Genomic DNA, 72,089 nt, shown 5'->3' with positions numbered 1-72,089 from the left:
TTCTATCATCATATCAAAGACAATTTATATTTATACCCTCTATGTATACTCCTTCTGTCTGTCCAAACAGAGACACAGTTCTTAAGAGTTATAAGTATTATATTCCTATGTAGGGATGTAAACAGTTTAAACCCGTTGAATAATATTTTCCCCCTTTTTACCTTTTTAAACTTCTCTTAAGTCTTGTATGTTTATATAAAATTTTCTATTCAGTTCTGGTCTTTTCATCAGGAAACCTTGAAAGTCCCCTATTTCATTAAATATCCATCTGTTCCCCTGAAAGAGAATGCTCAGTTTTGCTGGGTAGTTCGTCCTTGGTTGTAGTCCAAACTCCTTTGCCTTCTGGAATATCATATTCCAAGACTTGCAATCCTTTAATGTTGAAGCTGCCAGCTCCTGTTCAATCCTGACTGTGGCTCCATGATATTTAAATTGCTTCTTTTTGGCTGCTTAGAGTATTTTCTCCTTCATCTGATAGTTCTGAATTTTGGCTACGAGATTCCTGGGAGTTTTCCTTTTGGAGTCTCTTTCAGGAGGTGATCTGTGGATTCTTTCAATGATGATTTTATCCTCTGATTCTGTAATATCACGGCAGTTCTCCTTGATAATTTCCTGGAATATGGGGTCTGGACTCTTTTTCTGATCATGAATTTCAGGTAGTCCAATAATTCTCAAATTATCTCTCCTGGATCTGTTTTCTAGGACAGTTGTCTTTCCAATGAGATATTTCACATTTTCTATATTTTTCAATCTTTTGATTCTGTTTGACGGATTCCTGGTTTCTCACGGAGTCATTAGCTTCCATTTATCCAATTCAAAATTTTAAGGCATTGTTTTATTCAGTAAGTTTTTACACCTCCTTTTCCATTTACCCAAAATTTTTTTTTTAAGGATTGTGTTTCTATTTCCAAGCTACTGATTCTTTTTTCATAATTTTCTTGTGTTGTTTTTATTTTTCTCCCCATTTTTCTCCCTCTCTCAATTGATTTTTTTCAATCATAAATTTCATTTTATTAGTAAGTCCACTGTATTAAATTGACACTTTTTTCTTAAATTCTGGCTGTTATCTAATATGCTACCTGTCCTTCCTAACTTCTTGCAATTTATGTCTTTTTCCAAGTCAGCAATAAAATAATGAAACAAGCAAGAATTAGATGCCTGGGGCAATTCACAAAATTCTCTCAGTTGGGTCTTATTCACTCATCAGAATTCTATGAATCCAGTTATTCAATTTGTTCTAAATCCATCTGATTGTACTGCCATCTTGCCTGCATATGTCTGTTTCTTGTCTCATAGCAAGGGATCACTGGTTCTTCTAGTGACTTCACTCTCTGGTTACTGGCATTTAGATAATGCTCATTTTGTCTAAAGGATGCCATGAGGCTCTGTCAAAGGTCCTGTTGAAATGTAGACATATTTATTACATGCCCCTGATCTTCAGTTTAGTAACTAGAGTTAGTTTGGCTTGATCTGTTCTTGATGGTCACATTGGCTCTTTTTTTAAAAATAAAATATTTTATTATTTTCCTGTTACATGTAGAGATAGTGATTAGCATTTCTTTATATAAGATTTCCAATTTCAAAATTTTCTCCCTTCCTCCCCTCCCTCCTCCCCACCAGACAGCAGGCAATCCAATATAGGTTTTATATATATATATATATATATATATATATATATATGTGTGTGTGTGTGTGTGTGTGTGTGTGTGTGTGTATATATATCTCTCTCTATATATACATACACATCTCTCTCTCTCTCTCTCTCTCTCTATATATATATATATATATATACACACACACACATACATATACATAATAGCATTAAACATATTTCTGCAGCAGTCATGCTATAAGAGAAGAATCAGAGCAATAAGGAAAAACCTCAAAATAGAAAAACAGCACCAAAATCAAAAGCAATAGTATGGTTTAATCAGCATCCATATTCCACAGTCCTTTTTTTTTCTGGATTTGGAGAGCCTTTTCCATCATGAGTTCCCTAGAACTTTCTTGTACCATTGTATTGTTGAGAAGAATCCAGTCTATCACAGTTGTTGATGATACTGTGCACAATATTCTTGTGGTTCTGCTCATCTCACTCATCATCATTTCATGCAAGTCCTCCAGGTTTCTCTGAACTCCTCCTGCTCATCGTTTCTTACAGCACAATAGAATTCCATTACATTCATATACCACAGTTTGTTCAGCCATTCCCCAACTGATGGGCAACCCCTCAATTTCTAATTCCTTGCCACCACAAAAAGAGGATCATATTTGATTTTTAAAATCCTTTTTGAACTCTTCTAAGAAGGCTTTTTGGTCTTGAGACCAATTCATTTTCCCTCTCGAGGCTTCACATGTAGGCGATTTGAGAGTATTGTCCTCATCTGAGTTTCTGTTTTGCTCTTCCCTGTCGATAAAGGAGCTCTCAATGGTAAGACCCCTCTTCTGCAGCTTTTTTTATAAGTTGAGGTCTGCTCCTGGGTCACAATGTTCACTATTTCAAGCTTCTTGTGCTGGGGGAATAAGGGTTGTGTAACTGGTTTTCTACTCTGAGGTCTCTATGGCTTGTGGATTTTTCACTATCCTGGGCTTGCTCCCTGCACTTGCTCCAGGTGCTAGGATGGCCAGGTCTGGTCATGCATGTCCTGTGGATGGCCCTCCAGCTGGCAGCCTGCCCTCTCTGCTGGTGCTGGTGGATGTTACTACTGGCCTGCTGCACTACCAGCTTGCTGAGCCAGTCTCAAGGGACCATAGTTTCTCTTCTGTGGCCAAGAGCTTCCTGCTGACTTGCCCAGACCTCCTCCATGCTGTGCTGCATTCTGAGCTGTGCTGAGCTCTGAGCTGCACTGTGCTCCTCTTTTGCTCAAGTGAGACCGACCTTTTTTGAAGTCTTCTAAATTATCTCAACTTTGAAATTTGTGTCTCTGTCTTTTTGTAGGTTCTGTTGTTTCAGAATGTGTTTAGAGGCTTGATTTAATGTTGTTTTTGAGGGAAACATGGGAGAGCTTAGGCAACTTCCTGGTTTCTCTCTGGCATCTTGGCCCTACCTCCTTGGACCCTACAAACTTGCTATCTTAATTCTTTAGATAGTATTTTTTGGCAAATTTAGCAGCTCTTCAGATAATGGTTTCCCAATTTGTATTAGAACTTTTAACAAGTTCTAGAGTTCTAGCTCTGTTACCTCTTCCCTTGGAACTATATAGTCATTTCTTCTTTCTACTCTAAGTATTGAGATTACTTTTCAATAGACAAACAGGGGCAACTAGGTGGCATAGTGGATAAAGCACCAGCCCTGGATTCAGGCAGATCTGAGTTCAAGGGACAGTTAGGTGATGCAGTGGATAAAGCACTGGCCCTGGATTCAGGAGGATCCGAGTTCAAATCCAGCCTCAGACACTTAACATTTACTAGCTGTGTGACCCTGGGCAGGTCACTTCACCCTCATTGCCCTGCAAAGAAAATACAAAAACTTTTCAGTAGGCAATCACTGAAGGGCCTTTCATATATGGCACTTACTTTATTTGGTGATGAATTCAAAGCCATGCCTTCAAAGATGGATGGGAGGCACTGGAAGCCAAGATCTCTGGCTGTAGATAGAAGCATTTTATTGGAAGCAGAAGGCATTCCATTAATTTATTATTAACCGTGTGCTCAGCCTTTGTTCTTCTTCCTACTTAGGAGAGCCATCATCCAGATGCTCTAGCTGGGGATGCCAGGTAGATACTTGGATACATGAAAAAATACATGAGGAGTGAAGGAAGTATCACAGACTATTCAAATGAGAAACCTGGCACCTATTGATTATGGGAAAGAAATACAAGCTTTTATTGTTGAACGGAAAGAAGCAGAGTGGGTGCTGCACATTTTCCCTATGATCTTGAAAATGCAGAAGTCTATTTGATGAATGAGATTCCCCAAACAATAATTTGTGCATCATTTATTTTTGTATTAGTTTGTTGGCTGAAATTTGGTGAATAACTTCTTTGGGCAAAGCTAAGACCTAGAAACTAATTCATATTGGGGGGTAGTTTAAAGTGTAAGGAATGAAATTGTGCTTCCATTGAGCCTTCTTCCAACTCAGGTAAGTGCCTTCTCTGTAACATAAAGATTTAATTAGTTGTTTAAATCCCTGACAGTTTTCGTGATGTGACCAGGGCCTTACAAAGAATATTTATTACAGTTTGGACTTGAATCCATTTTTTTTCTTTGTCAACTATACAAACACAGCATGTATTTTTTTTTAATTAGTACCTAACAGAACTTCAATTAGCCCAAGAGCATGCAGGGGAATGGCTGATAACCAAGGAGGACAAAGAAAAAGCACACTATTTTTTTGTTTATTCCTTTTTTAACATTTATTTTAAAATAATTTCTAAATTATCTCCATCTCTCTTCAGCCTTTCCCCAACCAATTTAGAAAGAAACCAATATATGACATTAAATGTATGAAGTTATATGTATGTATACAATAAAGATCCTAAAATATTATCTGAATTAGGAGTCCATCTTCTTCAGTCTTCTTGGATGTTGTTAGCTTTTTTTTTTCTTACCATAATGCTTTTGGAAGTATTGTTGATCATTGGATTCATCAGAAAAATTGTCTTTCATAGTTGATGATCACTATGATATTGCTTATGATAGTAAAAACTTTCTCCTTTTTCTGCTCTGTTCACTTTATATTAGTTCATAGAAGTCTTCCATTTCATTATTTCTTATAGCACAATGGTATTCTATCACATTCATATGCTACAACTTGTTCTCTCATACTCCAATTAATGGGCATATCCAAAATTTTCCAATATTGGCCAAAAAAAAGATATGCTATAAACATTTTTCTATATGTGCGTCCATTTAATTTTTATTTTATCTTTATGGAATACAGACTTAATAGGTATATAGCTGGGTCAAAGGGAATGCATATTTATTATAGCCCTTTGGGCATAGTTCCAACTAGATTTCCAGAATGGTAGGACAAGTTAAAAATTCCATCAATAATTCATTAATGTGCCTATTTTTTCTGTATATCCTCTAGAATTTGTCATTTTCATTTTCTTTCATACTAATGTATTAGTGTTCCAATTTTCCCACAGCTTCTCCAACATTTATTATTTTCCTTTTTTGCCATATTAGCCAATCTGATAGGTGTCAGGTGGTACCTCAGAGTTATTTTAATTTGCATCTCTCTAATGAATAGTGATTTAGAGCATTTTTTCATATGGGAATAGATAGCTTTGATTTCTTCATTAGAAAACTGCCTGTTCATATCTTTTGACTATTTCTCAATTGGGAAATGACTTGAATTAATAGAAATTTGATTTAGTTCCCTATATATTTTATAAACGAGAACTTTATCAGAAGTACTGGCCATAAAAATTGTTTCCCAGCTTTCCGCATCCCTTCTAATTTTGGATGCATTACTTCTGTTTGTACAAAAACTTTTTAATTTAATATAATCAAAATAATCCATTTTGCATTTCACAATATTCTCTATCTCCTGTTTGGTCATAAACTGTTCTCCTTTCCAAAGAGCTTAAAAGTAGACTATTCCTTCCTTATCGTAATTTATATATGGTATCACCTCTTATGTCTAAATCATGTACCCATTTTGACCTTATTTTAGTATAAGGTGTAAGATGTTGGTCTATGCCTAATTTAGACCATACTATCTTCCAGTTTTCTGAGCAGTTTTTGTCAAATACTGAATTCCTATCCCAGAAACTGGAGTCTTTGCATTTATCAAACACTACATTACTAATGTCATTTACTACTGTGTCTCCTGTGCATAGCCTATTCCATTGATCCTCCACTCTATTTCTTAGCCAGTACCAGATAGTTTTGATGAATCCTGCTTTATAGTATATATATATATATATATATATATATATATATATATATATATATATATATGCCTCCAGATTTGGTACAGCTAACCCACCTTCCTGTACATTTTTTGGGGTTATTTCCCTTGATATTCTTGACATTTTGTTTTCCAGATTAATTTTGTTATTATTTTTTCTAGATCTATAAAATAATTTTAGGTAGTCCTATTGGTATGGCACTGAATAAGTAAATTAATTTAGGTAGAATTGTCATTTTTACCATATTTGCTCTGCCTATCCGTCAGCAATTGATACCTTTCCAATTATTTAGATCTGATTTGATTTGTGTGAAAAGTGTTGGTGATTGTGTTCATAGAGTTCCTGTGTTTGTACTGGCAAGTAGAATCCCAAGTATTTTATAGTATCTACAGTTACTTTACATGGAATTTCTCTTTCTATCTCTTGCTGCTGGACGTTGTTGGTCATGTATAGAAATGCTGATGATTTATATGGATTTATTTTAAATCCTGCTATTTCCTCTTCAGTTAACCTGGGTAGTCTGTATTTTTGTAAATATCTATCCATTTCATTTAGATTGTCAAATTTATTGGCATACAGTTGGACAAAACAATTCCTAATTATTGATTTAATTTCCACTTCATTGGTGTTAGCATCACCCCTTTCTTTTTTGATACTGGTAATTGGTTTTCTTTCTTTTTTTAAGCAAATTAACCAATATTTTATCTATTTTATTGTTTTTTTCATAAAACCAGTGCTTAGTTTTATTGATTAATTCTATAGTTTTCTTGCTTTCAATTTAATTAATTTCTCCTTTAATTTTCAGGATCTCTAGTTTATGATCTAATTGGGGGTTTCCAATTTGTTCTTTTTCTAGCTTTTTAAGTTGCATGCCCAATGCATTGATCTCCTCTTTCTCTTTGTTATTCATGTAAGCATTTAGAGGTATAAATTTTCCCCTAAGCAATGCTTTGGCTGCATCGCATAGATTTTGGTATGTTGTTTTATTATTGTCATTCTCTTGGATATGGTTATTGATTGTTTCTGTGATTTGTCGTTTGACCCATTCATTCTTTAGAAAGAAATTATTTAGTTTCCAAATGGTTTTCAATCTACTTTTCCATGGCTCTTTCTTACATATAATTGTTATATCTTCGTGATCTGAGAAGGATGCATTTAATATTTCTGCCTTTCTACATTTGACTATGATGATTTTGTGCCCTAATACATGGTCAATTTTTAAAAATATGCCATGTACTGCTGAGAAGAAGGTATATTCCTTTCTATACCCATTTAATTTTCTCGACATCTATCTTGTCTAACTTTTCTAGTATTCTATTCACCTCTTTCACTTCTTTCGTATTTATTTTCTGGCTAGATTTATCTAATTCTGAGAGGGGAAGATTCAGATCCCCCACAAGTATAGTATTACTGTCTTATTCCTCTTGTAACTCATTTAACTTCTCCTCTAAGAATTTGGATGCTATACCACTTGGCGCATACATATTTAATATGGATATTGCTTCATTATCAATAGTGCCTTTTAGCAAGATATAGTTTCCTTCCTTTTCTCTTTTGATGAGATCTATTTTTGCCTGTACTTTGTCTGAGATAAGGATTGCTACCCCTACTTTTTTTGACATCAGCTGAAGCATAATATATTCTGCTCCAGCCTTTTACCTTTACTCTGTATGTTTCTCTCTGCTTCAAATGTATTTCTTTTAAATAGCATTTTGTAGGATTCTGGTTTTTAATCCACTCTGCAATTCACTTCTGTTTTATAACAGAGTTCATCCCATTCACATTCACAGTTATTATTACTAACTGTCTATTCCCCTCCATTCTATTTACCACCTTTGTAATTTTCCCCCCTTAATTCACCCTATTCCTCCTCACCAACATTTTGCTTCTTGCTCCTACCTCCCCCAATCTGCCCTCCCTGTTATTACCCCCTCCCTTTTTTCCCCTTTTCTCCCTTGCTTTTGCCCTCCCTTCTATCAGTCCCCCTTTCCCTTTCTTTTATTTCCCTAAAGAATAAGCTAAGTGTCTTTATCCAGTTGAACGTATATGTTATTCCCTTTTTGAATCTAATCTAATGAGAGTAGGGTTGAAATACTGTTCACCCCTCCCTTCTTTCCCTCTATTGTAATAGGATTTTTTCACCTCTGTATATGATGTAATTCACCCCATTCCACCTCCCCTTTACTCTTCTCCCTATAAACTCCCTTTTTTACCCCTTAATTTCCTTTATGTCATCACATCCAAGGCAATTTATATTTATACCCTCTGTGTTGTGGTAAAATATGAAAGTTTTTACCAGTTGGTTAGGATAACTGAAAGACGCCAGTTTTTGAAGGACCACCCTTTTGGGGAGGAGACGAACAGTCCGCCTGCTGCGCACGTCAGACTGCCTGCGGGGACTCGACTTCTGGGGTGGAGAGAATGGAAGTGAGGCTTTTGCCTGCTTGGCGGGACTCCTGACGGCGCGGCACAGACGGTCTCTCCCCAAAGGTGGCCTTTTCGGTTTGGTAAGTTTTTATAAAGAATATAGACTAAGCTTAGACTTAAGACAATTTGTATTGTGTTTCTACTTTCCTATCCTTCTAATCAACATCACCTTGTGACTACCATAACAATAAATAAAAAGGTCTATCTAGAAAACCAAAAGCTTCTTCCATTTACTAGTCTGGGAGATAAATTAAGGGAAAGGTTAAGTAGGGGAGATTTATGATCTAATATCCAATTTTAAATCTCACAGTGTATAATCCTTCTGTCTGCCCAAATACATTTACAATTCTCAAGAGTTATAAGTATTATCTTCCCATGTAAGGATATAAACAGTTTAACCTAACTGAGTAACTTTTCCCCCCTGTTTACCTTTTTAAACTTCTCTTGAGTCTTGTATGTTAAGATCAAATTTTCTATTCAGTTCTGGTCTTTTCACCAGGAAACCTTGAAAGTCCCCAGTGTCATTGAATGTCCATCTTTTCCCCTGAAAGAGAATGTGCATTTTTGCTGGGTAATAGAATCTTGGCTGCAGTCCAAGCTCCTTTGCCTTCTGGAATATCATATTCCAAACTTTGAGGTCCTTTAATGTTGAAGCTGCTAGGTCCTGAGCAATCCTGACCATGGCTCCATGATATTTAAATGGCTTCTTTCTGGCTGCTTCGAGTATTTTCTCCTTCACCTGATAATTCTGGAATTTGGCTACAATATTCCTTGGAGTTTTCCTTTTGAGGTCTCTTTCAGGAGGTGATCAGTGGAATTGTTCAATGACAAATTTGCCCTTAGATTCTATAATATCAGGGTAATTCTCAATAATTTCCTGGAATATGGTGTCTAGACTCCTTTTCTGATCATGGCTTTCAGGCAGTCCAATGATTCTCAAATTGTCTCTCCTGGATCTGTTTTACAGATCAGTTGTCTTTCCAATGAGGTGTTTCACATTTTCTTCTATTTTTTCATTCTTTTGATTCTGCTTTACTGATTCCTGGTGCCTCATGAATTCATTATCTTCCAACTGTCCAATTTTAATTTTAAGGCATTGTTTTCTGCAATGAGATTATGCAAATTTTTTTTTCCTTCCATTTGGCCAGATGAATTTTTTAAGGAGTTGTTTTATTCAGTCAATCTTGGTGCTTCCTTTTCCAAGCTGCTGATTCCTTTTCATAATTTTCTTGTTTTGCTTTCATTTCTCTCAATTGATTTTTAAAATCCTCTTTGAGTTCCTCCCAGAAGGCTTTTTGTTCATGAGACCAATTCATCTTCCCTCTTGATGTTTCACATGTAGCCAATTTGGGAGTATTGTCCTCATCTGAATTTGTGTTTGCCTCTTCCCTGTCAACACAGAAGCTCTCAATGGTGAGAGCACTTTTTTGTTCCTTACTCATTCTTTTTTATTTTTCAAAAGTTGAGGTCTGGGAGCACTAGGGTCCCTTTTTCAAGTTCTTGTGCTGGGATATAATGGCTGTGTCACTGGCTCTCTACACTGAGGCCTCTATGGCTTATAGATTTTTCACTGCCCTGGACTCCTTGTCTGAGTGTGCTGGGATCAGTAGGGCTTCTGGCACCTGTCTTTTGGGTGACTCTCCAGCTGGTAACTTGCAGTCTCAGCTGGTACAGGTGGGTTTCGCCACTGTTCTCCTGCACCACCAGCTTGTTGTACCAGGATCAATCCAAGGTCCTCAGTTACTCATCTGTAGCCCACAGATTCCTACTGACTTGACCCAATCTTCTCTCGCATGCTGTGCTGAGGCGAGCTGAACCTCCCTTTTGCCCGAGTGAGACCGACCTTTGCTGAAGTTTTCTAAATTATCTCTGGTTGGAAGACTGTGTCTGTCTCTTTGCAGGTTCTGTAGTTTCAGAGTCTGTTTAGAGGTTTGATTTAATGTTCTTTTTGAGGGAACAGAAGGACAGCTCATGGAATTTGCTGGCTATTCTCTGCCATCTTGGCTCCCTGTATTATGATTTGAACTCTAACACTACTAGACCTTTTTCCTTCATATTTTTTAAAACATTGCTTCCCTTAAAATTCTAGAGCTTTTAATTTTATTGATGATTTTTTAAATGATTTTTTGTAGCTTTGTAAAATAATTATTTGGGAGCAGCTAGGTGGCACAGTGGATAAAGCACTGGCCCTGGATTCAGGAATACCTGAATTCAAATCTGGCCTCAGACACTTGACACTTAGTAGCTGGGTGACCCTGGGCAAGTCACTTAACCCTGATTACCCCACCAAAAAACAAACAAACTAACAACAACAACCAAAAAAAAAATCCCAAAAAACAAAATAATTATTTGTAATTTGCTAGGCATATCACTGAATAAGTAAATTTATTTAGATCTAATTATAATGTTTATTATATTGCTTTGGCATACCCATGAGCAATTAGTATTTTTCTAATTATTTGAATGTCTTTATTTGTGTGAAACATATTCTATAATTGTTATCATAGAGTTCCTGTGCGTTTCTTTGCAAGTAGAGTCCTGAGTATTTTGTGGGGTCAGCAGTTATTTTAAATGGGATTTCACTTTCTAGTGATTCCTTCTGGGTTTTCTTGCTAATATTAAACATGTTGATTGCTTATGTTTATTTATTGATTGATTGATTGATTGATTTTTTGTGGGGCAATGGGGGATAAGTGTCTTTCCCAGGGTCACAGAGCTAGTAAGTGCCAAGTGTCTGAGGCTGGATTTGAACTCAGGTACGTCTGAATCCAGGGCCGATGCTTTATCCACTGCACCACCTAGCTGCCCCCCGTGGTTTTATTTTTTAAATCTGCTAAAATTCTTAATTATTTCAACTGTTCTTTTTAGTTGATTAGGGATCTTTAAGTATACCATCATATCATCTTCAAAGAGTGGTAGTTTTGGTTTCTCCTTACCTATTATAACTCCTTCAATCTCTTTCTCTTGTTTTATAGCTATAACTAGCATTTCTAATATGATTGAGCACATTAGTAGTAACAAATTTTTGGTTCACATTTCTAGGATTGTAAAATTTCATAGAAACTCTCCTTTTCTAGGTCTGCTCTGATATATCTTCATGTATTTCATCTGAACAAAGTTTCACGTTAGCAGAGTCATGTAATACAAGGGGACTCTTTTACATTGTTCCAGCTTAAAACAGAAATAGCAAAAACCCCTCAACATAGGGATGCAGCTAGGTGGTGTGTGGATAAAGCATTGGCCCTGGATTCAGGAAGACCTGCATTCAAATCTGGCCTCAGACGCTTGAAACTTACTAGCTGTGTGACACTGGGCAAGTCACTTAACCCTCATTGCCCACTCCCAAAAAGCAAACAAACAAAAATCCCTCAACACAATGAAAACACTTCAGTCTTGAATGCTCAGACACTAATTAATGGCAACAATAGTATGACCTTGAACAAGTACCTTTCTCTCCCTTGACCTAATTTTTGGGTTTTTTGGGGTTTTTTTTAGCAGTAAAATGGCATTATTAGACTAAATTATCTTTAAGTCCTCTCCATCTTTGTAGTTTTATGGTTCTGTGATTCTATTCACATAATCCTACACAGTTTCTTATGCAAGTGGAATTTCAGAGGTTCAACCAGTACCTACAAATGTCATAGACTATATCCTCAACAAGTAGTATTCAATCCATTTGAAACCAACACTGAGGAGCAAATAGGTGGCAGATTAGTTAAAGGGCCAGGCCTAGTCAGTAAAGCCTAAGTTCAAATTTGGCCTCATATGTTCATTGTCTGTGTGACCCTGGGGAAATCACTTAACCTCATCTGTAAATTTGGGGTAACAATAGTTCCCTACCTCCCAGGGTTGGTGTAAGGAACAAATGAGAAAATAAGAGTAAAGCACTTAACACAGTTCCTGGCACAGACTAAGTGTAATATAAATGTGAGTCTTCCATCCATCCATCTATCTATCTGCCCACCCACCCATCTGACCATCCATCCATCCATCAGTCCTTCCATCTATCTATCTATCTATCTATCTATCTATCTATCTATCTATCTATCTATCTATCTATCTATCTATCTATCTATCTATTTAGCATTAATTGCTATGGCAGTCTATTCTGTGTTAAGATGATCCTGAACTAAAATATATTTCTCAACAGCTTTCATTCATTGCTCTTAGCTCTACACTCTGGGCCAAGCAGAACAAATCTACTCTGCTATCTTGTCCCTTTAGGTCTTTCATTCTTCAGGCTGAAAATCTTTGATTTCTTCAATTCATTCTTATATGGCACAATTGGCAGTTCTTCACTATCCTATTTACCATCCTTTGTACATATTCAGGTTTATCCTTATCCTTTCTACACTCTGTCACTAAAATTTAGACACAATACTTCACTCAAGACTTTGTGAAGGGAATGGATAGTTCATTTATTCAATTAAAAATTTCAAGTATGTACTATGTGCCAGGCACTGTGCTAAGGGTTGGGAATACAAATACAAGCAAAAAGAAAGACATTTCTTGCCCTCAAGGAACTTACATTCTAATAGGAGAAACAACACATATAGGAAAGCTGAAAAATAGAGGGATGTGTGGTGGTGAGAAGGGATACAGCACCAACCTAGAAAGGAATTAAGGAACCAACATGGCTGTCCTAAGAACTCTCCTGAGTGTATATTCTTGTCTAACTAATGAATTAAAGGAAGGCTTTGCAATGGGAAATGATTTTTCTTCGGAAAAGGATGTGGATCATTGTGGTAGGAAAAAAGATGTCCTGAAAGTCAGGAGCACAGCCAAATGGACACTTCCATTTATTGATCTCACTGACTCAAAAGTTTGCAAACATAAGATATTTCCCTATATTGATGGGCCAGTTGGGTGGGAGTTTTTTGAAGCTCCAGCATCCACAAATTGTTCCCTTAATGAGGAATTCATTACTGAATTTCTGAGTGGATTTTCTTCTTTCTAATTCTTCTAAACATTCTCAGTTACATGTTTTGGTCCAGAGAACACATTGTTTATTGTTGTTCATTATAGACTGCACAACTAAATCATATACTCTGTACTCACAATGTACATGAACTTCATGGGCCACAGACACCCTGGATTCAAATGGTTTGGAGGATCAGACAATAAGGACTTTTGTTAAATGGGGTAAGCTTATGATTATAGTAAAAGAGTTAATTTATAGTAAAGATCAAGTGTCTGCTGGAAAACATTAGGACATCACTGGCTTCATATAGATAGAGGTTTGTAATGAATGTAGTTAGGATACTTCCTTTTATTCAGAAAGTTGCATGTGTTCAATATAAAGAATCAGGAGGTCTCTAGGAAATTCATATAGATAGAGGAGTTCAACTGGGCTTTTGGGTCCGAGTTACAGTCCCTAATTTTCTCAATATATTTTGTGGTTTATTATCAAAGTTTACCAGTTGAAACTGAGAGATAATTCCTTTGTTCAAACTTTTTGTTTAAAATCTTCTGAAACTTATTTTGCCCCTTCCTTTAAGGAGCTGATAGTCTAATTGGAGTAATGTTTGCATTGATGTTATTATGAGATGACACATGGCAACCACTTTGTTAAGGGCTAAAGATAAAGGTAAATGCAAAAACAAGGATTTCAAGATCTTATTCTAATGGGGAAGACAATGTACAAATTGCTGTACAGCAATTATATATATATACATATATATATATATGTGTGATATAAATGGAAATTAATCTCTTAAAGAAGACAGTGACAATTGGGATAGAAGGGGCAAGATGGAAGGCCAGTGAAGGGATAGGAGCCAAGATATGGGGTGTAGTATACAAGGAATAGCAACAAGATAAGTGATGCTTGATCAGAGTACGTAGCAGGGAGTAAAAAGTTAATAGACCATAAAGGTAGAAAGATGTGATGTTTTTAAGAGCCTTAAATGTCAAGAAAGGACTTAAAAAATTTAATCCTGAAAATAATATGGGGCTATTTATTGAGTTCACTGACATGATATGGCTCAACCTACACTTAAAAAAATAAAACACCTTGAAGCTGACATCAGGGCATATTGGAGTGGGGGAACAGCTAGAAAGTTATTGTGATTTTCCTAGCTTAAAATGATAAGGGCCTATCAGATAGCAGATTTGAGTGAAGATGTAAAGTATATAATAGATGTTTTGAAAATGGAAAAAAGCACAATGTTTTGAAAGAGATTAGATTTGTGGAATGAGTGTGAGAGAGAAATAGAGAATAGGACCAATGTTATGAGATTACATGGTGAAGTAGATGATGGTGCCCTCATCAGCAATATGGAACTTTTAAAGAGGAAATGATTTGAGAAGAAAGAAAAAGTTTTACTTTGGCCATGTTTATATTGTAATTCCTATGAAATATCCTCAAGATTTGCAAAAGGCAAATAGTTATATGAGGCTGGAGCATAGAAGTAATATTAGGGCTAGATTTAGAGATGTGTAATTCACATAAAGATCAAAATGGAAACCATGGGAGTACATGAGATCAACAAGAAAGATGTTATAGGAAGGGGAAAGAAGAGGGCCCAAAACAGAGATATTTGGTCACCTAAAGTTAGGGTCCTGGATGAAGTATTAGCAAAGGAAAGTGAATAAGAATGATTAGATAGGTAGGAGAGAGTAGTGTCACAGATACCTAGTGGGGAGAGAGCATAAAACATAAGTGAGTAATCAACAATTCTAAATGTTACAGAAAAGTTTGGAATTATGTACATTAGTAAAAGGTCATTAGATTCAACAAGGAGGAAATTACTGTTAATTTTGGGCAAAAATCAGTTGTAGCTGATTGATGAGACTGGAAACCAGATTGCAGAGGTTTTTGAATCAAATAAGTAAAGAAGTAGAGATACTGGGTCTATACAGCTTTCTTAAGGAGTTTAGTCAGGAATGGATGGAGATATGTGCAATAAAAATTAGTGAGAAAATTTGGATCAAGTAAACTTTTTCTTAATAAAATAAGGATAGGTAATAGGAGCTTATCAGAGTGCCTGGTGCATAATGTATATCTAATAAATTTTTATTGGTAGACTATCACCTTCCTCTATTCAGAATTGTTTTCTTAGAATATGCCCTGTTTACTCTTCATTCTGAGAACACTGTCTAACTTCTGCTTTCCCTGGAAGAGTTGTGAACCAAAATAGGAAACTTCTTTGTCACAGTTTCCATTAGTAATTAAAGAGAATGGGAAAGCTTGGTTCAGTGGTAAATCAAGTGATAGACTAAGTGGTAGATTAAGAATGGAAGATGCCATTGATGGGAATTTGTTTTATTTTTTGTTCTTTTTCATATGATTTGGTAGCTCTGAATGCCCCCTTAACTCCTCTTTTTTGGTGTGGCAGTGGGGGTTAAGCGACTTATCCAGGGTCACACAGCTCGTAAGTATCAAGTGATGATCAACAATGATAGACTTGGCTCTTCCCAGCACGGCAATGATCCAAAACAATTTCAAAGAACTCATGATAGAAAATGTTCTCAACATCCAGAAAAAAGAACTGTGGATTATGAATGCAGATTGAACCATAATGTTTCTAATTTTGGCCTGTTTTTTTTTTCCTTCTTTTTTGAGGTTTTTCCCTTTTGCTCTAATTCTTCTTTCACAATATGGCTAATACAGAAATATTTTTAATGTATTTGTACATACATAACCTATATCAGATTGCTTTCTGTCTTGGGGAGGAGAGAGGGAAGGGAGGGTGGGAGAAAAATTTGGAACAAAAAATCCTATGAAAATGAATGTTGATAACTATCCTTACATGTAACTGGAAAATAATAAAATAACTTTATTAAAATTATTATTATTGTTATTATTATTATTTCTCAGACAGTTGCTTTTTATTCAATATTTGTATGAGGGTTTTTGTCAACTGCATGCTTTAAAATTGAGATTTGTGTCAAGCCTCCTGACTAATAAGGAGAATCATTTCATTTCTTGGTGGACACTTTTGTTCTTATTGGGTAATAAATTACTACCCAACAAATCAATCAGATTTTCATGTCATAAGAGACCCTAATACAAAATTTATATCTATCTATTTGTCTTACCTTCCTACCAGACTATTACATAAATTGAACTTTTTTGTATATTTCAGTCAATTTGTCATCCATATGTACGATTATAAAACAATGCACTATTCATTTATGATAAATGTCAGGTTGCTAAAATAATTCATCAAGCTAGGAAGTAACTAAAAACTTAAGATAATTCTTTCTTTGGCACCAAGGAAAGAACTAAAGTTCGTTAACATCTACCTTCCCATGTTCTATTTAAATGGTATGCTTCTGAAAGCATCAATTAATAAATCATGTACACTTCACTGCATTGGCAGAGAATCAGGGATTCTCATGGAATTCCTGTTTTATTAGGAACATGTACTGGACAACTTTAGGTCAGTGTAAACAGATCAAACTTAAGGCATGACTTATTGACTCACACACTGGGAAGAGCAGTTTTCTAGTATCACACTGGCGTCAGATGAAGTTATCCTGTCCAAAAGCCACACTGCCCAAAGTTGGCCATGGCTCAGTCCACTTGCACTGGAAACAACACAGCATACTGGGAAATGAAAGGGAGCAGATATGGAAGAGAAAATTACTAGCCAAGGAAATACTTCTCCTGAGTTCATTATAGCACTGCTGCCATGTGGACTTTTGATCAGCTCCATGTATCAGTTGTTGTTGTGTCCAAGTATGGTTTCTGATGATTCGGGGCCTACAATGTCTAAGGAACAGAACTTCCTATAATTCAATTCATCAGATATTTATTAAGCATTCGCTATGTTTATGGGAGGACACATGGTGTAGTTGATAGTCTCAGTGCCAGAAAGACCAAGATTTAATTCCTAATTCTGAAACTGAATGCTAGTGTGACCTGGGACAAGTTATCCCCTATTTTAACAATTTTCTATGATTGTAAATCACAGAGAAGGTGTCAATGTACCTTAGTAGAAGGAGTTTCACCATGTGAGATATCCACATATCCATGAAATATTCAGTTATATGGTACATTAGATAGAATTCTAGACCTGAGAAGGCTTGTGTTCAAATCTTGCCGCAGAGGTTATTAGATTTCTCTCTCTCTCTCTCTCTCTCTCTCTCTCTCTCTCTCTCTCTCTCTCTCTCTCTCTCTCTCTCTCTTTCTCTTTCTCTCTCACTCTCAGGATTAGTTTCCTTTTGTACAAAATGGACATCCTAGTAGCACCTTCCTCATAAGGTTGTTATGAGATCCCAATAAAATAATATTCATAAAGTGCTTTACAACCCTCAGAGATAAATAAATGCTAATTGTCATTTTTATCATCACAACCACCACCACCACCATCATAACTATTATCATCACAGTATAGGTCCGGTTCCTATCTCTATCCACTGTGGGAAAGGTTTAATTCCAGGTGTTGGAGATATAAAAAAATAAAATGAAAGCAATCTTTTCCTCAAAGATTTTACATTCTACAAGGAGAACAGCACATATAAACCAATAAGTAAATACATACATACAAACATATATATGCATATGTGCATATACACAAATATACAGAAAGAAATTGAGAGAAACAGAGTGAGAGTGACAGAGATAGAAAGAGAGACAAGAAAGGAACAACCAGTTATAGGAATCAAGAAAGGACTTATGAATGTTTTTAAAGGACTTATGTAGGAGGTGGCAACTGAACTATTTGTACAATGGAAAGCTGAAGTGACAGTGTGAGATGGCATGTAAGTGGGCAATGTCCCAGATCAGTTTGACAAGAATGGAAGTGAGTGATATGAAATAAGAGTGATATGGAAAACAATTGGAAAAGTCGATGAGAGTCAGATTGTATATGCCTTTAAATGTTTCCTACTCAATTATGGATTGCTAAGTTTTCTACCTGAGTGAAAGAATAACCAAAACTTAAGTCAGGGCTAACTTTAAGTCTAGGTGCTCCTTGAGTAGCATGAATTGAATTATGCTAGTAAGGTTTCCCAATATGTATGGATATACACAGATATACTGGGAAGATGTGTGGATGTGTATAGATATGCATTTATGTGCACATCATTCTCCTGGTCTTGCTCACTTCACTTATGGCATTATATTATGCTATTACAATCATATGCCACAATGAATTAGCATCCCCTTCTCATCCTCTTCAACATCCAACATTTACCTTTTTTGTTATATTTGCCATTCTGACAGTTGTGAGGTAGTACCTCAGATCAGTTTTAATTTGAATTTTTCAGATAAATAGTGATTTGGAGCATTTTTCATATGACTTTGGATAGCTTTGATTTCGTTATCTGAAAACTGCATATTCATATCCTTTGATGATTTATCAATTGGGTAATGACTTGTATTTTTATAAATTTGATGCAGTTCTCTATATATTTGAGAAATGGGGGTTTTATCAGTGATACTTGTTGCAAAAATTCTGAGTTTCATGTTTTCTTTATAATTTTGTTTACATTGGTTTGTTTGTGAAATAGCTTTTTAAATTTTATATAATCAAAATTATCTATTTTACATTTGGTAAAACTCTCTATATCTTCCTTGGTCAAAAATTCTTCCCCTATCCATATACCTGACATATGAACTATTCCATGCTCTCTCTTATTTTTTGTGGGACAATGAGGGTTAAGGGACTTGCCCAAGGACACACAGCTAGTAAGTGTCAAGTGTCTGAGGCTGGATTTGAGCTCAGGTCCTCCTGAATCCAAGGCCAGTGCTTTATCCACTGTGCCACCTAGCTGCCCCCCAAGCTCTCTTAATCTGATTATGGTATCATCCTTTCTGTGTAAATCATTTGCCAATTATGTCCTTATTTAGGTATATTGTGTTGAATGTTTTTATATAACTAGATTCTGCCATACAGTTTTCCAGTGTTCCCAGCAGTTTTCATCAAATAATGTTTTTGTTCCAAAAGTTTAGCTCTTCGGGTTTGTCATATACAAGATTACTACATTTAGTATAGTACAATTCATACTTACTCTATTCCACTGCTTCACCACTATATTTCTTTGCCAATACCAGAATACTTAATAATTACCACTTTATAATAGAGTTTGATATGTTACTGCTAGACCACCTTTTTCACATTTTCTTTTTAGTTATTCACTTTATATCCTTAAGCTTTTGTTCTTCCAGATGAATTTTGTTATTATTTTTTCTAGCTCTATAAAATATTTTGGTAGTTTGAATACTATGGTAGTAAATAAAGAGAATAATTTAGGTAGTATTGTCATTTTTATTATATTAGTTTGGCCTACCCATGAACAAATAGTATTTTTAATTGTTTAGATCTGATTTCATTTGTGTGTAAAAGTGTTTTATATTTGTATACATATAGTTCCTTGGTTTGTCTTCACAGGTGGACTCCCAAGTATTTTATATTATTTACAGTTATTTTAAGTGGAATGTCTCTTTCTACATCATGCTGCTGCATTTTGTTGGTAATATATAGAAATGCAAATGACTAATGTGGGCTTATTTGGTATATGGCAACATTGCTAAAGTTGTTAATAATTTCAAGTAACTTTTTAGTTCATTCTCCAGGATTTTTATAGTAAAACATCATATCATCTGTAGATAGTGGTAGTTTTGTTTCCTCGTTGACTATTCTAATTACTTCTATTTTTTTGGTCTCTTATTGCAATAGCTAATATTTCTAGTACAATATTAAATAATAGAGGTGATCATGGGGATCTTTGCTTTATCCCTAATTGTATTGGGAAGGCTTCCAGCTTATCCCTATTATGGATAATGCCTACTGATAGTTTTAAATAAATATTACTTATCATTTTAAAGTAAGCTCCATTTATTCCTAGGCTCTCTAGTTTTTAAATAGGACTGGGTGCTATGTTTTGTCGAAAGTTTTTCTCCATCTGTTTAGATAATCATGATTTCTGTTGGTTTGGTTTTTTAAAAAACATTTATTAAGTGCTTAGCACAGTGCCTGACACATAGTAATCTCTTTGTTTAAGGCAAAGGGGGTTAAGTGACTTGCCCAGGGTCACACAACTAGTAAGTGTTAAGTGTCTGAGGCCAGATTTGAACTCAGGTACTCCTGAATCCAGGGTCAGTGCTTTATCCACTGCATCACCTAGCTGCCCCCAGTTGGTTTGTTTTATTGTTTTGTTTTGTTTTGTTTATGAATAGAATTTTATTTTCCAAAGTATATATAAAAACAAGTTTTGACATCAATTTTTTAAAACTTTGTGTTCCAACTTCTCTTCCTCCCTCCCTTCCCACCCCCCTAATATCCATTAGGGAAATTGGTTTATAATTTGCTTCCTCTCTTTTGCTCTTCCTGGATGGGTATCAGCAAAATATTTGTCTCATGGAAGGAATTTGGAAGGACTCCTTCTACACCTATTTTCCCAAATAATTTACATAATAATTGGATTAATTGTTCTTTAAATGTTTGATAGAATTTACTTGTGAATCCCCCTGGTCCTGGTGAATTGTTCTTAGGATGTTCATTGATGGCTTCTTCAATTTCTTTTTTCCAAAAATTGGGTGATTTATTTATTTTATTTCTTCTGTTATTGTGGGTAATTTATATTTTTGTAGATATTCATTGATTTCACTTAGACTGTCAAATTATTGGCATATAATTGGGCGAAATACTATCTAACAATTGTCTTAATTTACTCTTCATTCTTGGTGAGTTCACCCCATTCATTTTTTTGTTTGTTGTTGTTTGTTTTTCTTTTTGTTTTTAGTGAGGCAATTGGGGTTAAGTGACTTGCCCAGGGTCACACAGCTAGTAAGTGTTAAGTGTCTGAGGCTGGATTTGAACTCAGGTACTCCTGACTCCAGGGCCAGTGCTCTATCCACTGAACCACCAAGCTGCCCCCACCCCATTCATTTTTTATAGTAGTAACTTGGATTTCTTCTTTTCTTTTTTCTTTTGATCAAATTAACCAATGGTTTATCTATTTTATTGTTTTTTTTTTCATAAAACCAGCTTCTAGTTTTACTTATTAATTCAATGTTTTCTTAATTTCAATTTTAGTACTCTTTCCATAGTTTTTCAAGATTTCCAATTTGATATTAAATTGGTATTTTTAATTTGTTCATGTTCTAGGGATTTTTAGTTGTATGCCCAATTAATTGACCTGCTTTTATTCTATTTTATTGATGAAAGCAGTTAGGGATATACAGTTTTTCCCTCAGTACTGCTTTGGCTGCGTCTCATAAATTTTTATATGTTGTCTCATTGTTGTAATTTTCTTTAATGAAATTATCATTTATTTCTATGATTTTTTTGACTCATTTATTTTTCAGGATCAGATTATTTAATTTCCAATTAATTTTAATTTCTCATTATTGAATGCCATTTTATTGCCTTACTAAAAAAAAAAAAAGAAGTAAAACACTTCTGATGAAGAAGAAATATGTTTGTTCATATAGTTCTTTTAACTATTGGGTTTTTTTTTATCTCTTTTTGGATACCAACCTGGTATTACTAGGTCAAAGAGTATGCATGGCTTTAAAACACTTTGGCCACAGTTTCAAATTGCTCTACAGGATGTTTGAATCAGTTTACAACTCCACGAACAGTGCATTAATGTCTCATTTTCCCCATGTTCCATACAGCATTTGTCATTTTCCTCTGCTGTCCAATTATCCAATACAATACGTATGAAGTAGAACCCCAGAATTGTTTTGACTTACATATTTCTAATCAATAGTGAGCTAGAGGGGCAGCTAGATGGCGCAGTGGTTAAAGCACCGGCCCTGGACTCAGGAGTACCTGAGACTCAGACACTTGACACTTACTAGCTGTGTGACCGTGGGCAAGTCACTTAATCCCCATTGCCTAAAAAAAAAAAAAAAAATAGTGAGCTAGAGCATTTTTTTCATATGACTATAGATAGCTTTGATTATTTCATTAGAAAATTGTTCATACCTTTTCATCATTTGTCAATTGGATAATGGCTCTTATTTTAATAAATTTAACTCAGTTCTCTATATGTTGGAGAAATGAAGCCTTTATCAGACAAACTTGCTTCAAAATTTTTTTTAATAGTTACTACTGCTAACCATATTTCCCTCCTTCTATTCCCTCCACACACCATTTAATTTATTCTCTTTCTCCTTTGGCCCTCTCCTTTCTCAACATTGTCTTGCCTCTGACTGCCCCGTCCCCCAATCAGCCCTCCCTTCTATCATACACATACCCTTATTCCCTTCCTCTCCTGCTTTCTTGTAAGGTAAGGTAGATTTCTATACAAACATTAGTGTGTGTATGTGTGTTATTTCCTCTTTTAGCCAATTCTCATGAGAGTAATTAAGGTTTACTCACTCCCCTGTACATTCCTAACCTTCCCTTCCACTGTATAAGCTTTTTCTTGCTTCTTTTATGTGAGATAATTTACCTCATCCCTTGTCTCCCTTTCCCTTTCTCCCAGTGCATTCCTCTCACCCATTCATTTTAATGTTTTGAAGTTATCATCACTTCATATTCAACTCACAACTGTGTCCTCTGTCTAAATATACTCCATCCACCTATACTAATGATGAAAAAGATTTTATGAGTTGCAAGTATCATCTTCCCATGTAGGAATGTAAGCAATTTAACTTTTTAATATCTCTTATGATTTCTCTTTTTCCTATTTAGTTTTTAATGGTTTCTTGAATCTCATATTTGAAAATCAAATTTTCTATTCAGTCATTTCATCAAGAATGCCTGAAAGTCCTCTCTTTCATTGAATTAACATTTTTTACACTGAAGGTTTATACTTAGTTTCACTGGGTAGATGATTCTTGGTTGTGATCCCAGTTCTTTTGCACTCTGGAATGTCATGTTCCAAGCACTCTGATTTTTTAATGTAGAAGCTGCTAAATCTTGTGTTATGTTGACTGTGGCTCCACAAAACTTGAAGTATTTCTTGCTGGCTCCTTGCAAGATTTTCTCCTTGACACAGGAGCTATAGAATTTGACTATAATATTCCTGAGAGTTTTTATTTTGGGTTCTCTTTCAGAAGGTGATTGGTAGATTCTTTCAATATCTGTTCTACCCTCTGATTCTCGAATATCAGGGCAATTTTTCCTAAAAATTTCTTAGAGTGTGATGTCTTAACTCTTCTTATTCATCTTCTTTTTTTTTTTTTTTGATCATAGCTTTCAGGCAGTCAAATAGTTTTCAGATTATATTTCCTGCATCTATTTTACAGGTCTGTTGTTTATACAATGAGGTTTTTCACATTGCCTTTTTTTTTTCATTCTTTTTGTTTTGTTTTATTATTTCTTGATTTCTCATAAAGTCAATAGCTTCAATTTGCTCAATCCTAATTTTTTATTTTATTTTATTTTTATTCTTATTTGTTTATTTATTTTTTGCTTGGCAACGAGGGTTAAGTGACTTGCCCAGGTTCACACAGCTAGTAAGTGTCAAGTGTCTGAGAACGGATTTGAACTCAGGTCCTCCTGAATCCAGGGTTGTATTTTTATTGCCACCTAGCTGTCCTCAACCCTGGTTTTTAAGGAGTAATTTTCTTCAATGAGCTTTTGCACCTCCTTTTCCACTTGGCTAAATCAGCTTTTCAAGGGTTTCTTTTACTTATTGGCTTTCTGTACCTATTTTACCATTTGGCCGGAGTGTTTTTAAGGTTTTCTTTTCTTCAGTATTTTTTTGTTTCTCTTTTACCAAGTTGTTGCCTTTTTTTTTATGGTTTCTTGCATCACTTTCATTTCTCTTTCCATTTTTTCCTCTACCTCTCTTATGTACTTTTTGACATCCTTTTTGAGTGCTTCTATGGTCTAAAACCAATTCTTTCTTTTTTATTTATTTTTTTCATGGAAGCTTTGGATGTAGGAGCTTTGACATTGTTATCTTCTTCTGAGGGTGTATTTTAATCTTCCTTGTCACCATTGAAACTTTCTATAATCAGATTTTTCTCATTTTCCCAACGTATTTCTTGACTTTTAACTCTTTGTTTAACTCTTTCTGGCCCACAGCCACTGCTTCCCGGGTGAAAGACACACTCTCCCAAGCTTTAGTGGTTTTGTGTACCTGTTTTCAGAAATACTTCTAGGTATTTGTAAGTTTTTAGTTCTTCCAACATAGTATGATTTAAGAAGAGGTATGTTTACTACTTTCCTGGCCTGTACTCATGTCTGCAAGCAACCACAAGTCTGCTTTTCTTTTCAACATTCATTTTCATAAGATTTAGAGTTCCAAATTTTTCTCCCTCCCTCCCTCCCTCCCTTTCCTTCCCCCTCCACAAGATCACAACCAGGTTATATATGTACAATCCACAAGTGTTCTTTTCATCAGTTCTTTCTATAGGGGTGCATAGTAAGCTTCCTCACTGGTTCCTTGGGATTGTCTTGGATCATTGTACTTCTGAGAGTTGTTAAGTCGTTCACAATTGCTCAATGAAAAATACTGCTGTCACTACACACAATGTCCTCCCTATACAATGTCCTTCACTATACATTGATATTCGTTAGTCTTTCCAGGTTTTTCAGGGATCATCCTGTTTGTCATTTCCTGTAGCACAAGACCATTCCACTACAATCATATAGCACAGCTTTTTACATCATTCCTCAATTGATGGACATTCCCTTGATTCTCAATTCTTAGCCTCCAGCAAGAGTTGCTATAAATATATTTTTGTACAATTTTTCCCCCTTTTCTCTTTTTCATGATTACTATTAACTGTTTCCCTTCCATCCTATTCCCTTCCCCATGATATTTATTCTATTATCCATCTTCTTTCATCCTATCCCTCTTCAAAAGGGATTTGCTCCTGTCTGTCCCCTCCCCCAATCTGCCCTTCCTTCTTTTGCCTCTCTCTCTTTATCCCTTTCCCCTCCTATGTTCCTGAATTGTTAGAGAGATTACTCCACCCAATTGAGTGTGTACATTATTTCCTCCTTGAGCCAATTCTTATGAGATTGAGGTCTTTGAGCCAATTATGATGAGTGTTAGGCTCATTTACTGCCCAGATTAAATAGATTACTCCACCCAGTTGGGTGTGTGTGTTAGTCCCTCCTTGAGGCAACTCTGATGAGTTTAAGGTCTTTGAACCTTTTCTGATGAGTGTAAAATTCATTTACTGCCCTGCTCCTCTCCCATCTCTTCCCCTACTCCATAAGCCTTTTCTTGTTTCTTTCATGTAGAATTTCACCTCTGTCCTTCCCCCTCTCCCAGTGCATTCCCTTCACCCCTCAATTTAACCCTAAAGATGTCATTACCTAGCTAAGTGACACAGTGGACAAATCATCACCCCTGGACCCAGGGGGATCCCAGCCAAAACCTGGCCTCAGACACAAGCCCACTGTATGATCCCAGGTATGTCCCCCAGCTCCAATTTTTTTATGGTTCTCTAGGGTCTTGTATTTGAAAGTCAAATTTGCCATTCAGTTCAGGTCTTTTCATCACAAATGTCTGAAAGTCTTCATTTTCATTAAAGTCCCATTTTTTCTGCTGAAAGAGAATGCTGAGTTTTGCTGGGTAGGTGATTCTTGGTTGTAATCCCATTTCCTTTGCCCTTTGGAATATCATATTCCATGCCCTTCGGTGCTTTAATGTAGAAGCTGCTAGATCTTGTGCTATCCTGACTGGGGCTCCACAGTACTTGAATTCTTTCTTTTTGGCAGCTTGCAATATTTTCTCCTTGACCTGAGACCTCTGGAATTTGGTTATAATATTCCTAGGAGTTTTCCTTTGGCAATCTTTCTGGAGGTGATTGGTGGATTCTTTCAATTTCTATTTTAGCTTCTTCTTCTAGAATTTCAGGGCAATTTTCCCTGAGAATATCTTGGAAGATGGTGTCTAAGCTCTCTCCTTGATCATGGTTTTCAAGTAGACCAATAATTTTCAAATTATCTCTCCTGGACTTATTTTCCAGGTCAGCAGTTTTCCCCAGAAAGTATTACACATTGCACTCTATTTTTTTATTCATTTGGATTTGCTTTACTGTGTCTTGGTTTCTCATAAGGTCACTGGCTTCCATTTATTCAATCCTAATTCTTAGGCAATTATTTTCATCAGAGAGCTTTTGTACCTCCTTTTCCATTTGGCCAATTTGACTTTTCAAGGTGTTGACTTTTTGCTCATGTCTTTCCTGCATCACTCTCTTTTCTCTTTCCATTTTTTCCTCTACCTCTCTAACTTTATCTTCAAAGTCCTTTTTGAGGACATCTATGTCCTGAGACCAATACGTATTTTTCTTTGAAGCTTTAGATATAGGGGCCCTGATGTTGAAATCTTCTTCTGAGGGTGCCCCTTGGTCTTCCTTGTTACTGAAGAACCTTTCTATGGTCCTCACCTTTCTCTGTTAGTTCATCTTGCCTTTCTTTTACTTGACTTTTAGCTCCTTAAAGTGGGGCACTGTTTCCAGGCTACAGTATCCCAAGCTTAAGAAGCCCCAGGTGGTATGGTTTAAGGAGAATCAAGTTCTTCACTTGCCCATCGTGTTCCCTGGTCAGTAGATGACCCCACACCAACTTGCTAATCAACCAGCTATGTGTGTTGTTTTTGTTAGCTCTGACAAGCCTGCGCCCCTCCCCTACCTGGGTCACTGCTCTTCGAGCCTACCTCCTGGTTCTCAGCAAGGGTGTAAAATCCAAGTTCTGCCTTAGCACCAGCATAGACCCCTGTAGTCTCTCCCCTGTCCAGGGCTCAGCCCACTCACTAGTCTGTGAGTTTAGTTCCAGATGACACTGGCGCTTCAACTGATTCAGAGGCTCTGGGGGTCTGCTTCTCTCGTGAGACTTTCCTGGGACTGGATCTGTGTCAGTGTGACTGTGGGGTTGGGCCCAACTTCTATATCAGCACAGCAGCTCCCTCCTTCTGACCTTCCAAGCCTTTCTTGGTTAGAAGATCCACAAGTCTACTTTTCTTCCCTAGATGCATGGACAGAGTCTTGATCCACGTTGGCTGGCAGCTCTGGTATGCTTGTGCTCCTCACAAGGCCTGGGACCACAATGTATGGCTGTGACATACATCAGAGTATGGGCAAAACAACAGTTTTGCCTAAGTGCTAGCAAGGAGACCCCCATATTCTCCTTGTGGCCAAATGTGCAACCCTCTTACCATCTGTGGGCTAAGAATTATAGAAGCAGTTGCTACTCCTATTAATTCTGTGGCTCCCAAGACCTGCTACTGGTTTGCTGGATCTGGGGCTTCACTGGAATAGCCTGTGCTAGACTGAGCTCCACTCTCACCCTGGTGCAAAAGACCTTTCTGGCAGACCTTCTAAGTTGCCTTTGGTAGGAAAATTATTTTGCCCTGTCCTTTTGTGGGTTCTGCTTCTCCAGAAATTGTCTTATGGTATGATTTGAAGGTATTTGGAGGGGTCTTGGGAAGAGCTCAGCAAGTCACTACCTTCCCTCTGCCATCATGGCTCCACCTCCTAATTTATGCTATGTACATCTTGTATTTACATAGTTGTCTGCATGTTGTCTCCCCTATTAGACTGTGAGTTCCCTGAGGGCAGGATCTATATTTTTGTCTCTTTTGCATTGCCAACACTTAGCACAGTGTTGATATTCTTTTTTTCTTTTTCTTTTATTTGGGGGAGAGTGGTGGCAATGAGGGTTAAGTGACTTGCCCAGGGTCACACAGCTAGTAGGTATCAAGTGTCTGAGGCCAGATTTGAACTCAGGTACTCCTGAATCCAGGGCCACTGCTTTATTCACTGTACCACCTAGCTGCCCCAAGGCTCTATATTATTGAATCACTTACCCAATGACACACTGCTAATTAAGTCATAAAGTCTGGATTTGGAGCCAAGTTCACTGACTGGAAGAAGACATAGTTTCTTTCCACTATGCAATAATGCTTCTGTTAAATGAATAAAATTATGAACTTTTTTAAAAAAATGTATTTTAGTATTCATTCTTGTGATTCCTACTTTTTTTATAATTTTGAGTTATTTTGGCCTTTGCCATTTACAATTTGCTTCCCAGTCCAAAATGAACATCTCATGATTGTACAGTTACTGTTTTCAATACATTAAAATTCATCAACTTTTAATTGGATAACATTTGAGACTGAAGATTTAAGTACTGGCATTTAAACCAATTACTGTATTTTCAAAGAAATGGGAAGTATGTAAATCTGTTTGATGAACAACCTGAGTGTTCTGGGATTACTGTGATACTCAAAACATAATGAATGGTTACAAAGATGTGAGTCAATGCAAACGTTATTGGAAAAAAGAATGTTAAAATTTAGTTCTGCAAAAAACAAAAACAAAAACAACAAAAACAACAAAAAAGGTGGCAGCTAGGAGGGGCACTGGATAAAGTACCAGCCCTGGATTCAGGAGGACTTTATTTCAAATCTGGCCTCAGACACTTGACAATTACTAGTTGTGTGACCCTGGGCAAGTCACTTAACCCTCATTCTCTACCCCCCCCCAAAAAAAAGTTCTGTATCTTCATATTTTTATCCATTACAAATAGGAAATTTTGAAGTTCATTTGAATAAATGTTAACAATTAATAATCACCACCCTGCCCACTTTCCACTACCTTCCATATTGCCATAATTTATTAGGGAAAACCTCATTTCTGAGTCTCTTGTCACATTGTTTGCATGATGTCTAAGGTCTATTCAATTTCTAAATATATACTCTTATGATTTTACTGTTTTCTATCAGAATGCCCTTGTTCACTAAGTTTCCTAATGTGATGTTTAAAATCTAATATGTGTCCTTACCTGCCCCCATAGTTTGAGGGGGAGGGGGGGCCATGCCAAGATTTACTGATAAATTCAGCAAGAGTTTAGACTTTTAAGCATTTATTATTAAAGTATATTAGGGGTTAGCAAAGAAAGAGAGGGAACGCCACCTTCAACTAACTATCTAAGAGAGAACACGTAAAGTTATGAAAGTTAGGAAACCAGTCTACCCTCCTCCTTCTGCTACTATGAGCTTGCTCCCAAACCAAAGAGACTGATCCTGAGTGTCTTCCAGTGGAAGCTCTCTCTGGGACCAAAAGAGGGGTGGTTCCTACAGAAAGCTCCAAGTTAATTGGCTAGTAGCATTCAAGCCTATTGATTGACATGACTTGAGGATGGTCCATCAATTGTGATGAGATTTCCAGATGCTGGGATGACCTTAGAAATCTCAGAAAGGTCAGCTCATGCTTTCTCAGTTCTCACACTTCCCCCTGTGATTCATGAAGAAACATCATTTCCTTACATAAAGCAATAACATTACAGATACTTATGACTAACAAAGTTAAGGGAATGAAAAGAGAGAAAAGAAATTTTATGATATAGTGAGAAAAGCTAAATGGGGCACTCCCCTTTAGCAGGTGGACATTACAACAAAGAAAAACTTAAGGATGCATTCCCCTTTAGTAGGTGAATATTACAAATAGTGTATTCAATGGGGAAAAGGAAAACAGGAAAATGTCCATTTAAGACTTTGAAAGTCTTGTCTAAGATGGCTCTTGGAATGTCCTCTGAGTGTGGTGGTGGAATGAAAGTCTTTCAGATGTGGATGCTAACAATCAACTAACAAGTCTCAGCTGTAGAGTTTCATGTGTGTGTGTGTGTGTGTGTGTGTGTGAGAGAGAGAGAGAGAGAGAGAGAGAGAGAGAGAGAGAGAGAGAGAGAGAGAGAGAGAGATTGTAAAGTCTCTTAGATGTTTCTGATACTGGTAATCAGCTGGAAAGTTTCCTACAAAATTTATCTTTTTTTTTTTTTAGTGAGGCAATTGGGGTTAAGTGACTTGCCCAGGGTCACACAGCTAGTAAGTGTCAAGTGTCTGGGGCCAGATTTGAATTCAGGTACTCCTGACTCCAGGGCTGGTGCTCTATCCACTGTGCCATCTAGCTGCCCCTCAAAGTTTATCTTTTTTTTTTTTTTTAGTTTAGTTTTGTTTTTGCAGGGCAATGAGGGTTAAGTGACTTGCCCAGAGTCACACAGCCAGTTAAGTGTCAAGTGTCTGAGGCTGGATTTGAACTCAGGTCCTCCTGAATCCAAGGCCAGTGCTTTATCCACTGCGCCATCTAGCTGCCCCCCAAAGTTTATCTTAACACAACATTAAATAGCTTTGCCAATAACAAAATCAAACAATGAGACTTCTCAAAAACGTATCTAAGGAAATTCAGAATCTTTAAGAGATTTTACAATTATTCTACAGTTGTTACACATGAAACATAAAATACAAACAAAAATAGAAACATTCTCTTATTAATTTAGAAAATAATTTTTTATCTTTGTTTCATCACTTTTTTGCATCATCTGCCCAATTGTACTTATGCCATTATGAGAAATTAAGTGATCTAATATAACTGGCAGCAGATGTCAAGGCCAAATCTAGTCATATAATATTTTCAATATGGGCCTTGGAAAAGGTGTGGACAAGATAGTAGAATAATAAAATGGTGGTTTCCATTGAGAAATTTGCAAGCCAGTGTCCTGGTTCTAAGGGGTTCAAGGTATAAAACATTAATAGAATGCTAAATAATTTTAATTGTCCAATTATATGGTATTTTTCTTTGTGACAGTAATTTTGTTATTATATGCATATTGATAAAATTTTAATTTACAGATTTTGAATAAATTTTATCACTGTTGTTATTTTAAGAACTTAGTGTACATATCTAAAAGCATTTTATGAGTCGTATATTAAATTATATGGGAGGTTTGAAACAGTGTACTGCTACTGCTGCTGCCCTTGTTGCCCTTGTTGTTGCTATTGCTCTTGTTGTTGTTGTTGTTGTTTTTATTGAAAAGGGTTCTCAGTACAAATAAACTGGGGACCTGAAATAGATGATCTCTGATAGTCTTTTTTTGTTGTTGTTGGTGAGGCAACTGGGGTTAAGTGATGTGCCCAGGGTCACAGAGCTAGTAAGTGTCAAGGGTCTGAGGCCTGATTTGAACTCAGGTCCTCCTGAATCCAGGGCCAGTGCTCTATCCACTAAGCCACCTAGCTGCCCCTCTGATATTCTTTATAGCTTTAAGTCTATTATACTGTAGTATATTTTCATGAGGTTATATGGTCTGATTTAGCTAGCTTGTTGTTACCTCATAAATGAAACAACAGGTGAATGTTTTGGATTTTTTATTTTTTTTAAGAATCATCAGACAGTACATTGGGTAGCTGTCATTTTAAGGGTTATTTGGAAAATCTTATACTTGTGGCTTATGGATGTAGGAGGCCATTTGTGAAATAAATGAAGGAATAGGTATTCCATCTGAGAACTTCTGATCATAACCATCTAATTTCATCTTGGCTAAATACATCCTTCAAGCTGATGTGAGTGAACATATATTAAAAACATTTCCCCCTTTATCTTTCAGTCTCTACTGTTGCTTCCATTGAACAGATTGTTAGTAAATGGGTCATAACTAATTTATATAACTGGTACTGACTTTTCTAAAATCAGTGCAGATCCTGTAGTAGCACAGAGCTTACCCAAAGACATAATTCATTTTTTCTTATTACATAGAAGAGCAATTATCTAAGTGGCATCAGCAGATAAATAGAATAGATTAGTTTCACTAAGAACAGACACACTGAAAGGTAGAATTTGAAAAGTTTTTATTTGCTATCACTTTTTGATAATATTCCATATATTTTTCATGCTTATTCCTCATTAGGGTGTGGAGGTGACTAATAAAAGCCTCACATCAATTTTAAGCCTAAGCAAATGTTTATGTTAGTGAGCCATCTTATTAAAAACAATAAAAAACCACAGCAATCCAACCCTCCCCCCAAAAAAAACAACCTTTTTATATCAGTCTTACAAAGAAATGGTTTATGTTCTATACTTGACACTAAATGTTTGCTCCTGATTGGTTAGAGTTATTTAATTAACATTTACTACACTGACCCTTCTACTGACTGGAAAACACGTGTTAAATTTCACACTCAATAGATAAGCAAGGAAGCAGCTGTTAGATTTCCTTTTCCTCTACCCTGAAAAGAAAAAGAAAAAGAAAAAGAAAAAAGCTAAAAATCACAGTGGATGTAAGAAGCAGTGGAAATAACTATACAGCTACCATCCATACTATCACTACCCTAAAACAGTCCTTATCTAATATGCTTCTCATGCTGCCTTCAGATGGATCTCATCACTGTGCTCCATATGTCTAAATTGTATACATTCTTCAAGACCAAATTCAAGATGTACCTCCATTGTATAGGATTCCCAGGTCAATCCAGTGCTACATAGAGCATCTTTTTCTCTGTTTCAGCAGTGTATTGAAGGAAAGAAGGCTTGCAAGAAGTAGAGGTAAAAAAGGAAAACAATCCAGGTACGGGCAAAAGCTATTACAAAAACAGAGAAGGGTAATGTTTTCTGTGAGGAACAATAAGAAGAACAGTGTGGCAGGTCTGTTACTCCTTTCTCCTATTGTGAAACCCCAACTGGAAAAACTATATTTTGACACAAGGCCCAGATCAGACATTCTTAAATCTCTTGTCTTTACCATTGGCTAGTATTCTTACTGGTGAATACATATATATAGCTAAAAAATTGTTAAATTAATAATCACTATACTCCTCACTTCCTAGTACCTCCCAAACTGAATGTATTATACCAAGCATGGTATGTTATGTATTACATATGAGACATTTCACCAGAATTATATACATAATCACCCAAAATACAGAAATGATTTACAATATTTATCTACCCATGTATATTTCATCTAGGATACCACAATTTTATGTAACATTTAATTATATATTATATAAATTATCACCAGTTGCAAAAGTGTCTAATATCTGACATTTTTATAGCATTTGAAGTTTAGGAAAACATTTTGCATATATTATTTTGTTTGATCTTCACAATAGCCTTGAGATAATTGCTATCATTATATCTGTTTTTTGGATGAAAAAAGTAAAGCTGAAATTGATTAAGTAACTTGCCCAGAGTCAAGTCAATGATCCTTTATTTAATAATTACTATGTACTAGATGTTCTGTTAAGTACTGGGAATATAAATACAAGCCAAAAAGCCCAGAGCGTGAAGCAAGTCTAGTCTGGACTTGTTTTCAAAATGAAAACTCTAAGAGGAACTCACCAGTGAGAGAAGAAATCCATAGGTGTGTGTGGAGGGGTTGTCTCACTACAAGTTAAGAATTTGAGTCGTGATTCCGAGTCAGGTCTTGCTGATTCAGCACCTGATATTCTATACATTATAGGAAGCAATTTTCTGCTCCTGAACTATTTTTCTCTTTTCATCTGCTTCTTGGAATCATGATTTCCTTCATTGTTCCTCCCAAGTGTGACCCTCTTCCATGAGGGAAGATGTGAGTTCTTTTGATTCCCATGTTGTTAGCATCTGCCTACTACATCCCCCAAATCAATTTGTATAAACTTTGCACATGTATTGTCTGTGTACCCGTTATTTTCCCCTTTGTAAAATTTTAATTTTTGAAGTCGCTGATTGGCTTATATTTTTCTTTATATCCCCATCCTCTACCACAGTGACTAGTCTATAAGACACTTATTTGCCAGAAACTGTGCTATTTCCTGAGGATAAAGGAAACAGTCCCTGTCATTCAGGAGATTACATTCTTCTGGCAATACAATGAGGTGCAAAGTATTAAGCAAATATATATTTAATAGTAATTTAATACAAAGTAAAATTTACGTGTGGGAGGGTAGGGAACTAACAATGAGTGGAGGGCTAAAGAAAAGATTCATCTGGTAAGTGGCTCTTAGGATACCTTATGAAGGGAACTCGATTCCAAGAGGCAGAAAGGATCCCCTATGGAAAGACAAGTAGGCAAGAGATAGATTGTTGCATATGAAGATGAGCAAATAGATTGATGTGAGTAGAATATGGCATAACAAGAAACATATGTGAGACAATATGTTAGTGCTAAATGATCAGGGACTTTAAATGCTAAATAGGGAAATCTGTTTTAATTTGAAAGAGAAGTGGGGCCACTGAAACCTCTGGAGAAGGAGAGTGATATGATCAGATCTATATTTTAGGGATATGAATTTGGCAGTTGTGTTGAAAATAGAAAAGAGGTTTCAAGAAGGGAGACCAACTTAAAAACTACTGCAATATTCAATAGTAAAAGTGCTTAGTTATAAGGCTTTGAAGTGGGCTGGTGGCTCTGGGAGTAGGGAGATGAGGATAAATCCAAGAATTATTCGAGAAGTATAGTCAGCAGGACTGGGCAACTGTTCAGATAAGGAAGGATGTGAAGAAGAGGAAAAAACGTTGAAGATGACTGCATGATTTTAAATGTGGTTAATAAGAAAAATGATGGTGTCAGCAACATAAGTATGGAATTTGGAAAAAGGTTCTAGTTTTAGGAGTGATCATATAATAAGTCCATAGATAGACTAGGCAAACAGACCAACAGACATAGATTTAAATAGATCAGTGGATCAGTGGCCTCAATTTTGTGCTTCCAATTCCTGCTTAAGTCACCCTCATGTGTCTTTCAGAAGAAATTGTTTGCATCCACTCATTCTACCAAGGGAAGTATTCACATGCTTACAGTAGATACTCCCTTAACTTACCACAGGTTTTAAGATCCCTTAATTACTTCCAACCTGGTTTAGCCCCTCTGAAAAAATGGTTTACTGGGGTGTTGCCCTTGTACATGCTAAATTTTCTAGGACCCAGAGGTGAGAGTTGGGTGGATTATGTGGAAAGAAAAGGTGTAAAGCAGCCCTGAAAAAGGCCTGACAGTTCTCACACAAAAGGTACTAGTCTTTCCTGAACACAACCTACATTCCTACTCATGTATAGGGGAAGAGGGAAGGAGGAACTGAGTTTCATCTCAAACAATAAAACACAATTTTGACTCTTTTTTTCTTTGTTTTGTGTTTTTGGTTTTTGTTTTTTTTTTTTTGTGGGACAATGGGGGTTAAGTGACTTGCCCAGGGTCACACAGCTAGTAAGTGTCAAGTGTCTGAGGTCAGATTTGAACTCAGGTACTCCTGAATCCAGGGCCGATGCTTTATCTACCGTGCCATCTAGATGTCCCCTGACTCATTTTTATCCCAGGGAAAACAAATATCCCTTTTAGTTATGCCTTTTGGAAAGTTTATAAAAAATAATACTATCCTATCCTTTTTCAATTATAGTAAACCTACAGCTGGGCACCTCTTCTCCCCACTAAAAAAAAAAATCAGAAAATAAAATTAAAATCCTATACATTTTAGACAAAAGGGATAGATTTCTCTTTTTTTCTTCCCACCAATCCCAAGTTATCTACTGGCTCATTTCTTTGAACTCCATCCTCTTAGCACTTAACGTATAAAAATAAAAGCAATTGACATCAGTATTGTTTTTATCTGATAAAATGCAGCTTACAATATTATTTAAATGACCAAATAACTTATAATCACAAAAATAACTCTGTATTTAAGCATATTTACTTTTGGAGGAAAAGGGGAAAACAAAGTAAGTCATTTCTCTAGTGGCCTGAATTCTCATCCATAGGAAAGAAAGATCACCAACAAATACATCCTACTCTCTGATCATATCTATTCTTCCTACCCCTAATGGATAATGTTACTTACCAACTTGGAACTGAGACATATTGGACACTATCTTATTTCTTCCTCCTCCTCCTCCTCCTCCTCCTCCTCCTCCTTCATCTTCTTCATCTTCTTCTTCTTCTTCTTCCTCCTCCTCTTCTTCTTCTTCTTCTTCTTCTTCTTCTTCTTCCTCTTCTTCTTCTTCTCCTTCTACTTCTCCTTCATCTCTTTTCTTTCTTTATCTAAAAATAACAATCTTTGTCACTATTATCTTGTTGAAATTGATGATAACAATGATGATAATCACCAGCTCAAACTTCTACACCAGTTGATACTGCAATACCCAACACCTCCCTGACACAATATAGTTCAAAATTCTTTCTCTCCTCTTTCTTTCTTTCTTTCTTTCTTTCTTTCTTTCTTTCTTTCTTTCTTTCTTTCTTTCTCTCTCTCTCTCTCTCTCTCTCTCTCTCTCTCTCTCTCTCTCTCTCATTACTACTCTGGTGAAAATCTCTGAAACTTCTAGATTGGGAAGAAGACAATGCTACTTCCATTTTAACTAAATTTCCCAGATTTACTCAATATGAACTAACTAGGAGCTTCCTCTCCTTGTTTATATAGGAATCAATCTACTGAAAACTTTGTATGTTTTTTTATGTGAAAATGGGGGAGAGAGAGAAATACCTCATCTGAGAAGACAATTTAAAGCTATAGCTTGTAATATCTCCATTTAGGAATGATGACTTCTTAACATCAACAAATGATTGCACCATGGCATATTTTATTGTTGATAACTCAATGCAGTTATAAAGGTTCCATTATTGACTTATCTCTACTGCCATACAGTACCCAAAAGGTTAATCCAAAAAAGAAGAAATAGTTACTCAAGGTAGGTGATGTTCATGGTCATGACTGAGCGGTACAAGTTGGAATCTAGCTTTTCCCTGCTGCAGCATTCTTGAGTTTGTTAAAATTTACTTATGCAGTTAATTCCCTATAGTCTTTGGACATAGCAAGAGTATTATACCCTTTAAAGAAACTTTGGTAAATGTTACTAAGCCTGTGGCATCTGTTTGAGAAGTTCCATTTAGAAAGGTCACTTTGCCCTTCTCTGCTGGCAGTTTTTCCCCTTTTATTAGGTTTCATAGCCATGGCTTCCATACACGTTTCTTCAAGAGCAGCAGGTTAAGAACATGCAGCTACAATAATATAATAGAAGGAGAACTGACATGAGAAAATTTGTGATTTGCAGGAAGAGGTTGTGATGGAATTTTGTTATATGCCGAGGTTAAATGATTATCTGACATGTTCAAATGCTTCTGGTAGGCTTTCTGTAAATTAACTGAACACCTTTCTCTCTATGGAGTACTTGGATAAGCTAAAAAAGATGCCTTTAAACTGCCGGGGTCCAAAATAACATTTTCTTTTTCATGTCATTAATAATCATTGATATCATTGTGAAAACAAGGTAAACATATCTTCCTTCCTTCCTTCCTTCCTTCTCTCTCCATTTCTTTCTTTTTCCCTTTCCTTCCTTTGCTATTTCTTTCTATTTGCTTATCAGAAATCAGAAATACCAGATCTGAAAACTATTAGCTTTGGAAGGGGGATCCAATCTTCTTAGAAATTATCTATATTAGCCCCAATTTAGAAAAAGGAAATTGAATAAGCCATCCGTGAAATTCCTAAGAAAAAAATTCCAGGTCCAGATAGGTTTACAGTGAATTATACCAAACATTTAAAGATCAATTAAGTTCAATACTATATAAATTATTTGGTAAAATAGGTGAAAAGGGAGTTCTACCAAATTCCTTTTTTGACACAAATATGGTTTTTATACCTTAACCAGGCAAAGCCAAAAGAGATAAATAAAATTATAAACCAATTTATTTAATGAATATAATTCCAAAATTTCAATATAAATATTAGCAAGGAGATTACAGCAATTTATCAACAGAACAATGCACTATGACTTGGTGGGATTTATAAATTCCTGCTATAGTAGGAATGCAAGGCTAGTTCAAGTTTAGGAAAACTATCAACATAAACAACCACATCAATTAAAAAAAACCCAAATCATATAATTATCTCAATAGATGCAGAAAAAGCTTTTGACAAAATATAGCACTCATACCTATTTAAAAAACACTAGAGAGCAAAGGAATAAATGGAGCTTTCCTTAAAATAATATGTAGTATCTACCTAAATCCATCAGCAAACATTATATGTAATGGGAATAAGTTATAGGCAGCCCCAATAAGATCAGGAGTGAAACAGGGATGTCCATTATCACCTTTATTACTTAATATTGTACTAGAAATATTAGCTTTAGGAGGCAGCTAGGTGGTACAGTGGATAAAGCACTGGCCCCAAATTCATGAGGACCTGAGTTCAAATCCAGACTTAGTCACTTGACACTTACTAGCTGTGTGACCCTGGGCAAGTCACTTTACCCTCATTGCCCCTCAAAAATAATAAAATATAAAAGTTAGCTTTAGCAATAAAAGAAGAAAAGTGAATTAAAGGAATTAGAATAGACAAGGAGGAAAAAACCTCTCACCCTTTGCTTATGATATGATGGTATACTTAAAGAATCCAAGAAAATCCACTAAAAACTACTTGAAACAATTAAAAACCTTAGCAAAGTTGCAGGATATATAAAAATCCACACAAATCATCAGCATTTCTACACATGACTAACAAAGTTCAGCAGTAAGAGTTAGAAAGAGAAATTCCATTTAAAGTTATGACAGACAATATAAAATATTCTGGTGTGTACTTGCCAAGACAAGCCCAGGAACTTTATGAACAAAATTATAAAATGCTTTTCATATAAATAAAAGCAGATCTAAATAATTGGAAAATATCAGTTGCTCATGGATAGGCTGAGCTAATATAGTAAAAATGACAATTCTACCTAAATTAATTTACTTATTCAGTGTCATATCAATCAGACTCCCTAAAAATTATTTTTAGACCTAGAAAATATAACAAAATTAATCTGGAAGAACAAAAGGTCAAGAACAGCAAGGGAACTAATGATATAAGACTCACAGTAAGGTTTGCTACACATACCAAATCTGATGCTTTACTATGTAGCAGCAGTCTACAAAACCATTTGGTACTTGCTAAGAAAGAGAGTGCTAGATCAATCAATAAGTTAGGCACAGCAGACATAGTAGTAAATGACTATAGTAATTTACTACAGACCCAAAGACTTCAGCTTCTGGGATAGGAATTCATCATTTAATGAAAACTGCTGGGAAAACTGGAAGATAGTGTGGCAGAAACTAACATCTTATACCGTGTACCAAAATAAGGTCAAAATGGGTACATGATTTAGACATAAAGGGTGATGCCATAAGTAAAATAGGAGAAGAAGGAATAGTTTACCTCTAAGATATATGGAGAAGAGAATAATTTATCACCAAACAAGATATAGAGAATATTATAAAATGCAAGATGGAAGACTTTGATTACATTAAATTAAAAACGTTTTGTACAAACAGAAGCCATGCTTCTAAAATTAGAAAGGAAGCAGAAAGCTGGGAAATAATTTTTGCTGCCAGTGTTTCTGATAAAGGCCACATTTCCAAAGTATAAGTAACTTAATTAAATTAATAATAATGCAAGTAATTTCCCAATTGACAAATGGTCAAAGGATATTAATAGGCAGTTTTCAGATGAAGAAATCAGAGGTATATATTGCCATATGAAAAAAATGTTCTAAATCACTACTGATTAGAGAAATGCAAAATTAAACAATTCTGAGGTACTACCTCACACATATCAGATTGGACAATATTACAAAAAAGGAAAATATTAAATGTTGGAGAATGGGTGGAAAAATTGGAACATTAATGCATTGTTGGTGGAGTTTTGAACTGATCCAACCATTCTGGAGAGCAATTTGGAACTATGCTCAAAGGCTTATAAAACTGTGCATACCCTTTAACCCTGCAATGCCACCATTATGTCTATATTGCAAAAACATCATAAAAATGGGAAAAGGGCCCACATCTACAAAAATATTTATAGCTGTTTTTTTTTTTTTGTGGTGGCATAGAATTGGAAACTGAGGGGATTCCCATCAATTGGGGACTGGCTAAATAAGTTGTGGTATATAAATGTAATAGAATATTATTGTGCTGTGAGAAACAATAAGCAGGTGGATTTCAGAAAAACCTGAATTGATGCTGAGTGAAATATGCAGAACCAGTAGAACATTGTACACAATATCAACAACATTGTATGATGATAAAGTGTGATAAACTTAACTTTTCTCAACAATACAACCTAATTTGAAAGACTCATGATGGAAAATGCTCTCCACAGTCAGAAAAAGGAACTGTGGAACCTGGTTACAGATTGAACCATACTCTTTCTACTTTTTTTTGAGGTTTTTTCCTTTTGTTCTCATTCTTCTTTCATAACATGACAAAGGCAGAAATATGTTTATTGTGATTGGAAAATATCAGATTTCTTTCTGTCTTGGGGAGGGGAAGGGATGGGAGGGAGGGAAAAAAATTGGAACTAGCAATCTTATGAAAATAAATGTTGAAAACTATTGAAAAATAATACTTTTATGATTAAAAAAATAAATTATTTACATTGATTATAGGTACACAGGGCTCATGCAGTTCCCTGCTCTTCTCTGTCCTCTCAGCTTTGTGGTCTGTTATTTCCTTCCTAGGGAAGCTTAGGAAAGAACATTTGAAGCAGTGAATTGTCAAAATGACAAGCACAAAAAGGAAAAGGAGAGGGACAAGACACATGATTTCTAGGCCCTTTTGAAAATATGTTATTGTCCCTTTGCTGCATATATGCAAATATGCAAGAAAGGTAATATTGTAGATATCAAGGGCCTGGACACAGTTCAGCAAGGAATGCCCCACAAATGTTACCATGGCAAAACTGGATGGGTCTATAATGTTACCCAGCATGTTTTAGGCATTGTTGTAAACAAATTGGTTAAGAGCAAGATTGTAACCAAGAGAATTAATGTGCATATTGATCATATTAAGGAGTCTAAGAGCAGAGTTAGCTTCCTGAAACAGGTAAAGGAAAATGATAAGAGGGAAGCTAAAGAAAAATCCACCTGTGTTCAACTGAAATGTCAGCCTGCTACACCCAGAGAAGTACAATTTGGGAGATCCAATGGCAAGGAAACTGAGGTACTGGAATTAATCCCCTACAAATTCATGGCAGAAATGACTGTAAAAAATAATAAAATATTCTTGGATTAAAAAAAGAAAACCAAAAGAAATTCTCTACATTGCAAATGGACCTGAAAATATATGTAGAAGAAGAGTTCTTCCCACACTTGTCTATGAAAAAGATACCAGAAAAGATAAGCATAGATGAGTTGTAAAGCTTAGATAAACAAGATAAAAATACTATAATACATAAATCATAGATAATATAGATAATGTAGATAGAAAACAATATCTCTATTGAGATATATGTCTGTAGAGATATAGAGAATAGAGAATATAATAGATGAATCTTAGATAAGCTATAGAAATATCTCTAAGAAAAAACAAGGAACAGGGAGCAAAACCAATGGAGTTTGATGTTTATTCATCTTTAACTCTTATTTATTTATTTCATATGAATATTTTCTGCATTGGTACATATTTCACCCTATCCATGCTTTCCATTCTTGAACATTTTTGACTGTGTTCTTTTGAATATCCTCCCACAGAAGAAATGTTAGATATGCTGGGAAACATCATCTAAATCTTTTAATGTTTCAAGGAAAGAAGTGGACAACTTGAGCTGTCCATCTGATATCTCTCAATCTCACCACATAACTGGCCTCTCTTCTCTTCTAAACATACTTTTCCTCAATGATATTCCTCATTCTACCTCAATAAAATACAACATACATGTTCATCATTTGTATCTCTCAGTTTCAGTTTGAATTATCTCTCTTGTAACAAACACAACATAATACAACACAACACATAATACAAACACAACATAATACAACACACACACACACTTTGAGTTTTGAGAAATTGTGGATTTTTTTTTTTTTGTGGGGCAATGATGGTGAAGTGACTTGCTCAGGGTCACACAGCTATTAAGCTTCAAGTGTCTGAGACCGGATTTGAACTCAGGTCCTCCTGAATCCAGGGCCAGTGCTTTATGCACTGTGCCACCTAGCTGCCCCAGAAATTGTGGTATTCTAAGATGTGTCACAATACCTCATCACCAGCATAATATTGGTTTAGTAAAGATTAATGTCAACAACCACAAAATAGCTGGGATTCCTTAAAAATGAGCCAATATTCTAAATGTAATCCAACTAATTCTTTTTCTATTAGTAAATTCCTGGCTGCATTGTTCATCTGTAGTCCCCTGCCTCCATCAATGTATGTGTGTATACATATATACACACATATACAAAACATATACACATACAGGCACATATTTATACACATATATATGGTGCATTAATATTAACCAAATTATTAATACATAGAATTATATATTCATATATAAATAAAATTATTTTGTCATTCAATCAATAAACATGTATTAAGCACCTATTATGTGTTAGACACTGTGTTAAGTAATGTAGTTACAAAGAAAAGCAAATGACATTGCTTACCCTCAAGGATCTCAGAGTCTAATCATAGAGACAGAATATAAATAACTATTTACAAACAAGTTATAAACAGGATAATTTGGAAATGTGCAACAAAGGGAAGGTGAATTAAGGGAGACAAGGGGAAAGATTCCCCTAGAAGGTGAGATTTTAGCTGGCAATTGAAGGAATTAAGAGAAATAATTATTCCTTTCATATTAATAATTATTTACTATCAGGGAGATTCAGGATTTTTCCCTTCCTATTTCCTCATTCTCTACCAGGCCAAATCAGCCCATGGAAAATAGAACTAAAAAACGAGATTGGAATTAACATTCTCCTCAATCTTGTTAAGAAAGCACTAAATGGGGAAAATTTATGTCTGATCAAAAGGTAAAGAAATTCTAGTCTAGGTGAATTGATGATTCCTGGCCCATTGTGTTTTAGTCAGCACTGAATGGAAATATATTCCCTGTTTTGTCTATACCACCCTAGACCGGGAGTTGTCTGGTATTGATAAGTGTCTTTGTCCAAGACTGAAAAATCTAAGCCTCTCATTAAATAAATCCACCTGTCGTTATAATATTCATTCTCTCATTACTTGTCAACCAATCAAAGTTGATTTCCTCCCTTAGGGACACCCAGTCTCCCAAGGGCATGTAAGCACTGAGTGGTCTTTGGTTTAAGAGAAATTACCAAATGGCCATCCTTTTATTTATTACTTGTTAGCCATAATTATTTTTTACAAAAGAGTAGTTACCCAGAAGTTATGTCTCTCAAACTTTTTTATATGTTGTGAGATTTAAAATTGGATATTAGATCATAAATCTCCCCTACTTAACCTTTCCCTTAATTTATCTCCCAGACTAGTAAATGGAAGAAGCTTTTGGTTTTCTAGATAGACCTTTTATTGTTATGGTAGTCACAAGGTGATGTTGATTAGAAGGATAGGAAAGTAGAAACACAATACAAATTGTCTTAAGTCTAAGCTTAGTCTATATTCCTTATAAAAACTCACCAAAACCGAAGGCCACCTTTGGAGAGAGAGAGACCGTCTGTGCAGTGCAGTCAGGAGGCCAGTAGAGCAGGAAAAAGCCCCACTTCCGTTCTCTCCACCCCGGAAGTCGAGTGCGTAGCAGGCAGTCTGACGTGCGCAGCAGGCGGACTGTTGGTCTCCTCCCCAAAAGGGTGGTCCTTCAAAAACTGGAGTCTTTCAGTTATCCTAACTGACTGTTAAAAAACTTTCATATTTTTTTACCACAATGTCATATAAGCTAGGAGAGAGGAATAGCATTCCAGGTAGGGGAACAGCTGGGAAAATGCCTGGAGTCAGTAGATGTAGTATTGTATGTAAAAAATTAGAAGAAGAAGCTTAATGTCACTGGTTTACAGATAAAAAGGCATAAGGCTTTCATTACAAAATGGAAAATTTTCTATTTTATCCTGGATGTCATAGGGGGTCACTGGAGTATACTGACACATTCAACCTTGCACTTTATATATCTATATATCTATATTTCTGTTTATATCTCTATCTTTGTTTCATCTCTATCTTTATATAAAAATCTATTTCTAAAATAGAAACAAAGTCAAACAATTCTTTTTTTTTGCAATTGAGTGGATAATGGACTGAAGTGGGGAAAGATTTGAAATTTTAAATGATTGTAAATTAGACCAGAAATAATATTGGGGGAGAGTCTTTAATTCTTAAGTTTGCTCTATTATATGATTTTTTTGTAATCAGTAAAAATAAATAAATACAGTGGCATCTTCTGATTTTCATACTTTTAGTCAATTTGTGACTATAAAAGCCTACCTATTTTTATTTGGAAGCCTTTAATGTACTGGTAACATGGTCTCATAAATATTTTAAAGGGAACATAATTTTAGCATATATCTGAGTAGTTAGCCTGTATATTAATTTTGAAAAGTTATATCAATTTAACTATGACCCTGTACTAAAGACCCATATTTTAATATCAATATTTTATTATATTTTTGTATAACTCATAAAGCTCTTGAGACCTCAAGCAGTTTCTATAGGGTCTTTTATTCTTGAAGAGAACAAAAATGAGATCATCATATTTAGGTCACACTACAGTGCATTTAACTGTGACTGATTAGACCAATGCAAGCTTGGATGTTTCCATCACAGGGGGAGGTTTTTTTTTTTTTCCTTTCCAAAAATATAAGGTATCTCTCCCCATATCAAATAGGAGTAAAAGAAGAGATAAATGCAGAAGGAAGCTGAGTAAAGAAAGATAATGAGGATAGAAGAAGGAGCTCCTAATAAATAGTCTCATCTTTTTTTCAATGAAAGAAGAGCCAAGGTTCTCAGCTAAGAGGGTGAGGAAGGGAACAGGGCTGTATTAGACATACGAAAAGATGAAAGGGTTTGGCAGAGTTATTGTGTTCGGTGGGACAATATGTCGATTAGGGAGGTATAATAGGATTGACTAACTGAAGTGAGGATCCAATTGCGATTATGTAAAATAATTTGTACTAAATCCAGTCAGCATGGTTTTGTGGGGTTTTCCAGCTTTCTTCAACTTCATGTGAGCCAGAGATAAGGTAGTGAATGATGAGAGTCATGCAAGGCTGAGGCTTCTCAGGGGAAGACTGGTGACTTGCTAAGGGGGCAAGGAACTTGAGAAAAGAGTACAATGTAAGGTTGATGTGGTTCAGCACTGATCAAGATGGGAAAGGGAGAAAAGTACAAGCAATGCAGGACTCAAGTGTTTGATGGTCAGAGTAAGGATGAGGAAAAGTATTCTGCACTGCCTAGAAGTCATGAGCTCTTTTTTTTTTTCCTTTCTGTTTGTGCTCTGCACATAGTGGTCACTTACGACTATAGTTCCAGGTCTAGAAGGGACCTTAGAGCCATGAAGTCCAAATCCCTCCATTCAGCAAGTCAAGTATGTTTTTAACAAAGGCACCTCATACCAAAACCTATTAAAACCAGAAAGAAGATATGAAGTCTAGAAGACCCCTACTGGAGAGAATACAAAATTCAGAATCAATGTGTCATATACTCTTCATGAGTGATCCTAAGCAATTTTAATCCTCTATTTAAATTCTCTGGGCCATCATTTCCCCATCTGTAATATCAATGAATTGGACAAAATAATATCTAAGTTCTCTTGTGGCTTTAAATGTTACATTCTTTAAAAAAATCTTATTGGCTACAATCTCAGCATTCTTGCAGCCCCTTACCTCTACCACCCATGGAATCATTCCCCATTAAATTGTTCTTCACTTGCTTCAAGTACAGCTACATTTGCACAGGCATCTAGATCAGACTGGCCCCCTCTAGTTTCCTTGAGTGTTTCACTGTCTATAGTTTCCTGTTTAATTCAATTGGTCTGGACTGGCTTGTATTTTCTGTTTTCCCCAAAGGAAATAAGGTTGCTTGTTTTGTTGTTGTTTATTTGGTTTTGGGGGTTCTTTTTGTATTTTTGTTGTTTTTTTTTTTTTGGAAATCTCTGTGTCTCTTAGGGTTGTGTGAGATTATAGGGAGTTCTGTTATAATGTAGTTCACTAGCACTGAACAGGTATCAACAACGAAGTTTGTCCTATAGTCTTGCCTGACAAAGTCGATCAGTGATTCTTCCATACCTAAAAGAATGGAAAAAGGAAAGCAGAGAAAATTATGGAGAAGTCACATCCTATAAAAATATTACATTCCAAGAAAGTCTTCCAAAATGCTATTTTAAGATCTCATTTCAACCAAAAATGAAAAGCTGCTAAATCTGTATATATAAATTCAAATAATTTACTATGTTGTGAGGAATCTTGTGAGAAATGGGGGAGCATAGTAAGAAAAAAACAAGTTATTTTCACCCTAATAAGGGATGAATACTTGACTATTTTTAACTATGATAAAATGAGCATTTCAATATTCTGGATTTTAAAACATTATGAAATTCCTCTGAGGAATTGATAGATAGATAGATAGATAGATAGATAGATAGATAGATAGATAGATAGATAGATAGATAGATAGATAGATAGATATAAATTAGCACTAGGTTATAGAATAATTTTTCAAATGTCCTTTCCTCTCATCTTCTCACTTAGTTCTCAACAAGGCTATTTATTTTTGTAAGAATGAAAAGCATATAGAAGATTTTTCTCCCTAACCTAAAATGAGACTCATCCTGAGGGGATGTATATATTAATGACTGAACAGGTATTGATCAGTATGCAGTCATAACTGAAATAACTTGTTCCTAAATTTATATATCTATATATTTATATATAGATATCTATCTATCTATATCTATCTATCTATCTATATATATATCTTCAATGTGAATTTGTATGTGAAAAATTTCACCTTTTGAATGTTCAGAGTTTTTTCTAAAATGAATATTTGCTACATCTCATGGAAAAGCCTGGTACTGTGGAACACATTCTTGATTTGGAGTTGCAAGGCTTAGATTCAAATCCTATATATAGCTCTTAATATCTGTGTGACTTGCTTAAGTCATATGGCCTAGTAAGGCATCCATTTTCTAGGATATAAAAGAAGGTGGTTTGACTACATGCCCTCTAAGGCACTTTCCAACTCAAACCTGTAACTCTATGCCATATGATCCTCTGTCTATTTTCACAGATCTAGATAAGCTCTTGCTTAAATAATAGGGCAGTGGCAATGGATCAGGAAAACCTTAAAGTTGAAAGCTCATGAAGGAATGAAGAAGGCATCATGGTGCATTGGAAAGAGTGCCTAATTTGGACTTCAGAAGGCCCACTTAGAATTATGAGTTCCAGATCTTGCTGGGTTAAATATGTGAACCTCTGAAAATTTTCAAACAACTTTGAACATTAGTTTCTTAACCTATAAAATGTAAATCATGATACTGGACCTATATATTCTAAAGCATTATCAAAGAAAAGCTACTTCAGAAAGCTTAAACTGCTACACAAACATGAGCTCTTAAATGGTATTCTTAGCATAGTGTATACCCGTAGCAAGTAACAAATTCTAATGGAAGGAAATTAAAAATAATATTTCCACACGTACATTTACTTCATAATCTATAACTCAGCTCTATTAGAATTTATATCACCTTGGAATTTAAGGTGCTAAACATTTGAATTATTTTTTTAACTTTATTAAAGTATTTTATTTTTTTCCCATTACTTGTAAAGATAGTTGTCAACTTTTGTTTATACAAGTTTTCCAATTTCAGCTTTTTCTCCCGCCCCCCTCCCCTAGATAGCAGGTAATCTGATATAGGTTTTATATATATATATATATGTGTGTGTGTGTGTGTGTGTGTGTGTATATATGTGTGTGTGTGTGTGTGTAAGTATATATATATATATATATAAAACATTAAACATTTCTGTATTAGTCATGTTATAAGAGGAAAATCAGAGCAATAAGGAAAAACCTCAAAATAGAAAAGCAACAGCACCAAAAACAAAAGGAATAGTATGGTTCAATCAGCATCTGTACTCCACAGTTCTTTTTTCCCCCTGGATTTGGAGATCCTCTTCCATCATGAGTCCCCTGAAACTCTTCTGTACCACAGCATTGGTGAGAAGAATATAGTCCATCACAGTAGATCAACACACAATGTTGATGATACTGTGTACAATGTTCTTCTGGTTCTGCTCATCTCATTCATCATCAGCCCACACAAGACCCCCCAGGTTTCTCTGACCTCCTCTTGCTCATTGTTTCTTAGAGCACAATAGTATTCCATTACAATCATATAACACAAATTGTCCAGGCATTCCTTAATTGATAGGCATCCCCTCAATTTTCAATTCCTTGCCACCACATAAAGAGCAGCTATAAATATTTTTGTACATGTGGGTCCTTTAACCCTTTCCATGATCTCTTTGGGAAAAAGACCCAAAAGTGGTATTGCTGGGTCAAAGGGTATATACAACTTTATAGCCCTTTAGGCAGAATTCCAAATTGCTCTCCAGAATGATTGGATCAGTTCACAGCTCCACCAATAAAGCATTAGTGTTCCAATTTTTCCGCAGCTTCTCAAACATTTATTATTTTCCCTTTTTTGTCATTTTAGCCAATCTGATAGGTGTCAGGTGGTACCTCAGAGTTGTTTTAATTTGCATATCTCTAACCATTAGTGATTTAGAGCATTTTTTCATATGGGAATAGATAGCTTTGATTTCTTCATCAGAAAACTGCCTGTTCATATCCTTTGACCATTTCTCAATTGGGGAATGACTTGGACTCTTATAAATTTGATTTGGTTCCTTATATATTTTAGAAATGAGGCCTTTATCAGAAATACTGGCCATAAGAATTGTTTCTCAGCTTTCTGCCTCCCTTCTAATTTTGGATGCATTGCTTTTGTTTGTACAAAAACTTTTTAATTTAATATAATCAAAATCATTCATTTTGCATTTTATAATATACTCTATCTCTTGTTTGGTCATAAACTGTTTTCTTTTCCAAAGATCCGAAAGGTAGACTATTCCTTTCTCTCCTAATGCACTTATGGTATCACCTCTTATGTTTAAATCATGTATCTATTTTGATCTTGTTTTAGTATAAGGTGTCAGATGTTGGTCTATGCATAATTTCTGCCATACCATCTTCCAGTTTTCCCAGCAGTTTTTGTCAAATATTGAGTTCCTATCCAAGAAGCTGGAGTCTATGGATTTATCAAACACTACATTACTAGTGTCATTTACTACTGCATTTCCTGTGCCTTGCATATTCCATTGATCCTCCACTCTATTTCTTAGCCAGTACCAGATAGTTTTGATGACTGCCACTTTACAGTAAAGCTCCAGATTTTGTACCGCTAACCCACCTTCTGTGCATTTTTTTTTCATTATTTCCCTTGATATTCTTGATGTTTTGTTTTTCCAGATGAATCTTGTTATTATTTTTTCTAGCTCTATAAAATAATTTTTAGGTAGTCTGATTGGAAAGGCACTGAATAAGTAAATTAATTTCAATAGAATTGTCATTTTTACTATATTAGCTAGGCCTATCCATGAGCAATTGATATCTTTCCAATTATTTAGATCTGATTTGGTTTGTGTGAAGAGTGATTGGTTATTGTGTTCATAGAGTTCCTGGATTTGTCTTGGCAAATAGACTCCCAAGTATTTTATATTTTCAACTGTTACTTTAAATGGAATTTCTCTTTCTATCTCTTGCTGCTGGACTTTGTTGGTCATGTATAGAAATGCTGATGATTTATGTGGATTTATTTTATATCCTGCTACTTTGCTAAAATTGTTAATTGTTTCAGGTAATTTTTGAGTTGATTCTCTAGGATTCTTTAAGTATACCATCATATCATCTGCAAAGAGTGATAGTTTTATTTCCTCCTTGCCTATTCTAATTCCTTTAATTCCTTTTTCTTCTCTGATTGCTAAAGCTAACATTTCTAGTACAATATTAAATAATAGGGTTCATAATGGGCATCCCTGTTTCACCCCTGATGTTATTGGGAAGGCCTCTAATTTATCTCCATTGCATATAATGCTTGCTGATAGTTTTAGGTAGATACTGCTTATTATTTTAAGGAAAGCTCCACCTATTCCTAAGCTCTCTAGTGTTTTTTTAGGAATGGGTGCTGTATTTTGTCACAAGCTTTTTCTACATCTATTGAGATAATCATATGGTTTTGGTTAGTTTTCTTATTGATGTGGTTGATTATGTTAATAGTTTTTCTAATGTTGAACCAGCCCTGCATTCCTGCTATAAATCCCACCTGGTCATAGTGTATTATCCTGGTGATCACTTGCTGTAATCTCCTTGCTAATATTTTATTTAAGATTTTAGCATCAATATTCATTAGGGATATTGGTGTATAATTTTCTTTCTCTGTTTTGGCTCTGCGTGGTTTTGGTATCACCACCATATTTGGGTCATAAAAGAAATTTGGTAGAACTCCTTCTTCACCTATTTTTCCAAATAATTTGTATAATATTGGAATTAATTGTTCTTTAAATGTTTGGTAAAATTCACCTTTGAATAGGAAAGTCATCCAGTATACTTCCTTTATTTTATACAGATGTTGAAACTGAGGGTCAGGATGCTCTTGGGATTGTCCAAGGTCACAAAGATATGACACATATGGAAGGATTTGTGCTGAGGTACTTTGACCACAAAGTAAGAGCTTTTACCGCTATAATCTACTGCCATCCTAATAATTTAATTATTGTCTTTTATGAAATAGCTAACTTATAACTTGGTTGATCTTGCCAGACTGTTATAAATAATTTTTAATTAATGTGACTATCTTCCCCTGACTCTCAAGCAAATATTCCCAGAATATCTCCTAGGTTCTAATAAAGAATTGAGATAAAAAGGATGATTGCAAAATGAGTCAATGAGTCAGTGAGTCAGTTGTCAGTCAATCAACAGTTAGCCAAGAAGTACTTAAGTGTTCACTATATGTCAGATACTGTTCCAAGTACTAAGAATGCAAAGAAAGGCATAAAAGTGTTAGGCCACAAGGATCTCTTCATGTATTGTAGGAGAATACAGACAATTAACTAGATGAACACTTTATCTATATTTATATATCTAGCTAATGTATCTCTATCTCTATATCTCTCTATCCATAACTATCTATCTACCCAACAAGAAGATAAAAAGGGCATCTCAAAAATGAAAACACTACCAGACTAGTGTACCAATGAAGACTCCCTGAAGTAAATAGAATTTGAAACAAGAAAGGCAGGAGGTAGAGGTGAGGAAGGAAAGCATTGTAAGCATGGAGGACAACCAGTATTCAGACACAGAAGTGGAAGATTAAGTGTCATATGCAAGGAGTAGCAGATAGGCCAATGTGCCTGGATTTTAGAAAGTACCAAGTGGAATAAGGTATGAGAATACTAGAAAGTAATAAAGGTTCAGGTTATGGAAAACTTTAGATGCTAAACATAGAACTTTATGTGGACCCCTGAAAGTAAGATGGAACCACTGTAATTTATTGAGGATGCATGGGGCAGGAGGAAAGGCCAGGTAGGCATTGCTGGGCTGAAGACTCAGTGGCTTATTACCCGTGTCAGTCTGTTACATATACCTGTAATCAAGCTTTGCTCAGGGTTTAGCTCTGACTTCTCAATAGGGGAATTAGAATATGACAATGTACATAGCTATTGGCTCTTCATGTCCACCCCTATTATTCCAAGAAAAGTTGCTGCTTATGTATCTGGTAATTTTATATAGATGGTTATAGGTTCTAAAAGTATAATAGATTTTCCCCTGTAAAAAGTGAAAGATAAAAATCGATTAATTAAGTAAAAGTTATCCAGTATACAAACCTGCCTCTGACATGGAACAAGTAGTTTATTCTCACACAGAAAAAAAGAATGCTAAATAATAAAGAATCATAAATTTATTAGAATAGAATCTAGTGACATCATTATTAGTACAATAAAATGGGAGGTTTCTATCTAAACCTCATTGGAAATATAAACAGTTTTTTGTTTCGTTTATTCTTTAGGACTAGCTAGTTCACATTTCTGGCCTATAGAACAGAGTCTGTTCAAATATCAAGCATGATGTAAATGGAATCTTTATTTCTTGTATCCTGAAGCTTCTCTTTGCATACCTCCACTCCTGTTGCTGTTACTTCAAGCATAATTGACCACTGCTATGAATAATGCAGTGTCTGTCTCACTGTGCTCCTAGGAACTCATGAGCTCAAAAATTTCCTTGAACTGCTCTAGGTAGAATAGTGCATAGAAAGCCAGGCTTGGGATAAGGAAGATACTTCTTCCTGAGTTGAATTTTAGCCTCAGACACTTACTAGCTGTGTGACCCTGAACAAGTCACTTAACCCTGTTTACTTCAGTTTCCTCATCTGTAAAATGAGCTAGAAAAGGAAATGAAAAACCATTCCAGTGTCTTTGGCAAGAAAATGCCAAAAAGGGTCATGAATAGACAGACACAACTGAAAGATTATTAAACAATAAAAAAATCTGTCAGTAATTTGTTGATTAGTCACCTAGTTTGGGAAGGAAACAAAGAAAAATGAGTGCCCCTATGCTAAACAAAGGCTTACCTATGTATGATAAGTGCTCATGACTCTAAGGGCACAGGTCAGGAATAAACTCACTGCCATTGCCCTTTCCACCTGTTGCAGTTATAAGCCTACATAGTCCCCACACTAAAAAGCCAGAAAATATGAGTAACACTGAGGAGTAGGATATAGAAATTCCTTTAGAATATTCAAAGACTTCCTGCTTAGCAGCCAATTAAAAGACTATACCATCACATTATGCCAACTGCTGAATCATCATGGCCAAAAATTAGCAGTCAGAGTATTTCCACTCTGTGAAGTGTGGCAAAGCCCATTGAGTGGAATATAAATAGAATGTGTCAGAAAGATGAGGATGCCACTAAAGGGCAACTTACCTGGAATCAGAAAAGTTAGATTTAAATGCCAATTCTGAGCTTTACTGTTTGGCGTCATGTGGCTCTTTTTGCTTTTATTTTTTCAATTTCTAATTTTAATTTTTTCAATTTCTAAGGCTAATAAACCTTTTCTCTATTTGTTCATAGCATTATTATAAAGAAAATATAAAACTCAAAATACTATGGAAATGGAAGCTATTTTTATGAAATAATGATTATTCCACTGACAATGAGCAAATGTGGACTATAAAATGAAAAAGACACCTTAACCTTCCTGGAAAACAACAACACAATGTGACTATACAGCCCATTTCTCATCATGAATCATTTCTGGTTTAATGATTTCTATGACCCTGATAGCTGGCCCTGAGTTTGAGCTATGACAGGCTTTTGGGGTGCTTTAAATTCTAGATAAAGTTTTTTCTCAAAACTTTTGTGTTTTACAAGATTAGGAGGTCAGGTTCAGTCTTGCCAACTTGGGTAGGTCTGTCTGGTACCATACATCCAAGATGGAACATGGTTGGTTTTTGTTATTGTTCCTTTCTAATGATCAATCTTCATCTCTAAAAACCTATATTCTACATTATTGTGTAGCTGGTTCTCCCCCTCTTCCAATTGTTCCATCCTAGCCATTTAAATCAATCTGAATTTGCAGAAGTATCCTGTTGAGTGTCCTAATTAAAGATGGCTAATGCTCTTCATAAACAAGAGACCCTACTTTTCATTCTACTGAATTCTATAAATTCAGGGGCCATTAAAATTGTTTTAGAAGCACAACCTTTTTCAGAAAATTGTAATTTTCCTTGCATGAACAGCTCAGCTAGATAAAAAGTGACATTCTCAAATAAACATTCATTTTTGAACTTGAGACATTTTTTTTCTATTTCTTGACATCATGAGTTTCCATTTAAAATATATTTGTTTTTCTCATGATCATTTCCCCTTGATAAAAACTGACATTTTTTGAAGTAAGCAACTGCATATTTGATATTTTAGGTTTTGTATTATTTTATTTTATTTATCTCTTAGAGGGCTTTTTAATAATAATTTATTAACTTGGGGACTCTGCACAGCACTAGGAAACATTACAATTTAAACTGTTAAACGTGAACAAACCAAACATAAAGGGACAGGATATTACACTCTTAAAGGTAAAGGAAAACAAATATGATGTTATATAGAAACACAAAAAAGACATCAATAATGTTTTAAAATACATAAAATTATAACTTAATATCAGCATTAACTGTTTCTTCATGAAGACAAAACTTTTAAAGACTGAAAAAAATGAATGATATTTTGGTGCTTCTAAGAAAAAAGGATCCAATCATATAATTAAGTACTGTTTGCCCTTGTTTTCAATATAAGCGTAAACAATCCTGGACTTTAACTTTACTCAGTCTTATTCTATGTAGTCATAACGACAATATTGATTAGTAGGCAAGAACACTGTACTTGTAGTCAGTAAGACTTGGTCTCAAAAATTACCTCTTACACTTTCTAACTTTTTTGACCCAATGGGTAATTAACCTATGTGAATTTCAGTTTTCTCATATGAAAAGTCGAAATGATAATATTATTGTTCCTAGAACACAAGTTTGTTATCTGAATTCAAATGAGGCAATGAAGGTGTTTTACACACCTTAATGCGCTATGTTGGCTGTTAGTATTTTCAAAATGATGTGAGTAAAAATTATCCATGTATTTTTTTACATATTGTCCAGTTTGACCTCTTGAGTATCTTCCTTAATGAGTTAAACCAGAAATGTCTTGACCTTTATATTTTACTGTCTTATTTGCCCTTAGAAAGTTCAGACTTGCTGAAATCTAACAAGACCTATTTTATATCATGAGATTGGCATGCAGATCAGAACATATCCATAACTGCTCATCCTTTCAATTTACTCTGTTGTATCAAAAACAAAAGGTTAGAAAAATAAGTCTTTTACTCAATTTATCATTTATGACCACCTAAATGTAGTTGTTGTTATGTTGTCTCCCCCAATAGGCTGGGAGTTCTTTAAGAACAAAGAATTTTTTTCTGTTTGTTTTTTGCTTCACCTAGCCTTGCCCTGCCCCACCTCACTTGTTTCCCGTTTCTATTCTTTTGGTTTTTCTTATATTTCTTTGTATCCCCAGTACTTAGCATTGTGCCAAGTATGTAGTAGGTATTTAATAAATTCTTGTTGACTTTACTGCCTCTAACCAGTGTGATGAATGAAAAAATTTCAGAGAGAGTTTCTGATTAATTAATAATAAACTTAAATTATGGCCAACAAATAATAAATAAATTGAGATCAGTGGTTTTCTCAGACATCCGACACCTCCCCCACCCCCATTGTCTAGAAAATTGAATGCTTAAAAGCCTTTGGAAAAGGAGGTATCCCTGAGGTTGGAAATCAATTCTGATTGATTAATAATCGATGAGGGGGTACAGCTAGGTGGTGCAGTGGATAAAGCACTGGCCCTGGATTCAGGAGGACTTGAGTTCAAAAACAGCCTCAAACACTTGACAGTAGCTGTGTAACCCTGGGCAAATCACCTAACCCTCATTGCCCCACAAAAACAAACAAAAAAACAATCAATGAGGGGGTGGTCATGTTAATAAGGAGGTGGGCAAAAAGTCTCAGCTCCTCTTGTTGAGAAATTGACTGGTCTTGAGACTTAACTGCCTTCAGCAATCTGGACAAAAGAATGCAAACCATTCTGCTTTGTTTTCCCTTTCATAAATTATTACCTTAAATTCCTGTGGAAGGTTCCAAGGAGCGGCCTTGTTTTCTAAAGGCAAGAACTGGATTAGACTAGATTCTGTATGTAAAGACTTCTAGTTGTTTGGGGTCCCACCTGAAATCCAGGGGAATATAGCCAGGGGATTTGGGCAATTTCATCTATCGGCAATGTCCTTTGGAGACTGACTGAATAGCCTACAGGGTCTAGCTTTTGAATGAGGAAAAAAGGAAGGGAAAACCTTAATCCTAATTGAATAATTACTTATTAATATAAGAGGAAAATGATCATTTCTCTCACCAGGAACACAGAGCCAATTGACTTCTGTGGGATAACTGCTGCCATAGAAAATGGATAGGAATAGAAGAAAAGGTAAACAGAAAAGAACACCAAATGGGGAAGGGTCAATGCTAGACATAGACACAGAATACTGAGGTGGGATGAGGGAGTTTAAGGCCAAAAAGAGACTACAGGTGGTGGTGTAGCTTAAGGTTTACTATCATAGGTAGGTTCATATGTGACCCATTTGATTTGTTGCTCTTGCACATTGAGACCATGCCTCAGCACTTTGGATTATGCCATGGTTGCTAAGGATGCAAAGCTTGGCCCCTAAATAGGAGCCTATCTTATTACAAAATTTATTTTGGCCTAGAAGAAAACAAGATAAGTAGAAGTAAATAAAAAAAATATGCAAAAAATTAATAGAAAACAATTTCAAGGGGGAGAAAGTGCTAATAACAAAGAAGAATCAACAAACAATTAATGTTACTACTGGCATCTGAGATATAGTTTGGAGTACTTTGGGGTTCTTTGAAGTGTAGGTGAATAAAAAGTTAATTCCTGATATGAGCCTTCTCTTGAAAAAAGTATAAAGTTCTTCCTCATATGTGGGGCAGCTAGGTGGCCCAGCGGATAGAGTGTCAGGCTTGGAGTCAGGAAGATTCATCTTCCTGAATTGAAAAATAACTAGCCTCAGACACTTAGTGGCTGTGTGACCCTGGGCAAGTCATTGAATATTGTTTACCTTAGTTTCCTCTTCTGTAAAATGAGCAGGAGAAGGAAATGACAAAGTACTCCAGGATCTTTACCAGAAATCCCAAATGGGGTCACAGAGATTTGTACACAATTGAACAATAAACTTTTTTTTTCCTATGCAAGGAATAGCCAACTATTTTGATCAGAATAGAAAATGTAGAATAGAGAAAAATGTAGAATAATATGTCAAAAGTAAATAGGAGGGGGGGCAGCTAGGTGGCGCAGTGAATAAAGCACCGGCCCTGGATTCAGGAGTACCTGAGTTCAAATCCGGCCTCAGACACTTACTAGCTGTGTGACCCTGGGCAAGTCGCTTAACCCCCATTGCCCCCCCCCCAAAAAATAGGAGGGGCAGCTAGGTGGCGCAGTGGATAGAGCACTGGCCCAGGAGTCAGGAGTACCTGAGTTCAAATCCAGTCTCAGACACTTAACACTTACTAGCTGTGTGACCCTGGGCAAGTCACTTAATCCCAATTACCTCACAAAAAACCCAAACAAACAAACAAACAAAAAGTAAATAGAATCTATATCTCATATAGTAAAATAAAAATGTTTGAAGAATTAACAGATACCTTTAAAATTTATAGGTTTTAAAATATACAGCTATCACAAATGCACTTAAATGAATGCACACACACACACACAAACACACAGGTGCAATTTTTTTCTTATTCTGCATTTCCTATTCTTTAAATTATCAAGGCATTGATTTTGACTACTTAGACTCTGTTTTGTTTTTCAAATGACCTATTTTTATATTTAATGGTGTTTCTAATTGTGGGGTTGTGGGAAGACAAAATCAGTTTGCTTTGCTTGCTAATAAAGGTACAACTTAAAATGCATTGAAAAAGCATTTGTTGAATAAGGTTTCAATTTGGCAAAAATACTTTGGATAGTTTCCCTGCTGAACTTTGGGAGAAACAGGATGGGTTTGTTCAATTTCATTTCAAAGGAACCCCACCACCACCTTGTGAGATTAAGGGGACCATGGACAAAGACTATATAAAGTACTTAAAAGTCAGATGTGGAGATGGAAATGACTTGAATATTTTTACCAAGGAAACCATAAGTAGTTTAATGCTCTGAAATGGATAAACTGTATCTCCCTTTTCATGTTTGTCTTTTTAAAAAAAGATGCATTTCAGTGCTTTCACATTGTTGTGTACTCATCATTCAATCTGCTTATGGAGAAGCTGTTTGTGGACATTCAGTGCCTGAGCATCAATAACCACAATCATTTTAATGGAGCTGAGTTTGAAAATGAGTCAGTACATTATCCCTTGGATATTATCTCCTTGTAAGTAACATGTGCTTCTTTTTTTTGTTCTTGTTCTTGTTCTTGTTCTTGTGTTCTTGTTCTTGTTCTTGTTCTTCTCATCTTCCTCCTTCTCCTCCTCCTTCTCCTTCTCCTTCTCCTTCCCCTTCCCCTTCCCCCTCCCCTTCTTCTCCCCGTTCTTTTCCTTCTCCTCCTTCTTTTTTTCTTGCTAACATTTTTGCAGATGACAAATTTCAGGTAGACATTGATTTTACTTCCATCAGTGAATGTAAAATGAGTCATCATGACTGAGAAGGGTTCCTTCTAAGAGAAGATTCTTTTTCTGAGTCATCTTCTCTTAGCAATTAGAGAAGTGAGACTACAGATCTCTATTGGATTTAATAGAAAAATAGGCACAGCACTTAGAAATGTTGGGACAAGTGGTTTGGGAAGCTAATCAAAACATAAAATAATATGAACTCAAAATTGGTTTTCAATTACTTGCAAAATAATTTTAGCTATACACTAACAACTATTTGGCAGAGCCAAAAGTGAAAGTGTCAGAGCTTCCAGGTTTTAATTTTCCCCCATTCATTAGCCTTTTAAAAAGCTGGACTTGCTGGACCACTTTTCCTTAATTACTTTTATTCTTAAGACAATATCCTTGGTCATTACATTTTTAAGATTATAATGCTTTCTCCCTCCTCCCACTCCAATGTATCTTTTCTCCCAGCATGAAAATTGGGAGCTGAAATAAGCCAATAGATAATTATCTAATTATTTCATTTCTAGTTTGCACATAGTGTTTGAATTTTCAGACTTCTTTGACCTACAGATTTCTTGAATAACAGATTAGAACTGATTTGAATCATATTCTCATTGTTGATTTGCATGAAGCACACATACACACACACACGCGCGCACACACACACACACACTCACCCAAACTACATTTTACAACTTCCTATCACCTGCCTTCTCTAACAAAGTGTAAGAGTTTTGCTTTTTAACCTTGTTTACACAAAGCTAGCAAACACATAAGATTACTATGTTATTTGACAACTATCATATTTTACCCTCTATTCTCTATCATCTACCTGTACTGGACATTGTGGGGAAATTTAAGAAAGCCGATCAGGTGCAGTGGTGTATTTCGATGTTCATTATTCATTTTGTTCTCACCAACTCCTCTGTGACTTCAGTATACTGATTCAGATACAGAGATCTCAACATATATCATCCTATTGCCATCCTCCCCACCTCTCAACCCTTACTCTAACAACACTGAACTTTATTACAGTCTACAAGGTTTTCAAAATGCTTGATTTTTTCACAGTTGCACACTTTCTACTTTCTGAGACATAAAATAACAAGGTAATATCCATACGTATTATTGGACTGCCTCACTTTGATACAGGGTGATCAAATTTAGAAGGTATTGACAGGATGTAAAGTTTTAGAAACACTTGGGTTTAGCTTCTATTTCAAAGATAATATAAATGGGAAACTACAAGATGGCCACATCTGAAATGTATTCTTTCTTCATGGAGTCCTCTGAGACATGTTGGGGTCTCTGTTTTCCCCACATACATAAATCATGGTGTCTTTGAGTCTCCTCTCTCCATGATTTACTTTATAAAACTGACTTCAGGGTAGGTTTTTTGTTGCTTATTTCAAGAACAAAAATGTATTCCTTTAAACAATGTTAGTGGCTATTTCATCTATTGTGTTGATAATCCAAATTTGTATTGATTATGTGTGGAAAAAAGGGAAAGTAGATCAGATGCAATTGCTTATGGTTTCATGATTTTATCCTTACTTATTTATAGATATAGTCTTAAACATGACAAATACCAAGATTAAATTTTTTAAAGAAATCTGTTATCTGCTTCTTTATATTTGTGGAATGAATATTTTCAAGGAGTTACTATAATCATGGAATTATGTTTCTTTTTGGGTAGGGATTGTGTCACTATTATCAGACTTTTTCCATTGCATGTAGTTAACTAATTCTAGGTAGAAAGCTAGATTTGAAGTCAGGATAGGTCTAAGGTTCAAATACAGATTCAGAAGGCTAAGGGGCAGCTAGGTGGCACAGTGGATAAAGCACTGGCCCTGGATTCAGGAGTACCTGAGTTCAAATTCGGCCTCAGACACTTACTAGCTGTGTGATCCTGGGCATGTCACTTAACCCCCATTGCCCTGCAAAAACAAACAAACAAACAAACAGAAGGCTAAGAGCTCTCTGACCCTAGACTAGTCAATTAACTACTTCCTACCTTAGTTTTCTCATCATTAAAATGGGGATAATAATAGCACGTAAAAGAGTGTTAAGAAAATAAAAGTTACCGTGAGGATGGCATGTATAGCTGTGGCAGCTAACTGACTCAGGCTCAACTGTGGGGCACGAGAATAATGCAGGCCCGGAGCTACAACTTGGAATCCTGTCAGTTCAGCAGCAGCCTTGTTGACGATGTCAGCAGCTGTGTCAGTGCCATGCGGGACACTGGCAGGGCCTTGAAGAGGGAGAAGGCTGAGGAGGACCAGTACTTCCGAGAGAAGAACCATGAGCAACTGGAATCCCTGAGGAAACACCATCGGGAAGAGACTGTGCAGCAGGAGCAGTAGATACAATGCCTGCAGAAAGAAAATGAGCATCATAAGAACAAGATTAAAAAGCTGAAAGAGGATCATGATGATTAAGCTGATTTTCTTGTTCAGTGGTCATCCTTGATCTATATATGTCATCATTGTCCACTCCTTTGTGCCCAATATGATGTACTTTCTAGACTGATATACTTTTTCCTGTGTACTGCAACTAAATGGTAATAAAATGTGATCACTGAAAAAAAAAAGAAAGAAAGAAAAGAAAATGAGATTCTATTTGTAATGTAATTTCTTGTTGCAAAGCTTAGATTTTATGCATACTTATTATTATTATTAATATTATTATTTTCCTATCCACAGCACTTAACATATAATAAGTGCTTAATAAATGTTTGTTTGAAATTTTAATTGATTTACAGAAATGGAAAAGGTCTTAGGACTGAAAATCAAGAAATTATGGAAATGATATTTTAGTTAACCATCCTAGAAAAGTTTGTTGTATGAACATTTTATTTTTGCTAGGATATTAGCAACTATTTCAGTACTTCTAATGCTTAAATCTTTTCTTTTAAAATTAGCTTTCTAGAAATATTTTTATAAACCTCTGCAAATCTGAATTTTCATCATTACCATCCTTTTTTTTTCTTAGATTTTAATCAGAGACTATTAGAGATGTCATACATGGGCTTTTAAAATCTAGTCCAATCCTTTATTTCAAAGAGGAGGCACCTGAAGATCAGGGAGAAGAGGTATATTTGCCTAAGCTTGCTTTCCAAGTTAGTGGCTGAGCCAGTATGACTTCCATTTAGCTACCTTCAATCATTATAATATTTGTTTTCATTGATTGGCAGAGGGGGAATCTTATTCAGATCTTATGATTCATCTCTACAGATTTTCTTTACACAGTATACCTTTTGAGTTTGTTGAATGAATATAATTAAAATAGAAATTTTTGTTGTTGTTTGAGAAAATTTTTGAGTAACAGAATTGTTGTTTTTCATAAGCTCCAAATATTTCAAATAAGATGAAAATAAAACATGTATTTATTTAATATAGGTTTTATTACCTGAATAGACAATTAAATTGTGTAACAAGGATATATATTCATACATATATTATTCTTTAGTATTATGTTTTTATTTAATAACATAATATCAATGCAACATTATTATATAATAAATTGCTATGCAATATGTAACTTCAGGTAGTACAATTATTCTTTATTTTTATATTCTAAATTTTTATTTTAATACTAACATAATATTCAATTATTTTATTATATATAAAATTCTTGTGTTGGCATTTAAAGCTCTTCATAACCTTGCCTCCTCCTACCTTTCAGGTCTTTTTATACCTTATTCCCCAATATGTAATCTTTTATCCAGTGATACGGGTAATTTGACTGTTCCATGCATGAAACTCTCCATCTCTAAGCTCTGAGCATTATCTCAGTCTGTCCCTCATGTTTGGAATCTTCTCCCTCCTAATCTCCATCTACTTGTTTTGCTGGCTTTCTTTCAGTCCCAAACAAAAATGTTATCTTCTACAGAAAATGCTTTTCCAACCCTTCTTAACTCTAGTGCCTTCTTCCTTTAATAACTTCCTTTTGTAAAAAGAAATTTTAAAAGAACAATTTCCTTTTGTTCTGTATATAGCTTGTTTATAATTATCATTTGGTGGGGGGGGTTGAGATTCTTGAGAAAAAGACTCTTTGTTCTGGTATCTTTGGTTCTTAACACAATGTAGCTCGCACATAGTAGTTACTTAATTTTATTTATTAATTGACAGACATAAAATATTTTCCAAGGTTGAAATGGCACTATGACATTTGCAGCTTAATATATTTTATTTCTAAAATAATTCTATTCACTTGAATATGTAAATATCTTGGGTTTATCTACTCTATTAGGAAATGTATACATATTGATTCTCTTAACAATTCTATCTTACTTGTGAATAGCATTCTTGTTTTCCACTAATATGACATTTATCCATTTTTCCATTAGCTTGATTCTTTTTTTTATGAGATATTTTATTTTTTCCGTTACATGTAAAGATAGTTCTCAACTTTTGTCTATACATGCTTTACAATTTCAGATTTTCCTCCCTCCCTCCCTCCCCCCTCCCCTAGACAGCAGGTAATCTGATATAGGTCATATCTATATATCTCTATACATATACATATAGATATATATATACACACATATATATACACATAATAACATTAATCCTATTTCTGCATTAATCCTGTTACAAGAGAAAGAATCAGAGCAGTGATGCAAAACCTCAAAATAGAAAAAAAAAAAAACAACAGCACCCAAAACAAAAGAAATAATATGGTTCAATCAGCATCTATACTCCACAGTTCTTTCTTTCTTTTTTTGTTCTTGGATTTGGAGATCCTCTTCTATGATGAGTTCCCTGGAACTCTTCTGTACCATTGCATTGGTGAGAAGAATATAGTCCATCACAGTAGGTCAACACTCAATGTTGATGATACTGTGTACAATGTTCTTCTGGTTCTGCTCATCTCACTCATCATCAGCTCACGTAAGACCCTCCAGGTTTCTCTGAACTCTTCCTGCTCATCATTTCTTACAGCACAATAGTATTCCATTGTATTCATATACCACAACCTGTCCAGCCATTCCCCAATTGATGGGCACCCCCTCAACTTCCAATTCCTTGCTACCATGTAAAGAGCAGCTATAAATATTTTTGTACATGTGGGTCCCTTTCCCCCTTCCATGATTTCTTTGGGCAAAAGACCTAAAAGTGGGATTGCTGGGTCAAAGGGTATGCACAGCTTTATCGCCCTTTGGGCATAATTCCAAATTGCTCTCCAGAATGGTTGGATCAGCTCACAGCTCCACCAACAATGTATTAGTGTTCCAATTTTCCCACAGCCTCTCCAACATTTATTATCTTCCTTTTTTGTCATTTTAGCCAATCTGATAGGTGTCAGGTGGTACCTCAGAGTTGTTTTAATTTGCATCTCTCTAATCATTAGAGATTTAGAGCATTTTTTCATATGGGAATAGATAGCTTTGGTTTCTTCATCAGAAAACTGCCTGTTCATATCCTTTGACCATTTCTCAATTGGGGAATGACTTGGATTCTTATAAATTTGATTTAATTCCCTATATATTTTAGAGATGAGGCCTTTATCAGAAGCACTGGCCTCAAAAATTGTTTCCCAGCTTTCTGCCTCCCTTCTAATTTTGGATGCATTGCTTCTGTTTGTACAAAAATTTTTTAATTTAATATAATCGAAATCATCCACTTTGCATTTTATAATATACTCTATCTCATGTTTGGTCAAAAACTGTTCTCCTTTCCAAAGATCTGATAGGTACACTATTCCTTTCTCTCCTAATTTACCTATGGTATCACCTCTTATGTCTAAATCATGTATCCATTTTGACCTTATTTTAGTATAAGGTGTAAGATGTTGGTCTAAGCCTAATTTCTGCCATACTATCTTCCAGTTTTCCCAGCAGTTTTTGTCAAATACTGAGTTCCTATCCCAGAAGCTGGAGTCTTTGGGTTTATCAAACACTACATTACTAGTGTCATTTACTACTGCATTTCCTGAGCCTAGCCTATTCCATTGATCTACCACTCTATTTTTTAGCCAGTACCAGATAGTTTTGATGACTGCCGCTTTATAGTAAAGCCCCAGGTTTGGTACCGCTAACCCACCTTCCTGTGAATTTTTTTTCATTATTTCCCTGGATATTCTTGATTTTTTGTTTTTCCAGATGAATTTTGTTATTATTTTTTCTAGCTGTATAAAATAATTTTGAGGTAGCCTGATTGGTATGGCACTGAATAAGTAAATTAATTTAGGCAGTATTGTCATTTTTACTATATTAGCTAGGCCTATCCATGAGCAATTGATATCTTTCCAATTATTTAGATCTGATTTGGTTTGTGTGAAGAGTGATTGGTTATTGTGTTCATAGAGTTCCTGGGTTTGTCTTGGCAAGTAGACTCCCAAGTATTTTATATTACCTACCGTTACTTTATTTTATATTGCCTACCGTTACTTTAAATGGAATTTCTCTTTCGATCTCTTGCTGCTGGACTTTGTTGGTCATGTATAGAAATGCTGATGATTTATGTGGATTTATTTTATATCCTGCTACTTTGCTAAAGTTGTTAATTGTTTCAAGTAATTTTTGACTTGATTCTCGAGGATTCCTTAAGTATACCATCATATCATCTGCAAAGAGTGATAGTTTTGTTTCCTCCTTGCCTATTCTAATTCCTTTAATTCCTTTCTCTTCTCTGATTGCTAAAGCTAACATTTCTAGAACAATATTAAATAATAGGGGTGATAATGGACATCACTGTTTCACCCCTGATCTTATTGGGAAGGCCTCTAATTTATCTCCATTGCATATAATACATGCTGATGGCTTTAGGTAGATACTGTTTATTATTCTAAGGAAAGCTCCCCCTATTCCTAAACTCTCTAGTGTTTTTATTAGGAATGGGTGCTGTACTTTGTCAAAAGCTTTCTCTGCATCTATTGAGATAATCATATGATTTTGGTTGGTTTTCTTATTGATGTGGTTGATTATGTTAATAGTTTTCCTAATGTTGAACCAGCCCTGCATTCCTGGTATAAATCCCACCTGGTCAAAGTGTATTATCCTGGTGATCACTTGCTGTAATCTCCTTGCTAATATCTTATTTAAGATTTTAGCATCAATATTCATTAGGGAAATTAGTCTATAATTTTCTTTCTCTGTTTTTGCTTTGCCTGGTTTTGGTATCACCACCATATTTGTGTCTTAAAACGAATTTGGTAGAACTCCTTCTTCACCTATTTTTCCAAATAATTTGTATAATATTGGAATTAATTATTCTTTAAATGTTTGGTAAAATTCACCTGTAAACCCATCTGGCCCTGGGGATTTTTTCTTAGGGAGTTCATTAATAGCTTGTTCAATTTCTTTTTCTAATATGGGTTTATTTAAGGATTTTATTTCCTCTTCAGTTAACCTGGGCAGTTTGTATTTTTGTAAATATTCATCCATTTCATTTAGATTGTCAAATTTATTGGCATACAGTTGGGCAAAATATTTCCTAATTATTGCTTTAATTTCCACTTCATTGGTGGTAACATCACCCTTTTCATTTTTGATACTGGTAATTTGGTTTTCTTCTTTCTTTTTTTTAATCAAATTAACCAATATTTTATCTATTTTATTGGTTTTTTCATAAAACCAGCTCTTAGCTTTATTGATTAATTCTATAGTTTTTTGGCTTTCAATCTTATTGATTTCTCCTTTAATTTTCAGGATCTCTAATTTAGTGTCTAATTGGGGATTTCTAATTTGTTCTTTTTCTAGCTTTTTAAGTTGCATGCCCAATTCATTAATCTCCTCTTTCTCTTTCTTATTCATGTAAGCATTTAGAGCTATAAATTTTCCCCTAAGCACTGCTTTGGCTGCATCCCATAGATTTTGGTATGTTGTCTCATTATTGTCATTCTCTTGGATAAAGTTATTGATTGTTTCTATGATTTCTTGTTTGGCCCATTCATTCTTTAGAATGAAATTATTTAGTTTCCAATTGATTTTCATTCTACTTTTCCCTGGCTCTTTCTTACATGTAATTTTTATTGCATCATGATCTGAGAAGGATGCATTTACTATTTTTGCCTTTCTACATTTGACTATGATGTTTTTGTGCCCTAATACATGGTCAATTTTTGAAAATGTGCCATGTACTGCTGAGAAAAAGGTATATTCCTTTCTATCCCCATTCAATTTTCTCCAGACATCTATCATGTCTAACTTTTCTAGTAATCTATTCACCTCTTTCACTTCTTTCTTATTTATTTTTTGGCTAGATTTATCTAATTCTGAGAGGGGGAGATTCAGATCCCCCACTAGTATAGTATTACTATCTAATTCCTCTTGTAACTCATTTAACTTCTCCTCTAAGAACTTGGATGCTATACCACTTGGCGCATACATATTCAATATTGATATTACTTCATTATCTATAGTACCTTTAAGTAAGATGTAATTTCCTTCCTTATCTCTTTTAATGAGATCTATTTTTGCCTGCACTTTGTCTGAGATAAGGATTGCTACCCCTGCCTTTTTTACTTTAGCTGAGGCATAATATATTCTGCTCCAGCCTTTTATCTTTACTCTGTGTGTATCTCTCTGCTTCAAATGTGTTTCTTGTAAACAGCATATTGTAGGGTTCTGGTTTTTAATCCACTCTGCAATTCGCTTCCGTTTTATAGCAGATTTCATCCCATTCACATTCACAGTTATTATTACTGACTGTCTATTCCCCTCCATTCTATTTACCCCCTTTGTACTTTTCCCCCCTTCTTTCACCCTATTCCTCCTCACCGACGTTTTACTTCTTACCCCTGCCTCCCCCAATCTGCCCTCCCTTTTTATCACCCCCCTCTCTTTTCTTTACCCTTTTCTCCCTTGTTTTTGTCCTCCCTTCTATCAGTCCCCCCCTTTCCCTTCCCCTTTTGTTTCCCTAAAGAATGAGTTAAGTTTCTTTATCCCAATGAACGTATATGTTATTCCCTCTTTGAGTCAAATCTAATGAGAATAGGGTTGAAACCATGTTCCCCCCTCCTTTCTTTCCCTCTATTATAATAGGTTTTTTTCCACCTCTTTATATGATATAATTCATCCCATTCCACCTCCCCTTTCCTCTCCTCCCCATAGACTCCCTTTTTATCTCCTTAATTCTTTTGTATCATCACATCAAAGACAATTTATATTTATACCCTCTATATAAAGTCCTTCTCTCTGCCCAAATACATTTACAGTTCTTAAGAGTTATGAGTATTATCTTCCCATGTAGGGATATAAACAGTTTAACCTAATAGGGTAACTTTTTTTTTTTCCCCTCTGTTTACCTTTTTAAACTTCTCTTGAGTCTTGTATGTTGAGATCAAATTTTCTATTCAGTTCTGGTCTTTTCACCAGGAAAGATTGAAAGTCCCCAATGTCATTAAATGTCCATCTTTTCCCCTGAAAGAAAATGCACATTTTTGCTGGGTAATAGATTCTCGGCTGCAATCCAATCTCCTTTGCCTTCCGGAATATCATATTCCAAGCCTTGCGGTCCTTTAATGTTGAAGCTGCCAGGTCCTGAGCAATCCTGACTGTGGCTCCATGATATTTAAATTGCTTCTTTCTGGCTGCTTGGAGTATTTTCTCCTTCACCTGATAATTCTGGAATTTGGCTACAATATTCCTTGGAGTTTTCCTTTTGGGGTCTCTTTCAGGAGGTGATCGATGGATTCTTTCAATGATGATTTTATCCTCTGATTCTATGATATCAGGGCAGTTCTCCTTAATAATTTCCTGGAATATGGTATCTAGATTCTTTTTCTGGTCATGGCTTTCAGGCAGTCCAATGATTCTCAAATTGTCTCTCCTCGATCTGTTTTCCAGATCAGTTGTCTTTCCAATGAGGTATTTCACATTTTCTTCTATTTTTTCATTTTTTTTATTCTGCTTGACTGATTCTTGGTGTCTCATGGATTCCTTTTCTTCCAACTGTCCCACTTTAATTTTTAAGGCATTGTTTTCTTCAGTGAGATTATGCACCTTTTTTTCCATTTGGCTAAGTGAATTTTTTAAGGTATTGTTTTCTTCAGTGAGATTATGTACCTTTTTTTTCCATTTGGCCAAGTGAATTTTTTAAGGTATTGTTTTCTTCAGTGAGATTATGCAGCTTTTTTTCCATTTGGCCAAATGAATTTTTTAAGGCTTTGTTTTCTTCAGCTTCCTTTTCCAAGCTGCTGATTCTTTTTTCATAGTTTTTTTGTTTTGCTTTCATTTCTCTCCCCATTTTTTCTTCTCCCTCTTGCAATTGATTTTTAAAATCCTTTTTGAGCTCTTCCAGGAAGGCTTTTTTTTCTTGCGACCAATTCACCTTCCCTTGTGAGGCTTCAGATGTAGACAATTTGAGGCTATTGTCCTCATCTGGGTTTGTGTTGGCTTCTTCCCTATTGATACAGAAGCTCTCAATGGAGAGGGCTCTTTTTTGCTTCTTACTCATTATTGCAGCTTATTTATTTATTCTTTAAGTTGAGGTCTGCTCTGCGGGCACCAGGGTCCCTGTTTTGGGCTTCTTGTGCAGGTGTATAGGTGCTGTGTGACCGGGCTTTTACTCTGAGGCCTGTATGGTGTGTGGAGATGCCCCGCCCTGCACTTCCTGTATGATTGTGCTCTGCCAGCCAGGCGCCAGACCCTAGCGTCTGATCCTGCCGTTCGTGGCCCTCTCGGCCGGTGCAGGTAAGTTTTTCCACTGTCCTTCTTGGCCACCAGATTTTTGAACCAGGTTCCGGGAGCCTCAGTTGTTCGGCTGTGGCCCGCAGCTCCTGCTGACTTGCCCCGACCCCCTCGGCGCTGGGTTGCTGCCCTCCTCTGGGCCTCCCTTTTGCCCGAGTCAGACCGACCTTTTCCTGAAGTCTTCTAAATTATCTCTGGTTGGAGGACTGTGTCTCTCTGTCTCTTTGCAGGTTCTGTAGTTTCAGAATCTGTCCAGAGGCTTGATTTAATGTTCGTTTTGAGGGAACAGAAGGAGAGCTCAGGCAGCTTGCTGCTTCCTCTCCGCCATCTTGGCTCCGCCCCAGCTTGATTCTTTTTGAAGTTCTTAACATTTTTCTCTTAAAAGGGAGTATTTAAAATGATCACTTAACCTATGTCTTTTAAACATCATATCTTTTAGAAAACTTTTATTGGTAATGTATAAGGATGATGATGATAGATATCTAGAACATTTAATGTTTTACAAAGCACTTTACACGATTTTTAAAAATGTGATCTTCACAACAATTTAGTTAAATTTAATATATTATGAGTTCTATAAAAAAAGATTTTCATTTTTGACTAAATAATTGTTTTATATATTAGGTGGTTAATTTTATATCAAATTTATTTGGAAATTAGAAGCATTTTAAATTTAAATGTTCTAAAGTTGATTTCATTTGAAAGAATGGCATTTTGGAGATATAGTTTGTAGAGACAGAAAAAGTCTTGACTATGAGGCCAAGTGAAATCCTAGTTTTACTTCCATCTCTGGTACTAGTTGGGTGACCATGAGCAAATAATTTAACATCAATGAACTTCGTGGGTTTTTTTATCCATAATATGAAGATAATAATTAATCTATTATTTATACTAAATATTGTTCTGAATATTAAATAAAATGTATATAGTTATTTGTAAACCTTAAAATATACTAGATTTATTATTATTATTATTATTATTATCAAACAAAAATAGTTTAAACAGGGGGCAGCTAGATGGCACTGGGTATAAAGCACTGGCCCTGGATTCAGAAAGACCTGAGTTCAAATCCGGCCTCAGACACTTGACACTTACAACCTGTGTAAGTCTGGGCAAGTCACTTAACCCTCATTGCCCTGCAAAAAAAAATAGTTTAAACAAGAAATTTCACTAAATACCTATGAGATATAATAGATAATTTAAAGAAGACATTTAATTCAGAAATCTAAATTAATGTTTTCATACCAAAAACAAGTTATTTGTAGAAATTTAAATGATGGATTATTTTTAACAGCTAAACTAAGTTGTTATGCAGAAAAAAATTATTATACATTTCATTTTTTCACTTTAGAAATGTTAGAGTTTGGAGAATTGACCAAGGAATGCAAGGACTTGAAGGGGCCTTTGAGATCAAATCTAATGCTTTCATTTTACATAGAAGAAAACTAAGTTCCAATTAGATAAAGGAAATTATCCAAGATTACAGAGCTATGAAACAGTAGAAGCAATAATTGAACCTAAATCTTCTAGATACAGAGACATAACCAATATTTTGCCCCCACAATGTTGAATACAGAGGACAATGCCAAAACTCCTAGTTTGTAGTTATCCTTTAGAAGAGTCAAAACAACAAAGTTGGGTAGTTAGCAAGAACAATTAGTTAAAATGGAAAATCAAAGGCATCTGGAAGTACTGGAACTACTAATTATACTCTCATCTCTGCCTCATCAAGGATACACTTCAGCTGTGAACTTGTTCTAGTGCTCTGTGATCTCTTTCTATCCAGCACTTAGAGTGCTATCTTCCCTCCAGTGACCTTTCGCTCTGCCAGCTAAAATTGCTAAATATCTTTTAGATACAACTTTTTGGAGGGCAAAACAAACAAACAAAATTGACTTCCTCCAAACAGATCTACAAAATGTACCAGGCTAAATCCCAATTGGAAAATTCAAGAAACATGGAGATTACATGTGCAGAGAAAGGCTATATACCAGATTAAGAAAGATTCTCTGATCTAGATCACAGAAACCTAAACCTGTGTGAGGTCTAGGAACAAATTCTATATTGTAGTTTTCTTATCTATTCCCCATTTCTGAATCATAGCCCCATGGTTGAATGGGGATAAGTCCTGACCCTATTTCAGTATTCCAGGTTCTAGAGGGGTCATGAGCCTTGAGCTATGTGTCTAAAATAGGAGGGTAAAAAGTTATCAGCAGCAGAGTGGCAGAAATCAGGAGCAGAGTGCAACATCAGTTCTAGCTTCTAGTCCAACATAGAGCCCTAATAAAAATAGCCACTCTAGGAATCCCAAACCATCAGGAAGGCAATGCTACTATTACATTGAAGTGGCAGAACATTCCAGTGATCTAATTATGGTTACATCTAACAGTACTTTACTGTTGCACAGATTGAAATTCAGGTTAAGAAATTGGAGAGCTCATATACGGGAGAATTGTGATCAAACTTTGCCCTGAATTAGATCTTTTCATGAGCATTGAAAGGTTGAAGGAACCCAGTCTGACATGTCCCTGAGAGATTTGAATAGCATAACAGAAACAACAGAAAAAAAAAGAGCAATAGAATTATTCCAGACAAGCCTCCCAGAAATGCACCAATCCTGGCATAAAGAACAAAATTTCTAAATATAGAAAAAATAAAAAGACTGGAGAAACAACAAAAAACAAAAAGAATCATATCATAAATAAAATAATGGTAACAGGGATGCTCAAGACACAAACCCATAAAAATTAATGGTACCAAAATATCTACAAGCCAAGTTTCAAAGAAAAACACAGCCTGGGTACCAATTCAACTAGAATTTATGAAAGAGATGAAGAAAGAGTTTACAAGGTTTTTAAAAAGCTTTTTTTTAAAGCTTTTGTATCAAAAATATTTGTAGAAGCTTATTTTTTTTTGTAGTGGCTAAGAATTTGAAACCATAGGGATGCCCATTAATTAGGGAATGGCTAAGCAAGATGTGGTATATGATTGTAATGTACTATTATTGTGAACATGAAAAGCAAGATGATTTTAGAAAAACCTTGAAAGACACACATGAACTGATGTATAGGGAAGTGAATGGAACCAGGAGAATATTGTACAAGGTAGCTAATATAGTTTCATTAAGAACCTTGACTGACTTAGCTATCCTCAGCAAAATAAGGATCCAAGAAAATCCCAAAGGATTAATTTTGAGGCAGACTATCCACCTTTAGAGAAAGAATTGTTATTGACTGAAGCGTGCTATTCTTCACTTTCTTTTTTTATACAAAATGACAAATATGGAAATGTTTTACATAATTGTACATTTATAATCTATATCTGATTGCTTACCAACTCAAGGAGGAGGGAGAAAAAGGACTAAGGGAGGGAAAGAATTTGGAATTCAAACTTTCAATAAAAAAGGTTTAAAATATTTGAAAAAAATGTTTGTATTAATGAAATGAGAACACTGGAAGAAAAAAATTGAAAAGAAATGAGAGTTATAGAAGAAAAAAAATGGAAAAAGAATTAACACCTTGGGACAAAA

At 35.4% G+C, this 72,089-nt stretch overlaps 1 pseudogene; it reads left to right on the top strand.

The window, feature by feature from the left end:
• The first annotated feature begins 40,418 nt into the window (after positions 1-40,418).
• On the top strand, positions 40,419-60,365 carry LOC122739220 (annotated as a pseudogene).
• The last annotated feature ends 11,724 nt before the right edge of the window (positions 60,366-72,089 follow it).

The sequence above is a fragment of the Dromiciops gliroides genome, chromosome 2 (assembly GCF_019393635.1).
Source record: "Dromiciops gliroides isolate mDroGli1 chromosome 2, mDroGli1.pri, whole genome shotgun sequence".
In the NCBI taxonomy this organism is placed as follows: domain Eukaryota; kingdom Metazoa; phylum Chordata; class Mammalia; order Microbiotheria; family Microbiotheriidae; genus Dromiciops; species Dromiciops gliroides.
The sequence above is the reverse complement of the archived record's forward strand: the minus strand, read 5'-3'. Positions and strand labels throughout refer to the sequence as shown.